Consider the following 72,089-nt stretch of genomic DNA (forward strand, 5'->3'; position numbering starts at 1 on the left):
CTGCGTAGCATCGTCTGGCCGGGCAAGTTCAAGCCGGATCTGCCTCCTCGCTACAACGTCACCCCCGCCCCTGCGGAGTTCTTGCAGCTCTACGAGCTGAGCATCGAGGTGGCCAACGGCGATGAAAAGGTCATGGCGAACTGGTTCCCCATGGCTCTCAAGGACGGCGCCCGCTCGTGGCTCCTTAACCTGCCCGCGGGATCAATCTCCTCCTGGGGTGAGATGCGCGACCGCTTCGTCGCCAACTTCCAGGGCACTCGCGACTGCCCTCTGGCCGCGGGTGACCTGAGCTGCATCAAGCAGCAGCCTCGAGAGACCCTGTAGAAGTACATCCAGCGCTTCAATATCATTCGTCTCAAGATCCCCAAGGTGACGGATGAGGCCATCATCTCCGCGTTTTCTGATGGCGTCCGCGACGTCAAGATGAAGGAGGAGCTCGCCATCCATGAGGAGTTATGCACGGCATTGGAGCTGTTCAACCTAGCGACCAAGTGCGCGAGAGCTGAGGAGGGACGCCTTCCCCTCCTCGAGCTCCCAGCTACCGACCCAGAGGAGAAGAAAGCCAAGGCCAAGGACGTGAAGCGCACGGGAGTGGGCGTGCTCACAGCGGAGCCAGATACGAAGCGCGGCCGGGACCATCCCGAGTCGTCCAAGAGCAGCCGACCATTCTGCGCCTTCCACAACGTACACAGCCGCAACACCAATGACTGTCAAGAGCTCAGGGCCATTCGAGATGGACGCTTCGGTCGACGCCCCGAGCGCAACGACCGGGGCTACGGATGAGGAGGAGGACGAGGCAGAGGACGCTAGGATGACCGCGGCCCCCGCCAGGAGTGGCGCGACCGGCCTCGCGAGGACCGCTGGCAGGACCAGCCTCGTGAGGGCGCCTGGAGGGATTAGCCTCGCGAGGACCGCCCTCAGGGCAACGCTGGTCTTCCTCCGCTGCCGCCACCACCAAGGAGAAACGACGACCACCATCAGGACGAGGGGGCTGGGGGCTTCCAGGAACCGCATGCCATCGCCTGCATCTTGGGCGGAGCTCAGGCCCTAGCGTCTCAACGTATCTTCAAGCAGTTTGCTCGCGAGGTGAACGCGGCTCTTCCCAGGCTGGAGCCAACACGCCCGCTCAGGTGGTCCAAGTATGCCATCACTTTCAGCTCAGCGGACCAGCTCAGGTGTGCCGCGACCGCTGGGGCAATCCCAATGCTCTGCTCGCCTGTCATCAGCAACGTCCAAGTCACCAAGACCCTCATCGATGGCGGTGCGGGGCTTAACGTCATGTCCGTTGATACGTTCGATCGCCTTCAAGTACCCTATGATCAGCTACAACCGACCAAGCCCTTCTCAGGAGTGACCGATGGTTCCACCACCTCGATCGGGCAGGTCCGCCTCCCTGTCACCTTTGGTGGGCGCGACAACTACCACACCGAGCTCATCGACTTCGACGTCGCCCACATTCGTCTGCCATACAACACCATCCTCGGGTACCCAGCATTGGCCAAGTTCATGGTAGTGACCCACCATGGCTACAACGTCCTCAAGATGCCAGGAACCGGTGGTATCATCGCAGTCGCCTGTGAGGAGAAGGATGCGGTGTGCTCCCTTGAGCGCGCCTTCCAGGCCACAGCATTCGAAGACCCCGACAACGAAGGAATCCTGTACCCTCCTGAGGCCATCCCCAAGAAGAAGAAGCAGCTGCTCCGCACAGGGCCTCAGGAGAGAGGCGTCACTAGCAGCACCACCTCAAGACCTGCGCCCTCAGACGGGGCGCCTCCCTCCAGCGCATAGGAAGGCGCGCCCGACGCCCTCCTCGGGCAAGGCTCGGGGGCTCTCTTCTGGAGGACCTTAGGCCTCGCCAACGTCATGAGGGAGGCGCTCGGGCACCATGTGGAGACATGCTTCGCTGCATGCTTCCCCCAAGCGGGCACTAGGCGAGGAGCGCCTGGTGCTCAGGAGTTCATTGCCAAGACCACTCAGGAGCTGCAGTGTGGCACCCTGACTCAAAGAAACCGGAACGCCCCGTATTCCAGCCCATAGATCGAGGAAAAGTCTTCTGGAATACGGCACTGCTTAGCATAGAACAACCCAGCTTTCTATTATTACACGAATATGAATACAAGGTCTACGATATTACAAGGAATAACATCGGCATAGCGACACTACGCCATCCTCAGTTGCTCTATGCAAGCAGCAGAACAACTCGAAGCAGCGGAAAAACTTCTAGCAGTGGAACAGCGACGACGGTGATGAACTCCACTCCGTAGGGACTCTGGCTGGAACGCTTATCCTAGCTCGCACGAACGAAAACAATGACAAGCAAGCAATCAAATTCGGCAGGACCTACAAACTGGCATGACACGCCAGGTCAGTACATTGAATGTACTTGCAAGCTCACAACAACCAGAAGCATTCAAGACATACAACAGCATGATAATTACAGGTTAAACACAGATTAACATTATATTATCCGAACAACATAGCCTGAACAACATGATACAACTAGAACAATATGAGAATGGCATAAACATGATGACACTATGATGCAACATGATGACATTATCATGCACCAACTTACTCTACTCGGGTTATCTCGTAACCATCACATGCAGCACTTACCAACCTCGGACATCACACGATCATCTCAGGATCAAATCAAGCTTGGTATAAACAATACCATAGTAATTATTAAATGACCACAAGGAGCTTGATCTTTACCCACGATTCTCGCACAACATCATGAATATCCAACAACTCGGTATCCTCGATACCACGGTGATCATTCAAAGATCACAAACGGAACCACTCTGGGCTCAACGGGTTACCTCGTAACCAAACGGTGATCATTCACGGATCACATAACCAACTTATCTTATCATCGAACCGGGGTTGTGATTAAGCACATTATTATTATTATTATTATTGACTCACAGTGTGACCGACACGAACTGGGCCCTTATCTGCGGGCGCGGCTATCGATAGATTTAATATACACTCTGCAGAGGTTAGTACACTGTACCCACACCACGGAACCCATGGCCTCGCACTCCCATTCGGGTGGACCAATGGTGTTCCGACAAAACCATCCTACTGCCATGACACCCTCCCGGCCACTCCGACCAACTCCCCTTTGGGCTAAGTCCTGGGTGGCCCCGTGCCTACCAAAGGCACCAACGACCACCGTTGTGGCAAAACATAAATGGTCCCAAACGGGGACAACCCGGGTACAACAACAACAACGGGCACACAAGGCTTATGTCTGCCTACCTGATCAGGGTTGCGTGCGCCCATAACCTTCCCTCGTTGAAGGCACCGGCGAGAGGCATGACAATAGACTCAGTTAGGACCTTCCCATAAAGGCAAGCGTGGTTGCACTGGTCAGCTCGATATGGTGGCACCATGACTCAGCCAACAGTTGTTCAAGTTTGATTTAATCCGGTTAATCTTGAATGCAAATGTGCTGAGCCGTGATGAAATAACATGATGCACTTACGATGCATGAGCATGATATCAACATAAGCATGAGGGTACAATATAACTATCAACCATATCAACAATGAATCATATCCAACTGAGCATGGCATAATGATGAGCATGAATATCACAAGTACAACACTACTCATAGTATAACATAACCATTAACATCAACAATAAATACCATGCGAGAACACATCAATAACATTACCGAGTAAACACTTAACCAACTATCAACAAGGAACAATACATATTAACGGTACTCGGTAACCGACGTCAGTCATGCACCGAAGAACATGACCAACCCAACATGTACTGCTATCAAGCATGACCAATATGAAAGTAATACTAGCAGGTAGCACATGATAACAGAGTGCAAGAAAACATAGCATGACGGTAATCACCGACCCACAAGCATAACAGAAATAACAACAACAGTAGCAAAACAATCATACAGTTATTAAAGATTCAAGTTGAAAACCAATGCTACTGCATGGCTATCATGAAAATGGTGGTTGTGGCTTGCCTGGGGATGAAGAATACTCCGGGAAGAAGTGCGAGAAGCTTGCAGAAAGAATCGCCGGAAAACGTTCTCTCTTGGAGGGGGCTGATTAAGCATAAGGGAAAAATGGTCATTTTCAGAATCTTAACACATGGTGAAAATGATACCAACGGAACGGGCTCGACGAAACAAAGAAGTGGGCTTTGGATTCACCTCAAATGGAGTTGCGAGCAAAAAGTTATAGCCCGACGAAATTCAGGGACCAATCTGTAAAAATAACTCTACAAACAGGCCCTTGAGCTAAAAAACAGAAAGCGCATTTCTCAGGTTACGTCTTCAGAAAGTGAAAACGTATTTTAAGCCGAAGGAGAAACAGAATACGCTTTCTTCAGAGGAAAGCGTATTTCAGAGAATACACCTTTACTAAAAACAATCAGCGGGGCTACCGGGTTAACACGAGAGACTTATAGGTGGGGCCAGCCACTTATCCACGTGGGCAAGGCAGGGTCAACGCCCGTGCGGCCGACCGGTGGGGACGGGGGCGACGCGGGGCCTGCCTGGCCAGCTGGACTGGTCGTCGTCCTCTTCCTCGCTCTCGCCCGCGAGGCAGAGGCAGAGGCGCGACGCCGGCGACTGCCCTGGCCGGCTCCGGCCACCTCCGGCGAGGCCCCGGCTACCAAACTGCGTGGGATGGAGAGGCGCATCCATCCAGGGTCTTCACGCACGCCGGGGAAGACCAGGGTGGTGGCTGCCTCGAGCATGGCGGACGGTGGCATCGGGCGCCGATGGGGACCGCGCCAGAGGCCAACAGAGGAGGATGGAAACGTCGGGGAGGCTTCTAGGGGTGTGGGGAGGCTACAGGTGGTGCTGGAACAGAGGGAGGAGGCGCGGCTCACCGGAATCGAAGCGGACAGAGACGGCGGCCATGGCGGCGATGGTGGACACAGAGAGCTCCTCGAGCTCATTTGAGAGGCTGGGGAGGGGTAGTGGAGCGAGGCAAGGCTGGTGGAGTGCTCGGGAGGGGCTCGAGGCCTTATATAGGCGCGGGGGCGAGGTGGCGAGCCGGTTGCCGCCGCTCAAGCTCGGCCAAAGCTCTGGTGACGCGCAGCGAGCACGGGGTGGCACGGGAAGGCTACGAGGGAGGTGCGGACGAGCTACAGAGGTGCATCGTGACGAGTAGAGCTCGTGAACAAGAGGAGGAAGAAGCCACGGCGCGAACAGAGCCGGTCGGCTACAGCTCGCCCGTGGGCGCGCGGCAAAGAGCGCTGACGGAGGGGCTTACGGAGGGGGAGATGGCTCCAGGAGGACGAAGACGACGCGGTGAAGCTGTTGGACACGCTCACGCGTGCGAAGACGACGAGAGGGGGAGGGGCCCGAGCAAGAAACCATCCTGGACGCGGCCATGGCATGCCAGAGAGGTGGTGACCGCGTGAGCTGGCGAGGAGAAGGTGCCAAAGGTTGGCAAACATTGCCTAGTGGTAAGTTCTTCCAGGGGAGGTTTCAACCGCGGTGGTAGATCGATGAAAACTGCTCTGGTTAAATGGTAAGCAACCTCTGAAGTTTACTACAGTAAACTTGGTCGTGTACTGCTGATCAACAGGGAAGTGATTGGGAGTAATGGAGTTGTCTGCGAGGTTTAGGTTAAGAAGGACTTTCATCCTGGTAACTTTGAGAAGATTTGGACCAAGATTTAATATAGTTGCTTTGCAACTGCCAAATCTGGTCCAGAAATGAGATTTGGATGATGCACTCACATGGTGATGCCACTTGAGCTCAAATTTGGCAAGGCTTAGTGATTTGGTCATACAATGATGCTGTAAAAATTTCATACCAATTGAATTCACCAAAATGGTACTTCCTTCACAGCTATCTTCACTAACCAGAATCTTGGAATAATTTTGGTGAACAAATGACTCAATGAAATGATCCCAAATTGGGTGGAGAGATGTTATATAGGTAGGAGCATGATCTGGTAATTTATCAGGATTTTTTAAGCAATATGAAATGCACTTGCTTCACAACCTGAAAATTTTGCCAGAAGCAAAGATTTGATCATGTGCTCACATAGATGATTGGATGGGGCTGAAATTTGTAGGAGTGAGATAATATGAGCACAAGAAGAGGCATGCAAAATTTCAACTCATTTGGATTCTCCTAGATAGTACTTCCTTCACAGTGGCTTCTGTTTAACAGAAACTTTGAAAAATCACTGAGGAAGATTGGCTAGGCAAATAAAGTTGAATTTTGGCATGTGGCAATTATTTGGACATAAAAGAATGCCCAACAAGTTTGGGAGCAAACAAGATAAGATAAATGACACTTCCTTCACAAAGTACCACTCTGGACAGAAAGGAAGAATAATTATTGGGGAATTATTCTTGGGCTAGGACAAGAAAGTTTGGGCATATTTGAGCAATATATGACCCAAAGAAATTTTGAGAATTTTTTGGATGGACAGAACTATAGGTTGCTTTACAACCTGGGACAGACAGGGCTATTCCCTTAATAGAAAAAGGAATATTCCTGAGAAAAAGAAATTAGGGTTTGGTCAAGCAGTGAAGGCATGATCTTGTCAAGGTTTTGGGAATGATGAGCCACTTGGGAGAGGAGATGAAGATGATTTCCCAGGTGGCAAGGCCACAGAACCACTCCAAAAAGAAAAACAGAGCAAAAACCAATAAATCAAAAAGGAAAAGAATAATTCACGTCGCCCATCACGTCGCCGGTGTACCCCGTGCTCATCCCGCAACGGGGGCTACTCATGCTGGCACGACTCTTGTGCTCGGGTCCGTCCCTGCAACACCGACAAATCTGAGCGGTCGAGCTCTGACTCGCGGCACGCCCCGCGCACGTCACCTCACCAGGCCCTCAGTGCCTTCATCTTCTTGCGGAGCGACCAGCGGCAGACCGGCAATCGTAGTGGCAATCTGTGTCCCTCCTCGTGCTAACCTGCAGGAACCTCCTGAGGACAACAACAGGCGGTACCGCGGGCTCCCTCTCCTCCCATGCAATTCGCTTGCGCGTTAAAAGGGGGGCTCCTGAGCATCGCGACTCAGGAGCTCTTACTGGCTCTCCAGCCCTCATCCCCTGGCCTTGACCACGACATCGCGACCTGGCATACCGGTGGCGGCTGAGCTCGCTCGGGGGCCGGGACCTGAGGACGTAGAGCACATAGAAGAGCATGGAGAAGAGGGGGAGACTCGCACGGGCCCAACCTAGCTACACTACAGCCGTCGACGCACGAGTTTGGTGCGGCACAAGGAACCGACTCGGGACTGCCAAGATAAGTTTTGCGCCCGGATCGATCAAGCACTGCGGCATAGGACTTTCACTTGTTACAACCTTGTTACGACAACGTCACCTCCCTTTCCTACCTCTCGGTGGCTGCTTGCACGCTAAAGGGGACCTCTTGAGCATCGCGCCTATGGAGCTCTTACTGGACCTCGGGCCGCTCACCTCCTTGGCTTGACCACGGCATAGCGACCTGACATACCAGCGATGGCTGTAGCCTGCCTAGGGACCGGGACCTGTCGGCGTAGAGCACCAAGGTGCCGCGGGGTTGGAAAGGGGAGACCGAGCCGAAACAGGACATGCGTTCACAAATTTTCATAATAAGGATAATATCAACAAAAGACATCACAGACCCTTTACACGCCCCCGCGGGGTCCATCTCAATTCCTCGCAGGGAACAAAAGAAAGGGGATCTGGAGCAAGACGAAGGAAGGCAAATACAACCCGCGCCAGTCTTTTGTCAGGCGGGCACTTGCCGAGGCAGCGTGGGGAAGCGGAGACGCCCCCGTCCAATCAATCGCCACGTGTCAAGCGGGGCCGCAGGCTGTTGGGGCCCGCGGTGCTCCGCACTTGCCCTTTGGCTTTGCCTCGAAGCCAAGCCCGAGCGCGCCTTGGGCCCGGGGGCTACTGTCGGCGTCCTGGGAACGGGGGTCCCCAGACTTGCTTCCCTGTGGCCCACGGCGTGGCTCCACCAGTGGCCCCGTACGGCCCATCTTCATCAGCAAACACTCAAGACCCTCGTGAGGGGCCAAGCCTCGCGAGGCGGACGACGCAAGGCCTCCTCGGGGGCGGCCTCATCAGGCTGGCTCGCGAGGGGCGGAGAGATCAAGGCAAGGGGCACCTCGCGAGGTCCCTGTGACGTAAGCCATGACGACCGGGGCCAGGCGGGCGCCAGCGCGCGTAGTGTCCTTGTTTCCTCTTTGGTGCTAAAGAGGCAAGCGTAGGCGAGGAGTCCTGAGGCATCAGGCAAAGGTTTCCATATCAGTGCAACAAGACCAAGACCAGCAGGACGGCAGGACGGAGGTCATCATGGAGCCCAAGACAGCATCATCACCAGAGCCTTTGGCAGGCGAAGACCACCTTTAGTCAAGATAACTTGTACTAGTTGTCTCCCTTCAAACTTGGCCGTTGTGGGATCCCTTCCCGCTCAATATTTGGGAAGAGGACCAAGGCTTCTATAAATAGGACTAGCCACCACCATAGAGAGGGGACAGATCTAGACTGGCTGGAGAGACACCACACCAGCTCACCGAGCATAAGAGAACCTCTCCTTAGGAGGCTGTTCTTCCCTTGTAACTGTTCATCCTCAGCCCAAGAGGCAATCCACCACACCACACTGGAGTAGGGTATTACACCACATCGGTGGCCCGAACCAGTATAAATCTTGTGTCCCTTTGTTCTCCGGGTTCGTCGAACAAGGCCGTGAGATCGTGGAGCGTGTGAGCTAGGGGGAGGAGAGATCTTCGTGCGCACCCCAGTGTTTGAACCTTAAGTGTTTTGCCGGAACATGTGATCCGACATGAAATACTAAAGCTTCTGGAGGCAGGTATAATTTATCGTATTGCTGATAGTAGATGGGTAAGTCCCATTCATTGTGTCCCTAAGAAGGGAGGTATTACTATTGTTCCTAATGATAAGAATGAATTGATCCAACAAAGAATTGTTACAGGTTATAGAATGCTAATTGATTTTCGCAAATTAAAGAAAGCTACTAGGAAAGACCATTACCCTCTACCTTTTATTGATCAAATGCTAGAAAGATTGTCCAAACATACGCATTTTTGCTTTCTAGATGGGTTTTCTGGTTTTTCTCAAACCCCCGTGTCAAAATATGATCAGGAAAAGACCACTTTTATTTGCCCTTTGGGTACCTTTGCTTATAGACGTATGCCTTTTGGTTCATGCAATGCACCTGCTACTTTTCAAAGATGTATGACTGCTATATTCTCTGACTTTTGTGAAAAGATTGTTGAGGTTTTCATGGATGATTTTTCCGTTTACGGGACTTCTTTTGATTGTTTAAGCAATCTTGATCGAGTCTTGCAGAGATGTGAAGAAACTAATCTTGTCTTGAATTGGGAGAAGTGCCACTTTATGGTTAATGAAGGTATTGTCTTGGGGCATAAAATTTTCGAAAGAGGTATTGAAGTTGACAAAGCTAAAGTAGATGCTATTGAAAAGATGTCGTGTCCTAAAGATATCAAAGGTATAAGAAGTTTCCTTGGTCATGCTGGTTTCTGTAGGAGGTTTATTAAAGATTTCTCAAAAAATTCTAGGCCTCTCACTAATCTCTGGCAAAAAGATGTTCCTTTTGTTTTTGATGATGATTGTGTAGAAGCATTTGAAATACTTAGGAAAGCCTTGATTTCTGCTCCTATTGTTCAACCACCTGATTGGAATTTACCCTTTGAAATTATGTGTGATGCTAGTGATTATGCTATTGGTGTTGTTCTAGGATAAAGAGTTGATAAGAAATTGAATGTTATTCACTATGCTAGTATAACTCTAGACAGTGCCCAGAGAAATTATGCTACTACTGAAAAAGAATTTTTAGCAGTTGTTTTTTCTTGTGATAAGTTCAGATCCTATATTGTTGATTCAAAGTAACTATTCACACTGATCATGCTGCTATTAAATATCTTATGGAAAAGAAAGATGCTAAGCCTAGACTTATTAGATGGGTTCTCTTGTTACAAGAATTTGATTTGCATATTATTGATAGAAAGGGAGCTGAGAATCCCGTTGCAGACAACTTGTCTAGGTTAGAAAATGTTCTTGATGACCCACTACCTATTGATGATAGCTTTCTTGATGAGCAATTAGCTGTTGTAAATGCTTTTCATAATACTCCATGGTATGCTAATTATGCTAATTACATTGTTGCTAAATTTATACCACCTAGTTGCACATACCAGCAAAAGAAAAAGTTTTTCTACGATTTGAGACATTAATTTTGGGATGACCCACACCTTTATAAAGAAGGAGTAGATGGTGTTATTAGACGTTGTGTACCTGAGCATGAACAGGAACAGATCCTATGCAAGTGTCACTCCGAGGCTTACGGAGGACACCATGATGGAGATAGAACTGTGGACAAGGTATTGCAATCTGGTTTTTATTGGCCTACTCTCTTCAAGTATGCTCGTAAGTTGGTCTTGTCTTGTGATGAATGCCAGAGAATTGGCAATATTAGTAGACGATAGGAAATGCCTATGAATTACTCACTTGTTATTGAACCATTTGATGTTTGGGGCTTTGATTGTATGGGACCTTTTCCTTCCTCTAATGGGTATACACATATTTTAGTTGCTGTTGATTACGTTACTAAGTGGGTAGAAGCTATTCCAACTAGTAGTGCTGATCATAACACTTCTCTTAAGATGCTTAAAAAAATTATTTTCCCGAGGTTTGGAGTCCCTAGATACTTGATGACTGATGGTGGTTCACATTTTATTCATGGTGCTTTTCGCAAAATGCTTGCTAAGTATGATGTTAACCATAGAATTGCATCTCCTTATCATCCTCAGTCTAGTGGTCAAGTAGAATTGAGCAATAGAGAGATTAAATTGATTTTGCAAAAGACTGCTAATAGATCTAGAAAGAATTGGTCTAAGAAACTTGATGATGCATATGGGCTTATATAACTGCTTATAAAAACCCTATGGGCATGTCTCCATATAAAATGGTTTATGGAAAGGCATGTCACTTACCTCTCGAAGTAGAACATAAAGCTTATTGGGTTATTAAAGAGCTCAACTATGATTTCAAACTTGCCGTTGAGAAGAGATTATTTGACATAAGCTCGCTTGATGAATGGAGAACCCAAGCCTATGAGAATGCCAAGTTGTTTAAAGAAAAAGGTTAAAAGATGGCATGAGAAAATGATACAAAGCTTGAGTTTAATGTAGGTGATCATGTTTTGCTATACAACTCTCGTTTAAGATTTTTTGCAGGGAAGCTTCTCTCTAAATGGGAAGGTCCTTACATTATCGAGGAGGTCTATCATTCCGGTGCCATCAAAATCAACAACGCTGAAGGCACAAATCCGAAGGTGGTAAACGGTCAAACAATAAAACATTATATCTCACGTACTCCCATAAATGTTGAGACAAATATAATTAATACCATAACACCGGAGGAGTACATAAGGGATACCTTCCATAACGGTTCAGACTCTGAAAAGGAATAGGTATGTGGTACGGTAAGCAAACCGACTCCAAAACGTTTCCAATGTCATTTTTTCTCTGTTTTGGAATATTTAAAAAATTAGGAAAAATAAAAGTAGTCCGAAAGATGCACGAGGAGACCACAAGGGTGGAAGGCACGCCCACCTGCCTTGTGGCCACCTCGTGTTTCCTCTGGACTCCGTTTTCTTGCACAATACTTCTTTTGGTTGGTAAAAATTCATTATATAATCTCCCGAAGGTTTTGACCACCGTAACACGACAAAATCCTCTGTTCTTGTTTCGAGCTGTTTTTCTGACAGATCTAGATCACCATGACGTCTCCAAGCGCCCCAAAGGACAAGTTTTTCGAGAAGGTCATCAACCCCTACCTTGCGGAGGTGCTGCAACACCCTCAAACGATTGAGATGCGTGAGGGGGTGCTGCACATACGCAATGTTGAGGGCCGAAGAAGACCGGAAGCGTGGAGACAAGACTCGAAGCCATGGAGCAGCAAGTTTTCAAGTGCCAAGGGATGGTGGAACATCGACTCAACGCCAATCACTTGATGATCGCGGAGTTCACCAACAGTCACAAGCTGGATGCCAAGAACATAGGAGAGGCCATCTTCAAGCTTCATGAGAAAATTGAGCATCTCCAAGCCCAGATCCATGACCTGCAAAACCAAAACTGTGAGTATGAATACAGATTTAAAAGGATGAGTTTGGCTGCAGATTTGAGGATCCCGAGACTCGTTCATCTTTCTATGATGGTGAGCCTATGCCTTGGAAGATGGATGACAACAATATAACCACCACATAAAGCATTCTTTTCATGATCGACATGCATATAAATTTTATTACTCTCCACATAAGCACATTTCTTCTCATGATTAGTAGTGGGAGCAAACTGAACAAAATAACTATCATGTGAGGCATAATCCAATTGAAAATTAAAATCAAGATAACAAGTTTCATGGTTTTCATTATTCTTTATAGCATACATGTCATCATAACAAGTTTCATGGTTATCATTATTCTTTATAGCATACATGTCATCACAATAATTATCATAGATAGCAACTTTGTTCTCATAATCAATTGGAACCTCTTCCAAAATAGTGGATTCATCACTAAATAAAGTCATGACCTCTCCAAATCCACTTTCATAATTATCACAATAAGATTCAACACCCTCCAAAACAGTGGGATCATTACTTCCTAAAGTTGATACTCTTCCAAACCCAATTTCATCAATATAATCATCACAAATAGGAGGCATGCTTTCATCATAATAAATGTTCTCATCAAAACTTGGGGGACTAAAAATATCATATTCATCAAACATAGCATCCCCAAGCTTGTAGCTTTGCATATCATTAGCATCATGGATATTCAAAGAATTCGTAGTAACAACATTGCAATCATGCTCATCATTCAAAAATTTAGTGCCAAACATTTTATAGATTTCTTCTTCTAACACTTGAGCACAATTTTCCTTTCCATCATTTCCACGAAAGACATTAAAAAGATGAAGCATATGAGGCAACCTCAATTCCATTTTTTGTAGTTTTCTTTTACAAACTAAACTAGTGATAAAACAAGAAACTTAAAGATTCAATTGCAAGATCTAAAGATATACCTTCAAGCACTAACCTCCCCGGCAACGGTGCCAGAAAAGAGCTTGATGTCTACTACGCAACCTTCTTCTTGTAGACTCGTATTGGGCCTCCAAGCGAAGAGTTTTGTAGGACAGTAGCAAATTTCCCTCAAGTGGATGACCTAAGGTTTATCAATCCATGGGAGGCGTAGGATGAAGATGGTCTCTCTCAAATAACCCTGCAACCAAATAACGAAGTGTCTCTTGTGTCCCCAACACACCCAATACAATAGTAAATTGTATAGGTGCACTAGTTCGGCAAAGAGATGGTGATACAAGTGTAATATGGATGGTATATATAGATTTTTGTAATCTGAAAATACAAAAACAGCAAGGTAACTAGTAACAAAAGTGAGCAAAATCAGTATTGCAATGCTTAGAAACGGGGCCTAGGGTTCATACTTTCACTAGTGCAAGTTCTCTCAACAATGATAACATAATTAGATCATATGACAATCCCTCAACGTGCGACAAAAGTCACTCCAAAGTTCCTATCACGGAGAACATAAGATGAAATTGCTTGTAGGGTACGAAACCACCTCAAAGTTATTCTTTCCGATCAATCCATTGGGCTATTCCTATAAGTGTCACAAACAGCCCTAGAGTTTGTAGTAAAATAACACCAGATGACACACATCAATCAACCCTAATGTCACCTAGATACTCCAATGTCACCACAAGTATCCGCGGGTCAATTATATGATATGCATCAAACAACTTCAGATTCATAATATTCAATCCAACACAAAGAACCTCAAAGAGTGCTACCAAGATTCCTACCGGAGAAACAAGGACGAAAATGTGCATCAACCCCTATGCATAGATTACCCCAATGTCACATCGGGAATCCGCGAGTTGAGTGCCAAAACATACATCAAGTGAATCAATAGAACACCTCATTGTCACCACGGGTATCCCACGCAAGACATACATCAAGTATTCTCAAATCCATAATAGTATTCAATCCGATAATAGTGAAACCTCAAAGGTAAAACTCAATTCATCACAAGAAGGTAGAGGGGCAGAAACACCATATGATCCAACTATAGTAATGTAACGCCCGGATAATTAAGCTACAGTAATCTTTGCTAATGATGCCATGTCATCGCTTTTACTGTTGCTAGGTCCCACGTTGATTCTAACCGATTCGAAATTCAAGTTTAAAATAAAGTCAAACAATGAAAGTTTTCAAATGTCAAATCTAAAATGTGCAACTGTGGTAAATAATTCATAAGTATTGTTGGTGCAGAAACCAAATTTTTATAAAATGTTTAAGTGCTCAAAATTAATAAAAACAGTAGTAAAACTATTAGTTAAATGCCTTTTCTTATTTTATAAATTAGCAAACTATTTTATTTAGGACTAGAACTTTTTGTGGCAGAGGTATAAATAGTACAATAATTTAGAAACTACTTTTGTATTTTAACTAACTAAAGTATTGTGGGAATTAAATAAACATGTAAAAAGAAAATAAAAGAAAAGAAAACAGAAATAAAACAAAGCCCCCTCCCTTGGGCCACCCGGCCCATCTATCTAGCAGGCCTGCACAGCCCAGCCCAACACCCCCTGTTTTCCCCTTCCTCCCGCTACAGAAGCAGACGGTGCCGTGGCGGCCATCCACGGCGCCATGGCCGCGGTGGCGACCATCGGCGCCCCATCCCGCCTATTTAGCCGACCCCGGCGCCCCCTTCTCCCCCTGGAACCCTAACCCCTATCCCCTCGCGCCGCCTCTCCCTCTGGCCTCTCCCCCCCGTCGCCCGACGCTGTCGTCGCTGTTCTTCTCGCACCGCCACGGCGACCGGCGACCCTGAGCTTCACCAGCGCCTCCACGATCTCCGGCGTTCTCCGCTCCTTCGTCCCCGACCATCAGCAGGAGCTGGGAGGCTCCGCTGAGGGCATTCTGCTCCGCCCACTTCCGCCTCTGTCGCCGACGATCCTCGTCGTCTCCGACAAACCCGATAGCTACTAATCCGTCGAGGGCTTTTCTTGGCCGCTCGGTGAGCTCCTCTCTCCCTCCATTCCTCCTTCCCGCAGCCGCATTCGTCCCTAGCTAGTTCGCCGCCATTGCCGTGCCTCTGCTTCCGCCGGCGTGCTCGTAGCCGTGTCGTTGCTGCCCGTCGAGCTCAGATGAGCTCGGGATCATGCTCAGCACGTCCGTGCGGGCCCGTTGCCCCCTCCCTCGTGCTTTGTCGAGCCCCGTAGCCCCGAACCCGTGCTCCGACCGGATGCGCCTCCGCGTAGCTCGTCGCCGGCGTCGTTCCGGCGACCTTTTGGTCTTTTGCTCGCGCGTGCACGTAGGCCTCGCCCCGCTCTCTGGATTGCCAGATCTCGCGCCGTACCACCGTTGCCATTGCTCGCCCGAAGCACCTCGCTGCCGGCGAGCTCGAAGCACTCGCCCCCGTCCGTTCCAGCCACTCCGGCCACCACCGTTGGACGCGCGGCGCCGAGCCGCGTCGAACGCGCCCAGCCACAACCCCGCAGACCCCCTGTGCGCGAAACCCGCGCCCCTCCCGAGCCGCGCCGCCGCGTTTTTCTCGTTGGAGTCAACTCCGGCGCGTCTCCGGCCGGTGTCCGACGTGGCACCGCATGGCCTCCCCTGTGACGCTGACGTGTGGGCCCATGGGGCCTTGTTGACTATGTTGACCCAGTCAACTCGCTGACTGGGCAGCCCAGAGCCACTGACAGGCAGACCCCATTCCTTTAATCAACGTTTTAATAATTAAAACTTATTTAGTTAAACTAATTAGACACTGACAGGTGGGGCCTACTAGCTAATTAACTTAGTTTAGTTAAATTAACCACTGTTAATTAGTCCAGTCACTGACCAGTGGGACCCACTGGTCAGTTTTGACCTGGTCAGCGTGTCTGTTGACCGCTGACATCATCCCCACGCAATGCTGACGTCATATTTCCTTTTCTGTTAATTCTGTTAATTTAAATAATTTCAGAAAATGTTTAAACCTTTAGAAATTCATAGAAAATAAACCGTAACTCCGATGAAAATGTTTTCTACATGAAAGTTGCTCAGAAAAATCCAACGAATCCGAATATGCGGTCCGTTCATCTGTCACATGCCCCTAGCACGCTGAACATGGAACATTCCCCCCTCCGATCATCTGTTTGATACAGGTCCGGAACCGGGAATACATTCCCGGTTGAATTCCCCCTTCACCTTTATTGTTTAGCCATACGTTAGGTCACACCCGACACAGCATATTGCCATGTTATGCTTTGTGATGCTATTCTTGCTTTATATTTATTGTTTCTTCCCCCTCTTCTCTCCGGTAGACCCCGAGACCGATGCCGCCCCTGTGATCGACTACGTCGAAGACGACCCCTCCTTGCCAGAGCAACCAGGCAAGCCCCCCCTTGATCACCCGATATCGCCTATTCTTCTCTATACTGCTTGCATTAGAGTAGTGTAGCATGTTACTGATTTCGGTTAATCCTATTCTGTTGCATAGCCTGTCATTGTTGCTACAGTTGTTACCCTTACCTGCTATCCTACTTCTTAGTATAGGATGCTAGTGTTCCATCAGTGGCCCTACACTCTTCTCCGTCTGCCATGCTATACTACTGGGCCGTGATCACTTCGGGAGGTGATCACGGGTATATACTATATACTTTATATACATGACACATGTGGTGACTAAAGTCGGGTCGGCTCGTTGAGTACCCGCAAGTGCTTCTGATGAGGGGGCTGAAAGGACAGGTGGCTCCATCCCGGTAGAGGTGGGCCTGGGTTCCTGACGGCCCCCGACTGTTACTTTATGGCGGAGCGACAGGGCAGGTTGAGACCACCTAGGAGAGAGGTGGGCCTGGCCCTGGTCGGTGTTCGCGGATACTTAACACGCTTAACGAGATCTTGGTATTTGATCCGAGTCTGGCCATTTGGTCTATACGCACTAACCAACTACGCGGGAACAGTTATGGGCACTCGACGTCGTGGTACCAGCAGAAGCTCTTCTTGACGTCAGCGACGGAGCGGCGCGCGCCGGATTGGACTGGAACGCCTGCTAGGCTAGGTCTGCTTCTGGCCACGTACGCAACATGCAGGTGTGCAATGGGCGATGGGCCCAGACCCCTGCGTGCATAGGATTTAGACCGGCGTGCTGACCTCTCTGTTGAGCCTAGGTGGGGCTGCGACGTGTTGATCTTCCACGACCGGGCATGACCCAGAAAAGTGTGTCCGGCCAAATGGGATCGAGCGTGTTGGGTTATGTGGTGCACCCCTGCAGGGAAGTTTATCTATTCGAATAGCCGTGTCCCTCGGTAAAAGGACGACCCGGAGTTGTACCTTGACCTTATAACAACTAGAACCGGATACTTAATAAAACACACCCTTCCAAGTGCCAGATACAACCCGGTGATTGCTCTCTAACAGGGCGACGAGGAGGGGATCGCCGGGTAGGATTATGCTATGCGATGCTACTTGGTGAACTTACCATCTACTCTCTTCTACATGCTGCAAGATGGAGGTGGCCAGAAGCGTAGTCTTCGACAGGATTAGCTACCCCCCTCTTATTCTGGCATTCTGCAGTTCAGTCCACCGATATGCCCCTTTACACATATACCCATGCATATGTAGTGTAGCTCCTTGCTTGCGAGTACTTTGGATGAGTACTCACGGTTGCTTTTCTCCCTCTTTTCCCCTTTCTATACCTGGTTGTCGCAACCAGATGCTGGAGTCCAGGAGCTAGAGATCCCGAGGATGATTCTACGTGGAGTTCGGCTTCGAGGAGTAGTTAGGAGGTCCCATGCAGGAGGCCTTGCCTTTTCGATCGTTGCTACTTTTGTGCTAGCCTTCTTAAGGTAGACTTGTTTAACTTATGTCTGTACTCAGATATTGTTGCTTCCGCTGACTCGTCTATCATTGAGCACTTGTATTCGAGCCCTCGAGGCCCCTGGCTTGTATTATGATGCTTGTATGACTTATTTATGTTGTAGAGTTGTGTTGTGATATCTTCCCGTGAGTCCCTGATCTTGATCGTACACATTTGCATGCATGATTAGTGTATGGTCAAATCGGGGGCGTCACAAGTTGGTATCAGAGCCGACTGCCTGTAGGAATCCCCCTTCCACACTCCTTGGCCGAAGTTGAGTCTAGTCAGTGAAAACTGTTTTACTAACATGGCTGTCTGGCTTACGGGCCCACGTCGCCATTGGGTGGTAGTAGGATCTTTTACTCCTCGATCTTTACTCCGGGACCCTGAGCTCTCTTCTATTCGGGTTTAATGAATTTACTAAAATCTAACGTTAGGATCTCGTTACTACTTCCTCCCGGAGGACCCCTCACTCCAGATGATTGCTCCGTGAACCAGAAGAATTTGAAGATACTCTCTGATATTCTCTCGAGACCTTGTGCCTGTCGCTTTTGCAATTCCCTACCGCCGAAACATCCCTATGGATAGATACTTACACATGTCGTTCTTACTTTTATTCCCAGTTGATCTTGTTATTACAAGATGCCCCAAAATTCTCTCTAATGTTCCGAGAATACTTTGTGCCTACTGCCTTGCAGTTCTTGCCACATGAATATCCCTACGGATAATTTCTCGCACTTACCGAGTATCCACTCATCCCCAGTTGATTCATGTATGTCACCAATCTTCGAAATACCATTCGATCTTCCGAAAATCCTCAGGAGCCTTTTGCTCTTGAAATTCTTGCTTACTTGCATTATGATTAATCTTAAGTCTCGTAATCTTATTGTCATCTCTTGTCATTATCATTTTGAGTCCGTTGATTCAATTTGTTGCGAATTCTCGCAATCCTCAATCAGAGCCTAGAATTCATCCTTCCGGCTCAGACGTCATTTGAAACATGAACTGGTTATCGACCAATCAAATTGTCGTCGATTGTACCCCTAAGTCTATTCAACTTATCCATTCTTAATCAGACCATTGGCTTCTGATCCCTTGATTTGGAAATGATAATTCCTTTGCATTTGAGCTTTGAATTACTCAGTTGTTTTTATAGTCCGATGCCCTTTCGTTCCTTCTTCCTCTGGTAGAGTACCGATACTCGCATCAGCTCTTGTAGACCACAAGACCCCTTGTTGGGTTATTATCCGACAGTGTCCTTCATATTCAATAACCTTGTGATCATTTCCATGGATATATAATGCCTTTGGTAATTTGTATCCTCTGCTTGATAACCATACTCTACTTTTGAGCCGGTGATTTTACTCTTGAAGTTTGAGGTATATGTTTCTAAGATGCCCGATGGATTGAACCTATACCTTCCCTAAACACCGTATGAACCCGAAGGTTTTCACAAGCCATACCCTTCTGGTATTTTACCAGATAATTTTCTACCATACAACTTCATTGAATGCGAGAAGTGAATGAAAGGTTATGCATTGGAGAAGTGGGAGTCGACCTTGAACTTTGTGTTCATGCCCATGGACATGATGTAGATCTTATCATTAAAAGCTTCTCTTAAATTAATTAATCCCTTGGTATAAGTTCATCTTATATCTGGGATCTGGCCTTTTGCAATCGTGGTTCCGACCATGTTCTCCTTTAAATACCATTTCTCGTACAAGTTGAGCACTTGTCTTCTACAGAGCAATACCCCAGTCCAACCTCTACTTTGGTTTGTCGTCGAGTATTACCCCCCCTGGTATCTCGAGATTATCACGGAACTGCATAACTTCTTATGAGTTCTTCATCAAGTACTACATTCTCACTGATTATAGTTTTTCACGGGCTTCGAGTTATTAAACACTCAAGGACATCGATAACTGAATCGAGTCCGCGGCGCGATTAAACAACTCTTAGTAATCTTCTTTACTTGCGAGTTTGTACTCGGTCACGTCATTCCTAGCCTGATTGGCTATATCATTATCGTGCTAAATTTTAACTGTGCTACCGGGTCCTTCTTCCCGGAGCACAAATTGCGACGGTGAGCTAATCTTACAATCGATCTTCCTCGTCATATCACTTCTCCTTGAACAGCAAACTTGATTTCGAGTTTGTGTCCTAACCGTGGTTCCAATAACCTTTCGCTTTCATCATTCCTTTGACTTGATGTCATCATCAATTAATTACATCTTCTTGAAAACCTCTCGACAAATTTGTCATGATCATTGTCAACAATTTGACTTCTTCCAAGTTGTGTGTCGAAATTCAGGATGAGAAATACCATCCTTGCCCCTCGATGAATTGTGTTATCATCGACAACATTCTTGCCTCCCCCCAACACAAACTTGTTCATATTTTGTGTTGTATCTTGATTTCCCTGCTATCCAACTTATGTTATGTTCTACTGTGGAATGTTACCATCTTTGATGTCAAGAATGTCGTGAGCATTACTCCACCTCTTAAGAATTCTTGGTACAGTGATACTTCTCACCATCACCATTCTTTCTTGGTCCCCGTGTTGTTTCTAAACGAAATACCGACAAATGGTCTGTGATGTGTAAATTCTAAACTTCTAGCAACCCTATTGCTTTGAAGTTATTGGTCTATAGTTTCATTCTACGTCTATGGCTTAATGAATCATCATTCGAACATTGATCGTGCTACCTAGCCCATATTTCGGGTGCACATTTCAACCAATGTTTAACTGTGTATGTTTTCCTCGAGCATACATCATTAAGTCATTCGATCTAGCTAATGTTATCTCCTTGTTCACATAGTTGTGGACATCCATCTTTTGAAAATCTCAATGAATTGTCGTTGAGTCCAACAGCCACCTCCTTATCCTCTCCTTGATTTAATGATGAACTCTAGTTTCGGAACTCGCTTCCATAGTTCAATTCTTGAGAATCTTACAATGTCATCTCGTCAATTTGCGTTGCACCTTTTCTTCTCAGGCATCCCGTGTCTGAGGTATCTTGACACCAATCAGATCTGAATCTTGGTCAGATATGATGGTAGGATCATATTCCCAAGAGTTATCACATTTTGTCATTATATGGCCCATTAAGGTGATGTCATGCCTAGCACACCTGGCCGGAGGACCTACTATTATAGTTTCCTCTTTAGCAAGGTTAGCTATTCTTCCATGAGGAAATTGTAAGACTTACTCTATAAGTTGTTCTTGATGGATCCTTTGTGTATCCATATCCTGATCTTACCTAATGACCATGTCAATGCTATCTCGAAGCATGTCTGTGGTACTCCGATCTTCAATAAAAACATTTGAAGCACAATGCTAAATTTTCGTTATCAATTATTCAAACACCGTTGTTTGGGTAATGTCATGAACTTCCTCTTCCCTAACCTAAATGGTTCTCTTCTAACCATTGTCCTTGGGAAGGATATACCCCTGAAATATTTGTTTAAACACATTTTCCTTTCCATTGTTTGGCTTAGCCTTTCTTGTGATCTGTATGACCTAAGCAGTAATATTCTCCTGCTATTGTAAACACCTCAGTGTACAATTCTGTCAGAAAGACCCTGTTACTTTTGATTGATGACATTCCGGTAACCACCGATGGACGAGAACTTTGCCTATTGGTCCGCCTCGTTCAACGAGCAGGAAGATGGTTCTCTTCGTCCCTCACCCTTGGTACCGACGTTGTTGCCGACATAACTGACGGGCTATCCACTGACATGTGTTGCCTACATGGTCATACAAGACGTCACCGCCCTTCCTACTTTTAACCCACATGGTGGGCCCATAATCCACAGTTCCACAGGATCGAAACCTGGCTCTCCTTTACACCCTTGTTGCTAAAGTTATTTCTCGCGTTTGGCTTCGTATGTAAATCGCGAGCCAACTTCCTAGTGATCCATTCCGGTATCAGACGCAATACTTATTCTCGTTGCTCTGGACCCCTTTCACACTTTGTTTCAGGCATCGAACGATTGCCTGCCCGCTCGAAACTTCTCATGGTACCTTCTTACTTTGCTCTCGATATATTCTTAAGTTACAATTCGAGAGATACCTATGCTTCTTCCCCTGAGTTAACCGTCTGATGCTCGATCTTGTTAGAATCCGTCCTTATAGAGTTTCCCCTTCTTACCCTTTCGTAAGTACGATGAAGAACCTGAAGAAAGGATGCCTACTTCATCATGATGATCTGAAGCAGAGAAATGAAGACATCAACGTAATCGATCGACGGCTTCGAAAAGAACAACCAAGATCGAGAAGACTCGTTAGAATTTCGTAACCAATTTCTTCCTTTTAACTCTACCTCTTAAATCTCGGGACGAGATTTCTTGTAGTGGAGGAGAATTGTAACGCCCAGATAATTAAGCTACAGTAATCTTTGCTAATGATGCCATGTCATCGCTTTTACTGTTGCTAGGTCCCACGTTGATTCTAACCGATTCGAAATTCAAGTTTAAAATAAAGTCAAACAATAAAAGTTTTCAAATGTCAAATCTAAAATGTGCAACTGTGATAAATAATTCATAAGTATTGTTGGTGCAGAAACCAAATTTTTATAAAATGTTTAAGTGCTCAAAATTAATGAAAACAGTAGCTAAAACAATTAGTTAAATACCTTTTCTTATTTTATAAATTAGCAAACTATTTTATTTAGGACTAGAACTTTTTGTGGCAGAGGTATAAATAGTACAATAATTTAGAAACTACTTTTGTATTTTAACTAACTAAAGTATTGTGGGAATTAAATAAACATGTAAAAAGAAAATAAAAGAAAAGAAAACAGAAATAAAACAAAGCCCCCTCCCTTGGGCCACCCGGCCCATCTATCTAGCAGGCCTGCACAGCCCAGCCCAACACCCCCTGTTTTCCCCTTCCTCCCGCTACAGAAGCAGACGGTGCCGTGGCGGCCATCCACGGCGCCATGGCCGCGGTGGCGACCATCAGCGCCCCATCCCTCCTATTTAGCCCACCCCGGCGCCCCCATCTCCCCCTGGAACCCTAACCCCTATCCCCTCGCGCCCCCTCTCCCTCTGGCCTCTCCCCCCCCCCGTCGCCCGACCCTGTCGTCGCTGTTCTTCTCGCACCGCCACGGCGACCGGCGACCCCGAGCTTCACCAACTCCTCCACGAGCTCCGGCGTTCTCCGCTCCTTCGTCCCCGACCATCAGTAGGAGCTGGGAGGCTCCGCTGAGGGCATTCTGCTCCGCCCCCTTCCGCCTCTGTCGCCGACGATCCTCGTCGTCTCCGACGAACCCGGCAGCTACTAATCCGTCGAGGGCTTTTCTTGGACGCTCGGTGAGCTCCTCTCTCCCTCCATTCCTCCTTCCCGCAGCCGCGTTCGTCCCTAGCTAGTTCGCCGCCGTTGCCGTGCCTCTGCTTCCGCCGGCGTGCTCGTAGCCGTGTCGTTGCTGCCCGTCGATCTCAGATGAGCTCGGGATCGTGCTCAGCACGTCCGTGCGGGCCCGTTGCCCCCTCCCCCACGCTTTGTCGAGCCCCGTAGCGTCGAGCCCGTGCTCCGACCGGATGCACCTCTGCGTAGCTCGTCGCCGGCGTCGTTCCGGCGACCTTTTGGTCTTTTGCTCGCGCCTATCTTGCTCGCGCGTGCATGTAGGCCTCGCCCCGCTCTCTGGATTGCCCGATCTCGCGCCGTACCACCGTTGCCGTTGCTCGCCCGAAGCACCTCGCTGCCGGCGAGCTCGAAGAGCTCGCCCCCGTTCGTTCCAGCCACTCCGGCCACCACTGTTGGACGCGCGGCGCCGAGCCGCGTCGAACGCGCCCAGCCACAACCCCGCAGACCCCCTGTGCGCGAAACCCGCGCCCCTCCCGAGCCGCGCCGCCGCGTTTGGCTCGTCGGAGTCAACTCCGGCGCGTCTCCGGCCGGTGTCCGATGTGGCGCCGCGTGGCCTCCCCTGTGAGGCTGACGTGTGGGCCCATGGGGCCCTGTTGACTATGTTGACCCAGTCAACTCGCTGACTGGGCAGCCCAGAGCCACTGACAGGCAGACCCCATTCCTTTAATCAACATTTTAATAATTAAAACTTATTTAGTTAAACTAATTAGACACTGACAGGTGGGGCCTACTAGCTAATTTACTTAGTTTAGTTAAATTAGACACTGACTTATGTGGTGACTAAAGTCGTGTCGGCTCGTTGAGTACCCGCAAGTGCTTCTGATGAGGGGGCTGAAAGGACAGGTGGCTCCATCCCGGTAGAGGTGGGCCTGGGTTCCTGACGGCCCCCAACTGTTACTTTATGGCGGAGCGACAGGGCAGGTTGAGACCACCTAGGAGAGAGGTGGGCCTGGCCCTGGTCGGCGTTCGCGGATACTTAACATGCTTAACGAGATCTTGGTATTTGATCTGAGTCTGGTCATTTGGTCTGTACGCACTAACCAACTATGCGGGAACAGTTATGGGCACTCGACGTCGTGGTATCAGCCGAAGCTCTTCTTGACGTCAGCGACGGAGCGGCGCGCGCCGGATTGGACTGGAACACCTGCTAGGCTAGGTCTGCTTCTGGCCGCGTACGCAACATGCAGGTGTGCAATGGGCGATGGGCCCAGACCCCTGCGCGCATAGGATTTAGACCGGCGTGCTGACCTCTCTGTTGAGCCTAGGTGGGGCTGCGACGTGTTGATCTTCTGCGGCCGGGCATGACCCAGAAAAGTGTGTCCGGCCAAATGGGATCGAGCGTGTTGGGTTATGTGGTGCACCCCTGCAGGGAAGTTTATCTATTCGAATAGCCGTGTCCCTCGGTAAAAGGACGACCCGAAGTTGTACCTTGACCTTATGAGAACTAGAACTGGATACTTAATAAAACACACCCTTCCAAGTGCCAGATACAACCCGGTGATCACTCTCTAAGAGGGCGACGAGGAGGGGATCGCCGGGTAGGATTATGCTATGCGATGCTACTTGGTGAACTTACCATCTACTCTCTTCTACATGCTGCAAGATGGAGGTGGCCAGAAGCGTAGTCTTCGACAGGATTAGCTATCCCCCTCTTATTCTGGCATTCTGCAGTTCAGTCCACCGATATGCCCCTTTACACATATACCCATGCATATGTAGTGTAGCTCCTTGCTTGCGAGTACTTTGGATGAGTACTCACGGTTGCTTTTCTCCCTCTTTTCCCCTTTCTATACCTGGTTGTCGCAACCAGATGCTGGAGTCCAGGAGCTAGAGATCCCGAGGATGATTCTACGTGGAGTTCGGCTTCGAGGAGTAGTTAGGAGGTCCCAGGCAGGAGGCCTTGCCTTTTCAATCGTTGCTAGTTTTGTGCTAGCCTTCTTAAGGCAGACTTGTTTAACTTATGTCTGTACTCAGATATTGTTGCTTCCGCTAACTCGTCTATGATCGAGCACTTGTATTCGAGCCCTCGAGGCCCCTGGCTTGTATTATGATGCTTGTATGACTTATTTATGTTGTAGAGTTGTGTTGTGGTATCTTCCCGTGAGTCCCTGATCTTGATCATACACATTTGCGTGCATGATTAGTGTACGGTCAAATCAGGGGCGTCACAAGTAATAAAGCTCGCGGTACATCAAGATCGTGCCAAATCAAGAACACAGGAGAGAGAGATCAAACACATAGCTACTGGTACATACCCTCAGCCCCGAAGGTGAACTACTCCCTCCTCGTCATGTTGACCACCGGGATGATGAAGATGGCCACCGATGATGGTTTCCCCCTTCGACAGGGTGCCGGAATGGGCTCCCGATTGGTTTTTCATGGCTATAGAGGCTTGCAGCGGCGGAACTCCCGATCTAGGTTTCTTTCTGGGGGTTTCTAAATTTATAGGAATTTTTGGTGTCGGTTTCACGTCAAGCGGGTCCACGAGTCAACAACAAGACAGGGGGCGCGCCCTAGGGGGGCCCGTGCCCTCCACCCTTGTGGATGACTCGGGACTCTTTTGGCCCAACTCTATTGCTTCGGGGGCTTCTTCCGGTCCATAAAAAATCACCGTAAATTTTCAGCTCGTTTGGACTCCATTTGGTATTCCTTTTTTGTAAAACTGAAAAACAAGGAGAAAACAAAAACTGGCACTAGGCTCTAAGGTAATAGGTTAGTCCCAAAAATAATATAAAATAGCATATAAATGCATATAAGACATCCAAGATGGATAATATAATAGCATGGAACAATCAAAAATTATAGATACGTTGGAGACGTATCAAGCAATCCCAAGCTTAATTCCTGCTCGTCCTCGAGTAGGTAAATGGTAAAAACAGAATTTTTGATGTGGAATGCTACCAAGTGCACAAGTTTGATCAATGATAATTTCAATCACTTTTTGTAGCATCATTATATATCATAGCAGTAGCTCACCTCATAAAACTTCTCATGATCAAGTAACAAGCTATTCACATGTTAAAGCATAGATCATAAACTTTCTTGAAAACTAACAAACTAGGTTCTCAGTCATCAAACAATTGCAATTCATCTTGTTTTCATGAAGGGTCTATGTAAGAGCTTTGATTTAGCAAATCCCACATACTCAACTATCATATAGTCTTCCATGATTGCTTCCACTCAAAGCATATTTTTAGAACAAATAGCATCCATTGAACACAGAGAAAGATAGGGGCTTAATGGTTCGCCTCACAACTTATTTATCATATAGATAATTGTCAACAATAATAATTCATGATCAAATATATTTGAATGGCCATATATGCTTAGATCTTTCCCCATCACATGATGCTTGCCAACTAAAGAGTAGGTTGGAATGAGAAGGAATACTACTAACTCTTGCATAAAAGTAAAATATAGGCCCTTCGCAGAGGGAAGCAGGGATTTGCAGAGGTGACAGAGCTCGAAGCTTTTAAAACAGAGATGGAAATAATTTTGAGAGGTATGCTTTCATTGTCAACATAAAAACCAAGAGTTACCAACATCTACCATACTAGATACATTATAGGCGGTTCCCAAACAGAATGGTGAAGTTTTTACTCCCCCACCACCAACAAGCAAATTCCACGGCTGGTCCGAAACAATGGGTATCGTCCAACTATCGATAATCCTGTGGAGTTTTGTTTAATTATTTGCGATTTCGTTTTTGATCTTTTGATCATAGGACCGGGCATCCCAATTACCAGCCACTCTCTCGTGAATGATAAGTGAATAAACACTCATCGTGAGAATAACCCACCTAGCATGGAAGATACTGACAGCCCCTAGTCGCTACATGAGTGATTCGGGCATACAAAACATATTATTATTTGAAGGTTTAGAGTTTGGCACATGCAAATTTACTTGGAACGGCAGGTAAATACCGCATATAGGTAGATATGGTGGACACTCATGGAAGAAACTTGGTTCAAGGATTTGGGATGCACAAGCAGTATTCCCGCTTAGTACAGAAATTTTGGCTAGCAAAAGATTCTAACTAGCAAGCACCGCATGTTGGAGGATCCATAACAATATAACTTCTATACAAACATACCCAAGCATAACTCATTATGTTGTCTTGCTTGTTCAACTTCAACTAATTTGCTCAAGTTTGAAAATATTTAATGGGGCTCACAATCATAGAAGATGTCCAAGATAGTATATTTATATGTGAAATCTCTCTTCCTTCAATATACTTTCATGAATTGTTCAAGTGACCAATACTATGTTTGCTAACTTACAATAAATTTACCACCTCTACTTCTTATATGTGAAGTCATTACTCCCCATGGGATAAGCATATGAAACATATATAATTTCAGATTTATGGTATTCAATTCATTCAACCATTTACTCATAGGATATAAGTGAAGCACACGAGTAAATGACAAACTACTCCAAAAAGATAAAAGTGAAGATCAATGAGTAGTCAAATAGCTATGTGAGGACTCTCTCTCATTTAAGTATTTCAGATCTTAAGTAGTTTATTCAAACAGCAAGCAAAACCTAATAAAATAAAATGACGCTCCAAGCAAAACACATATCATGTGGTGAATAAAAATATAGCCTCAAGTAAGGTTACCGATGAACGAAGATGGAAGAGGGGATGCCATCCGGGGCATCCCCAAGCTTAGGCTCTTGGTTGTCCTTGAATATTACCTTGGGGTGCCTTGGGCATCCCCAAGCTTATGCTCTTTCCACTCCTTATTCTGTAGTCCATCGAAACTTTACCCAAAACTCACTTCACAACACAAAACTCAATAGAAAATCTTATGAGATCCGTTAGTATAAGAAAGCAATTCACCACTTAGGTACTGTTATGAACTCATTCTAAATTCATATTGGTGTTATATCTACTGTATTTCAACTTATCCATGGTTCATACCCTCCGATACTACTCATAGATTCATCAAAATAAGCAAACAACACAATGAAAACAGAATCTATCAAAAAACAGAATAGTTTGTAGTAATCTGGAAACTTTCCATACCTCTGTAACTCGAAAAATTCTGAAAAATTAGGACAACGTAGAAAATTTGTATATGAATCGTGTGTCAAAAATTCAGATCAAAATCATGTCCTAGTGAATTTTCAAAATTCCTAGACTGGGAGAAAAATTTCTGTTTTTTCACAGAATCAAGTTAACTATCATCCACACTATCCCAAAGCCTTTACTTGGCACTTTATTGAAACAAAAGCTACAAAACATGATTACTAAAGTAGCTTAATCATGTGAACACACAAAAACAGTAGGTAACAGTGTTGGGTTGTCTCCCAACAAGCGCTTTTCTTTAATGCCTTTTTAGCTAGGCATGATGATTTCAACGATGCTCACATGAAAGATAAGAATTGAACCACAAAGAGAGCATCATGAAGCATATGACTAGCACATTTAAGCCTAACACACTTCCTATGCATAGGGATTTTATGATCAAACAATTTATGGGAACAAGAATCAATTAGCATAGGAAGGCAAAACAAGCGTGACTTTAGAACTTTCAACACATAGAGAGGAAACTTGATATTATTGCAATATGTAGAAGCATAAGTTCCTCTCTCATAATAATTTTCAGTAGCATCATGAATGAATTCAACAATATAACCACCACATAAAGCATTCTCATTCTTTTCATGATCTACATGCATAGAAATTTATTACTCTCCACATAAGCAAATTTCTTCTCATGAATAGTAGTGGGAGCGAACTCAACAAAATAACTATCATGTGAGTCATAATCCAATTGAAAATTAAAATCAAGATGACAAGTTTCATGGTTATCATTATTCTTTATAGCATACATGTCATCACAATAATCATCATAGATAGCAACTTTGTTCTCATAATCAATTGGAACCTCTTCCGAAATAGTGGATTCATCACTAAATAAAGTCATGACCTCTACAAATCCACTTTCATAATTATCACAATAAGATTCAACACCCTCCAAAATAGTGGGATCATTACTTCCTAAAGTTGACACTTATAAGATTCTCCTGCCCGCGCACCGTTTTGGGCCTGGCCCAACAACGTGTCGCGCTTATGTGTGGCGCAGGCCCGGGGGCTCCTGTCGCTGTACAAAAGAAGGGGCGCACCTTTGTACCCCTTTACCTGTGCATGGGCAGTCGGAGCCGCGCCCACGGTCGCACCAAGCAGAACAGGGGAGGTGAACCGAGGTAAAACCAAAGCCCAAGACAAACAAAGCGACGCCAAGGCCAGAGACACGAAGAATAGAGGGGCAAAGCAGGTCCCCCCGGCAAGGCCCTTGCCGGGGCGGCCTCGGCGGCCCCAGCAAGAACCTTGCCGGGGCAACTTGTCCAAGCACCAGCGGGACGAGCCACCCTTGACCCCATGGCTTTCGACGTAGTCAACCACGTTAAGGCAAGGGCTCGGGAGGCACCTCCTTGGTGGCATGCAGATCTTTGTCAAGATCATGAACACACAAGATCAGATGAGAACCAGAAGACGGCGACCCTTGGCGGGATTCTAGCCGAGGAGATCCACGAGACCCCCGACAAGCGCCTTGCCGGGGACAATGGCAACGCCACGGCAAGACCCTTGCCGGGCCTCCGGCAAGGCCCTTGCAGAGGGCATCAGGCCACAGCCAGGCTCGCGTCGACCAAGACTCCACCAACCATCCCCAAGCAGCTGCTAGCTCAACCAGCTGGGCACGCACCTGCGTGGCGACGAGCGGCCTCTACGCCAACTCAGCAAGGACCTGCGTGGTGGCATGCAAATCTTCATGAAGGCTCCACCACCGCGCCACCTCAGTTGCCTTCCTGCCTACATGGCGCCACTCGCATCGCTGGCCTGGGCGCGTGTCAAAGCCAAGCGAGGCGGCAACGGACGGGACGGGCTCCGTTCCCGTCCCTGATAAAGCAAGGGGACACCTAAGCGATGCATTAAATGCATCTTGTCCTGTAATACGGGCGATAAGCTCGCAGCACTGTTACCTTTCCACCTCCTGTGTGCCACTGTGGCGACCCCTTTTTCCTATAAAAGGAGGCCTGAGGCGACCAGGAGAAGGATTCGGCTTTTCTGGGCTCGTTACATCTCGTAGCTAGCTCAAGAACACAAGAACACTCAATACATCCACCAAAGCAGGACTAGGGTTTTACGCATCCTCGCGGCCCGAACCTAGGTAAACGAACCGCGTGCTTCCTGTTAAATTTGCTCTTCGCTCAAGCCCGCGCCCCGCCAACCGTAGTAGGGATTCTTGTGATCCCATAGGTGTCGTTTCCCTGACACGCTGGTCCGCAGAAAATACCGGGGCGATGTCGACGCCAACGATGAAAAGCTCACGGTTGCCACCACCAGGATCCATCGCCTCACTTTGGCCGGGCTCACCATCGAGATGATTGGGGCTGACTTCATCCGTCGCCGGATTGCCCCACTACACAACAAGGGGAGGCTGGCCTGGGACTTCAGGAATGCGGCCGACATCATGAGGCTCCGCCCTGGCTTGAAGCACCATTTCACGGTGATGTAGCATGCCCATCTTTGTCAGAGGCTCTCCCAGCTCAAACTGGACGAGGCCAGCGGAGTTGAGAGGACCGGCAAGGCCGAGAGGGCCGGCAAGGCTGTCAAGGCCGGCGGGTCTTTGTTTGGGCTGCCAGCGGGGGTGGTCCCGTTGAGCAACAATTCTCGCCAGACCGACATTATCGCCATGATGCCGGACTTCAACGTGCACGGCCTCGACCCAAGCTGGGCCAAGTCGGAAGCGGAGCGGGTGCAAGAGTTCTTCGACAATCTGTCGGAGAGGTACGTCCGCCACGAGCCACTGCTTATCAACGACACCACCAAGGCCGAGTTGGAGCACATCGCCGCTAGGGCGGCGGAGGCAGCACTTGCCGAGGAGGCCGGCAGCCGTGGCGCTGTGGAAGACGAGGCCGACACAGCCACCGAAGAGAGAGAGTTTGCTGAGTGGATGGGGCCGCCGGGGAAGCCAGTAGTGCTGGCGCCGGGGCTCCCCTTGTTGAAGACGTGGTCGAGGAGTCGACCGAAGAGGAGACCGAGGTGGAAGATTCAACGGCCTCGGGGAGGAAAAGGGTCCTGCATCGGGCCAGCTCCGGCGAACCGGTCCGGCCTGCCAGGACCGCGCAGCGGCAACTGGCCCAGGTGTAGCCTGTGCGCTGGACAAGGGCTGTGGCAGCGAAGGAGGCAGCGGTTGCCGCCTCCTCCTTGTCCAAGCGGCGCAGGACTCCATCCCCTTCCCCTCCTCCTACGGATGCCAGCCTGGAGGCTGATTTCGATCTTGGGTCCTTAAGCCCGAAGAGGAAGAGGAGGCCAGTGGAGGATGAGTAAGCATCTTGCCCTTCATCATTCCTGATCCTTAGCTCATGCCACCTTCCCTAACTTGTTTTCATCTTCACAGGGACATGGAGACGCTGGCCCAGAGGGCGGCGAAGAGGGCCAAGGCCTCGACGGGCCACAAGCCCCCGGCGGGCACTTCGCATACCTTGGTGTTGGTGGAGAGCAGCCCAGACACCAGCCCCCGACGCAGCCCCTGCTTCAGCCCCCAGTGTGAGTTCATACTCACTCCTTCATTGACAAGAATTGGGGCATGAATCCTTGATGCTAACCTTGCCGGGTTTATAGGAGGAGAGCGGCAGCAGGAGGAGCCACTGAGGGACACTCCCAACATGCCGCCCCCATCAACCACGCCGCCCAGAGGGGCGTCCCCGACAAAGGCATCCACTGCCGAGCCCACGCGCATGGAGGAGGAGGAGGCGAGCCTGGGTGCTGGTGGCTCCGTCCCGACAACGAATGTTGGTGGGGAGGGCACCACTTCTTCTTAGCCCGGCACGGGTGAGGGAGTCCTAGATTAGGGGGTCCTCGGACAGCCGGACTATGTACTTTGGCCGGACTATTGGACTATGAAGATACAAGATTGAAGACTTCGTCCCGTGTCCGGATGGGACTCTCCTTTGCGTGGAAGGCAAGCTTGGCAATACGGATATGTAGATCTCCTCCCTTGTAACCGACACTGTGTAACCCTAGCCCCCTACGGTGTCTATATAAACCGGAGGGTTTAGTCCGTAGGACAAGAACAACAATCATAATCATAGGCTAGCTTCTAGGGTTTAGCCTCTACGATCTTGTGGTAGATCAACTCTTGTAATACTCATATCATCAAGATCAATCAAGCAGGAAGTAGTGTATTACCTCCATCGAGAGGGCCCGAACCTGGGTAAACATTGTGTCCCCCGCCTCCTGTTACCATCCGCCTTAGACGCACAGTTCGGGACCCCCTACCCGAGATCCGCCGGTTTTGACACCGACATTGGTGCTTTCATTGAGACTTCCACTGTGCCATCACCATAAGGCTTGATGGCTCCTTCGATCGTCAACAACGATGCGACCCAGGGTGAGGTTTTTCTCCCCGAATAGATCTTCGTATTCGGTGGCTTCGTACTGCGGGGCAACTCGCTTGGCCATCTAGAGCAGATCGAAAGCTACGCCCCTGGCCGTCAGGTCAGGTTTGGAAGCTTAAACTATACTACCGACATCTGCGGAGACTTGATCTTCGACGGATTCGAGCCCATGTCAGGTGTGCCGCACAGTCACGACACTACAAAAAAAAGACACATCCGTGACATTTTGGGCCGAACGATTTTTTTTTCTGTCATACATATGACACTTCTATGACGATAATTGTGACAAAACCTGGTATCATCATAGATGTGGTGGGCTCCTACTTCTATGACAAAAAATCATGACAGAAAATGGGCTTTTCGTCCTGGGCGGGCCGGAGACGCAGCTGCATGACATTCTTTGGGCCGTCCATGACGGAAAAAACCGTGGTAGAAGCGAGGGCGAGGAAAATTTCGGGGAGTTCCCGGTTACGGTGGGAGGTCGGGGGCCGAGCGATGCGCGTTTCTCTCGTACACGTACGCGCGTGTGTGCGAGGCGTTGGCTCTAACTGAACCCGAGCGAGGCGTTGGGCTCTAACTGAACCCGAGTGATTGCACTGCAGGCTACGCGTTACTGAACCCGAGCGATCGATCGATGGCTGTTAACTGAACCCGATCGAGCGATTCCTTCGCTACTGCTGCTAACTGAAGCCGATCGATGCTGCCTCTGGATGAACAGTGAGCGTTGCTGGGGGGGTTTGGATGAACAGTTCCCGGTGGGGGTGGATGAACAGGACCCCGTGGTGTTGCCTCTGGATGAACAGGACCCCGATCGATCGAGCCGGTTGGGGCTGGATGAACAGGACCCCGTGGAGGGCAGGATGAACAGGACCACCCCGTGGAGGGCAGAATGAACAGTAGACGGTGGAGGGCTGGATGAACAGTAGCCCGTGGAGGGGTGGTTGAACAGGAGCCCGTGGAGAGGGCTGGTTGAACAGTAGCCGGTGGAGTAGCGCGTGGTGGAGGCTGGATGAACAGGAGCCCGTGGATGAACAGTCGCAGGTGGAGGCTGGAGGAGGTCGACGGTGGATGAACAGTAGCCCGTGGAGGCTGGAGGGGGTCGACGGTGGAGATGAACAGTGTCCCGTGGAGTCCCGTTTTGCGGTACGCCACACCCCTCCCGATGAACAGGACCCCCGTTTCGACCGTAGCGCTCCAACACAAGTCCGTTTCCTCCGTTTTGCGGTACGCCACACCCCTCCCGATCAACAGGACCCCCGTTTCGACCGTAGGAGGTCCGTTTCCTCCGTTTTGCGGTACGCCAGACCCCTCCCGATGAACAGGATCCCGTTTCAAACGTGGCCGGTCGAACACAAGGCCGTTTCCTCCGTTCTGCGGTACGCCAGGCCTCGTTTCCATCGGCTGTTCCGTCCAAGCCCTCCCGATGAACACGACGACGCATTCCGTTCCGACCCAGCCGGTTGGCTCCCCATGAACACGACGACGACGCTGTTTCTCCGTTCCGACCCAGCCATGTACACGAGCCCTGGCCGTACGTATGCGCGAGTAGGCGTTCGAGACCCTGCCCGTATGTACGTACGTGGCCGTATTTTCTTTCTTGCACACTGGCCGCTGTACGTACGTGTACATGCTACGTGCGCGCCTCTACTACGACACGTGCGCGCCTCTACATCGACCAGTATGTACGTACACGTTCGCGACCAGAATGACAATGCTACGTACGCTTCGACCAGGTGGGTCCCGACTGTCAGGCACTTCCTTGCCTGCGAAGATGTAGCTGGTGGGTCCCAGCAGTCAGGGGGGCGAATCGTTTTTTTTGCCCGGACGCACTTCCTTGCGTGCGAAGATGTAGCTGGTGGGTCCCCGCAGTCAGGGGGAAACGTTTTTTTCGCGAAATACGGTGGCCCGTCCGGTGGGTCCCCGCTGTCAGGTGGAGGAATAATTATTTTCCGCGTAATAAGGAGGCACTTCCTTGCTGCGGCTGTGGACCCAGCTGTCAGCCTCTCCATGTACAGTCCACGTCCGATGGAAGCCGTTCCTTGACCACGTTGACCACGCCGCGCCGAGAGCACCAGGGCGGTGGACGACGGCGAGGCCTAGGAAGGGGATGACGCGGAGCCGGGGAAGACGCGGCAGTGGAAGCCCGCGCGGAGAGGAGTACGAGGGTTCACTGGTTCGGCTGCGGTGTGAGGCTGCCGTCGCCGCAGGGCCTGGCCAGCGGTGGGAATAGTAGGGGGCGGTGAGTTCTCCGCGGCAGCACAGCCGGCCACGGGAGGCAGGAGCATGCGGCACGACCGGCGCTGCTTTGGGCGGCTGGAGCAACAAGACCAGAGGTTGAAGAAGCACTACGGCCGTTGGATGGACATCATACGGTCACTGGAGCTAGAATCGTGCATATTGACTAAGTTGACAAAGCCCTCCGTCCCCGTCAACTTAGTAGGCCCACAAGTCAGCCTGCCACTATACTGGGTCCCAGCTAGCAGGGGGAGTATTCATTTTTTTGTGCGTAATAAGGACGCACTTCCTTGCGTGCGAAGATATAGCTGGTGGGTCCGAGCTGTCAGCGGCGGTAACGTTTTTTTCACGAAATACAGAGGCCCTTTCGGTGGGTCCCAGATGTCAGGTGGAGGAATCATTATTTTGCGCGTAATAAGGAGGCATTTCCTTGCGTGCGGCCGTGGACCCAGCTGTCAGCCTCTCCACGTACAGTCCACTTCAGATGCATGTCGGTCGTTGACCACGTTGACCAGGCCGCGCCGGGAGCACCAGGGCGGTGGACGACGGCGAGGCCTAGGAAGGGAACGACACGGAGGCAGGGAAGACTCGGCAGTTGTTTCCCACGCGGAGGGGAGTACGACTATACGAGGGTTTACTGGTTCGTCTGCCGTCGCCGGAGAATAACAACAGGTGTGGGTGAGTAGAGGGATGGCTAGGCCAGCGATGGGAGTACGGTGGGGCGGTGAAGCCTGCGCGGCAGCACAGCCGGCCGCGGGGAGGAGGGAGCAGGCAGTCCCGCCGGCGCTTGTTTGAGCGGCTGGAGCAGGAAGAGCAGAGATTGAAGAAGCACGACGGCCGTTGGATGGACATCCAACAGTCACTGCTTGTGCGTCAACCTTTTTTTAGGAAAGCCTCAAATCTGTGGAAAACAGCATACAACCCATCTGCCATTATTTCTAATAATTTACAGCCCATTTGCTAATTCTGAAGGTTTTTTTGGAGCCCATATTCTTTTTGTTAGCATTACAGCCCATATTGTGGCCACGGTTAAAAAATTATACGAAATGTTGCATATTTCGGTGCGGTCCGAACTGTTTTTAATCCCGAAATTTCGAGTCACATTCAAACTGATTTTAAAAATAAATGTATATCAATATAAAATCCAACAAATTGTCCACGCATAAAAATTAATGCAATTTAAAATCTTGAAATGAAAAAAAGAAATTTGAAAGTAATTGCCGGTTTGATGTGTTTTAAAAATGTACAGCCCATTTCTCATTACTGATAGGCCATTTTCTCGTCCAGCCGAATGAAGCTCTCCTCGTCTTGAAAGATTTGCAGCCCAATAGGCCTGACAAAGCGACTTACTTGGCAAATCACAAAAAAACTGGGCTAGCCATTTTCAGAAAGAAAAAAAACTACTGGGCTGGTCTGTGGTAAACATAAAAGAGAAGGCTGTCTAGACATGCCAGAGTGCCCCGCACAGCCCAGTTGACACCCTGCTTCCGTCTCAAAAACAAATTAGATAAATGCCACAACAAATATGGCGATTCATAAAAATGCCACTGCAATTTCCAAACTTTGAAAAATGCCACTGCAATTTTTGCAAACTTTGGAAAACGCCACTGCAATTTGCAAACTTTGAAAAACGCCACTCCAGACTTCGAAAAATGCCACTGGGGATGGCATGAAATGGCATTTTTCAAAGTTTGGAAATTGCAATGGCATTTCTTAGAAACACCAGATTTGGAGTGGCATTTATCAAATTAACCCAAAACAAAAATAACTGGGCGAGCTGCTGGGTCCCTGATGTCAGCCGCTCGTTGTGCAACTCTCTCGTTTATTGACTACGTTGACAATGGCATGGGACCCAGATGTCAGAAATCCATTACGAGGAGCCATTTTTTTATTGGATTGAAATAAGGAGGCACTTTGCTTGCGTACTGCCATGACCTTGGCGGGTCCCTGCTGTCATCCTCTCCACGTACAATCATCTCCTGGTTGTGTACGCGTCAACTTGGTAGGCCCACAAGTCAGCCTCTAAACCCGTGGAGGACAAATACAACCCATTTAAAAAAATAACAGCCCATTCCATATGTTCAAACGGAAAGTTCAACATTCAGAGCAAAGTAACAGGTCTGATCCACATATAGAGTACTGAACTTCCACGTTGACAACCATCATAGCCAAGTTAACTATCTACTTCCACTAATACTCTAGTAGCGTACAAGTACTAACTTACTCTTAGCTAACTAGACGATGCCGGCCGCCATCTGCGGTACACGCTAAACGCCGGCACCGGCGTCCTCCGCCTCGCCTCGGACTTGCCAGAGGTGCGATAGGGCGCGTTGCTCGCGCGCGTTGGCCCTTTCCATGCCGGCGTGGTCCACCGAAGCTTCGGCTTCTAAGCGGGAAACCCACTTGACGAGCTGGTAGTAAAAATCGGCGTCGCGAACGCGTGCGTGCCCGACAGCCTCCAGGGCTATTTGCCGGGCGCCGGCCTCCACGTAGTCGGCCCACGTGCGGGCGCTCTGCTCGCGACTCAGAGCGTCGGTGCGCTGCTGCTCCATGTCCCGCTGGCGGCGCAAATCGGCGATACGCTGCTCATCCGCCAAGCGGTCGCGCTCCAACAACTCCTGCTCCTCCGCCAGGCGGTCGCGCTCCAACAAGTCCTCGATCTCCGCATTGCCATCTAAAGACCGATAGAATGCCTCCTCCCTCCGTCTGCCTTCCGGTGAAAAACCGAACACTAGTTCCGGCGGTGACCGCCTCCGGCCACGCCTATCGCGGACGGGCGGGGGCATGGCGGACGTGGCGAGAGCGAGGATAAGTGGCGAGCAACGTCGGGCCGGTGGGGGCTTATGAGGATAGGGCGAGTTGGGTCACGGTGCCACCATAGAAGGCCGAGAAACAGTACTTATAAGCGGAAGGTAGCGCGACGGTCATCGGAATTCAATGCATAATGAAGCAGGCATGGCTTAGCGCGCCAGCTTGCCGTGGAAAACTAGAGAAACTGAAATTCTGACTGTGCCGTCCCGTCCCGTCCGTGCTGGGTCGCACGCCGGCCTTACGGTCAAACGAGTGCACTCGAATCATCTCCCTCCTTGTCAATAATGATTCCACGGATTTAAAAGGCCCGCAACAATTAAAGCGCATCTTTTTTCGCATCAGTTAGCTGCCTTAATTACGGCCGGCTGCATGCGGGCACTCAAAATCGCTCGCAGCCAGTACGCGGAGCAGCATGCAACGAGTCGCAGCCGAGGGCATTAATTGATGAACTTTAGCTGGGAGATAAGGCATTTGCGAACGTTTTTGCTAGCAGTTTCTTCAGATTCGCATGGCATTTTCTTCAGAGCAGCTTGTCAGTTTCTTCAGAGGTAGGCATTTCTATTCAAAAAACTGCCACTTCGGATCTTGCGTCGCAACTAAAACAGCCAGGAGCGCATTAGTAGGCTAGCTAGTGATCGATCGGTAACTTGTAAACACTGAGCGAACAGATATAAGGAACTGTTAATGCATCTCAATGATTCACAGATCATATACAAATATGTAGCTCCAAAAGCAAAGATCAGCCACAACTAAAACCAACTAGTACGATTCCCATACATAAGATCAACATGTTAATGCATCTCAATGATTCACAGATCATATACAAATATGTAGCTCCAAAAGCAAAGATCTAGAAAAAACATATGTTCTTCCTACTAACATGGATGCTTCTCTTGGCCAACATTCAGTACAGACTGAATGACAAATTTGTTTGTGAAGTCTACAATTCCTCTTGCAAACGTAAGTGGTTTCACCAACAGCTGGAACCATGGGAATGAACCACACATGATGGAGGAACATCCACTGCAATATGATTTGGTCTTCTCTTGATCACACGGCGAGACTATTTTCGGAATACAAACTTTAACTTAGGCAAAATGATGCCCATTGTATAATCAGACCAAAGCAATGAAGCACCTAGTGTTGGCCAATAAATAGTACAGTACTACTTTTCTGCAGTCCATGAAGTGACTATCCAATCTTTCTGTGTCTATTTTCAAATGGCACTGCATGCAGTGACTATACTATTCTCTTGTGCAGTTCAACCAAAATTGCGGTCACTTTGTGTGTTTGCTAAATAGCAACGGGCAGACATCTCTGTCTGCACAAATATCAAGCAGCTAGTAAACATATACCCCACCTTGTATTTTCGGTTTAAACATGTCTCTTCCGCTTAGATCTGTCATGTTTTGCACTGGACAATTTGATACAGTCATGTTTTGCCCTGGACAATTTCATACTGAATTGATTTGCTTGTTCAGAGCAGAAATATAGCGCCTATTCTTCATCAGACCAAGGATATCCATGTTCGCAGTGATGGAAGAGGTGAAATCGATACAACCGAAATTGAGCATCCAGTCATTGAATCATGTCCTGCACCTCCAATGTAGGTCCACCCTGCCAATAAATTCACATGCAAACCACTAGTATTACTATCTAATGACAGTACAAAAAGAGTAGCAAGATAGTAGCAAACCATGTACCTTCTTAATGAACAGCTCATAGTGCCACCAATTGGATATAAAGGTTTGGGAGAAAACATGCTCCTAATGTTGAACCAGTTGGACTTTTTGTGCAGTTCCACTAAACTCGAGCATCCCTGTTTGCATAGATATTGAAAGTGTGATTACTATAAAAGTGGCACTAGTTGAAGCATAGACTCACAAATATAAGCATTCCAATTTCTTAATGGGAAAAGGTAGCAAGACTGTTTCTAACCACCTTTTTGAAGGAATAAATAAGGCAACAGAGGCTGATGTCAGAAAGGCATATATAGTTCTTTCTGAAAGAATGATCGATTCCTGACCTTTCCTCTTCTTTTAAGCATATTTTGTGCAGTTCAACTAAAATAAAATGCCATCACCGCCTTGACAATTCAGTGACACTGTACAAAAGGAAATGACTTAACATTACATCATGATGTCAGGTATGTAGTCGACAGGCATTAGAGACAAACTTACAGACCTCCTCCGATAACATAATGAACATTAATTTTAACAAAGGTGTGACTAGCTTTACCGGGATAATTTGAGTGAACTCTACACCCTCTGTTCCTTAATATAAGAGGTTTTTGCGGTTCAGTTTAAAGTACCCAAACGTCTACTAGTATTTAGAAAAACAGGTAGTAGTTTTCTTGAGCACATATCTGGGAAAGCTTGCCACCCTTTATTTATGTCCATACGCTAATGCAACACCATTCGAAATTTCGAATACTACAAATATACACTAATCCAGTGGCTAGTGCAACAGTAGAGTAGTTATTTTATTACAGGGTACAGTACAATGGTTTTACTGAACAGATTTCAATAAACTCTGGCACTGGAAGATTTCTATAAGAATTAACAATACAAAATGTAAAGGTAACACGTTTCAGCATTGGTATACTAGCTGTGCATGAGCATTAAACCAAATACAAAAGTCTGAAGGTAACTAGCATTATTAACTAATGACAGTATAAAAAATTGCAAACCATGTACCTCCAAGGTAAATATCATTTCGAACTCGGGGGGACCTTAAAAATTGCTATCCCAATCTTGATAATCGATCAAACATAAAAACTTGATCGAACGAATCAAGAGAACAGCCGGAGGAGGAGGTGCCCACTCTTAACCTTTCCTCTTGTCTTCATAATTTTTTGTGCAGTTTAACCAAAATAAAATGACATCAGCGCCTTGGCATTTTGGTGACACTGTACAAAAAAATTAACTTATCTCATGAAAGTGAGGTATGTAATCTATAAGCATTAACAGTGCAAAAATCTGAAGGTAGTAACAAGTTTCATCGTTGGTATACTGGCTGTGCAACATCATTAGAATGCCTTAGTTGAAAAATCTTTAATACATCCACAATCAACAGCTAACCCTGAAATAATCCAGTGACATTAAATGGCATTGCTTAAATTTATCGGTGGCATTAGACTGAGTGCGGCATTAGTTAAATGTGGCATCACTTTAGCAGTAGCATTGCTTGACTTGACTGCTGGCGTTATACTAACAGCAAAAAAGTTAGACTAAGAGCATGCGAGGCCCATTCGGACAGTGGGCGCACCAGTACGATGTACCTCCACGGACGCATAGAGTGGTGAGGGAGGTATGGTTGCCCAGAGCAACAAATATCCAGGCAGCATATGTGGATTACGTCCCATTTTTGTTATGTTTAGCCACCTTTTTCCTATGTGAGGACAACAAACCGATCGACCTGGTCATTCTCTATTGCGTTGTCATGCCTTTCTACCCTTCTTCAACCAAGAGACACGAGACTCGTTCCTTAGCTACTGATTTTCCCCTTCTCAACCTAGATGCGGGTTCGATGCCTACTCTCTTGGACAGTACAGTCTCCCTTCCTTTCCTTATTCAACCCAGACATGGATTAGTCTGCATGAAGTAGGGTTTCCTTTAATAGTGCAAATTAAGGTTTTCGTCTGCGTGACCAGCAGAGCAGAGGATAGCAAATTGGGAAGATGGTGGAGTGGAAAAAGATCCACATGCAGCGACATGGCAGATGGGGCAATAGAACAAGGGTATGGTTCGAAAAGAGGTAGCATACCTGAGGGTCGGCGGGAAGTGGCTTCGCTCGTGGTCATCGTCCTCCACACGCACTACGACAGCGAGCTTGGGGACGGAGGCCATCCCGCGCGGGCGCTAGGTCTGAGAGGACGGCCTTGTCGTCAGTGCGTGACCTCGCTCGCCGACGACGAGTGCGTCAACACTGCACGTCCTTTTCTTCCCCGGCGGATCTGTGACCACCGGTGAGGAGGGAGAGAGAGGCCGTCTTTTTTAGATCTGGAGAGAGGGTGATAGTGTGAGAAGCAAGTGGGCAGCCCTTAGCAAGAAAGCTCTGAAGCTCCAGCCTATATATCTTTTTTATACTACTAGTACTAGAGGTGGAGTAGTGGTAGAGTAGTTTATATTTTCTCTGCAAACAGTACCAGTTAGTCGTGCTTCAAAACTGAACGGCACGCCATTAAAAAAATAAAGTCGAGAAATAATGCGGCACCTCGGGCCAACGCGGCCAGATCGCATTTTGCACGAGAAATTACACACGATGTTTCGTTGACATGTGGTCCCGTTCCAACATGTCAGTGAGACGACGGCGAGTCCTTTTGTACAATTTCCGAAAGGACGTGTAGGCCGGGGCGCCTCTTCGTGTACCGTGGCAAACTGGCAACCGTCCACCGACTCTTCGCCTTTCCCTCTCGATTTGGAACTGCTGTCGCACGCTCTTCCTCCCTCCTCCATTTGCCTTCACCCTTCCTTCTGCCATTGTTCGATCGTCTTCTCCATGGAGGGAACAAGCCGGAAACGACCCCGTTATTCTTGCCCCGATCTGAAAGATGACGTGGTGGGGGAACTCATTGATCGGTGCGACGTCATCACCTCGGCTAGCATGGCAGGTTCGTTCAAGCCCATTCTCGACTCAACTAATAACATCATTACAAGGAACCCAAGGGTCCAGGAGCGGTTTGATCTCCCTTATCTTCTTCGCTATAAGCCTGTTCGCATGGGCGCGGACGACGGAGGCCTCGCCTTGTGCAAGTTGATGCCGCTTGATAATGATACGTGTGATGTCAAGATGCCATCGCTTAAGGGTAAGTCCTGGGCTGGCACAAATGGAGATTGGGTTGTTTATATTGGGTACAATTGCGAGTGGGAACTTGTGAATGTGTACACTCGTCAGCGGATTCCACTTCCAAAAATCTCCGAGTGCCCTGAGGTTGAGCACACAGATGATCTACGTACGTTCAAATACGATCATGGTGACTGTCGTCTACTGAAGATAGCAATTTGTCGAGTTCCCAACCGCTCTTGGAATTACAAGAACTATCAAGTTGTTGCTATCTTCGACAAGCTTGTTGCCGTCCTTCGTGGTTCGACTGGATGGATATTGCTCAAAAATCAGTTTCTATACACGGATGTGTACTGTGATGCAATTGAATACGAGGATCTTGTGTTTGCTGCCACCACTCGTGGCACTGTTTTTGCATGGGATCCTCGTAGTTTCGGTACGTTTGTCTTCCACCGTAATTATAATTGTTTCATCCACATGCATGCGGGTTAGCAAGTTTCCCTTTACTAATTAACCTTCTTCTTGTGTTTCCAAGGTCCTGTGAACATTCCACCACCTATACTTGAAAAATTTATAAGCAAGGGGGAGATGACGATGGTGATGATCACGAGCATGAGGAGGAGCAGAACTTATATACTCAGTGGCGCCTGGCAACTAATTCCGATGGATCACCTCTTCTTGTCTGTATACAGTGCACTCAGACTGTTACTACTGAGGAAGCAGGTGTTGTCTCCCATGGTCGCCCTCTCCTGACCTATTCCAACACCCGTTGCATGGTATTCAGGACGGATACTAGTGTGCTAGCGCAAACACCTTCTCCCTGGTTCAGTATTGATAGTCTTGGAACAAACTCGCTCTTCCTTGGACCAAACTATCCAATGATGGTGAAAGGCGATCCAGCTGCTGTTGACACAACGTTACTACCATTTATGAGAAGCAACTGTATCTATACCTCGGACATTTCGGTGGTTCCCTACCCTGGTCCTGATATATGCCGCTTCAGCCTGGATGATCAGTCCTGCGTTGCTCTCGATATTGACAATAGCTGGCCCTTCCCAGAGCACCTATGGTTCAAAGCAAGCGTTTCCAACGCCGAGGATTGGTTGAGTTGAAGTTCATTTCATTGCTTGTTATTTGTTGTGTGATGAAAACTTTAGTATTTGCTAGAATGTTTTGTTGGAAATAATCTATAATCCAACATGTATCCTCGTTGTCGTTGTGTGTTGATGACTTGTTGTATTTAATGAATGGTACATTTCAGTTGCGAATGCATGTCATAGACTCAATTTATGAATGGTTTTCGAGTCACTTCTTGGAGTGTGAGTACCGTAGTAGTATAGCCAGCATCCGGTTAGTATATGAAGTTGCCACATCACATAGAGCCAACCTAATATTGGAGTATGCTAGCCCTCCACCGGCGCGCCGCTTCAAATGGCGGAGGAAGTGAGAGGTCGCGTCACCTTGTGTCCAGATCTGAGATGCCACGTGTACCAGATGAATGACTCCAAGTTCGACCACCGTGATGTTAGGTGCGAGCCCAGGAACACTGTTGGAGAGACCCCCCTCATAATTTTCCTACATTGGTCGTTTGATTCATAGGATAGAATGCTATAGGATTTTTTTCCTATGTAATCATCTTTTAATTGGCAATCTAGCATCCACTCCAACTTTTGTTTCACTTCCTTTGTTCCTACGAAGAGAGTACTTGCTCTAAATGATGTGCCGCTGCAAGAGCCGCCTATATTTATTAACCATGCTCTAAAAAGGTGGACCAGCTTTGGCTATAGTAGTACTGTACTAGGTTAGTAGGTGACCTTGCGCTTGGCTCTTCTCCTCTTCCGGAAGTCGAACAATAATGATGGTACTACAGTAGTACTTCTGGCAATCTGACACCAAATGAACTGCTGCACGTCCACCGCTTGTAAGCAAAAGTTTCTCCTCGTGCTGCGAGCCACCGCGCACGCGTTGGCGAGGGAGAAGGCGTAGTAAGCAAGCTTCTCGTCGTTCTGCGAGTTGACGGGACACATCAAAGTTATTTATTAGTACTCTTGGAGTAAACTCGCTCTTCCTTGGACAAAACTATCCAATGATGGTGAAAGCCGATCCAGCTGCTGTTGACACAACGTTACTACCATTTATGAGAAGCAACTGTATCTATACGTCGGACATTTCGGTGGTTACCTACCCTGGTCGTGATATAGTAGGCCGCTTCAGCCTAGATGATCAGTCCTGCGTTGGCCTCGAGATTTACAATAGCTGGCCCTTCCCAGAGAATCACTTGTGGTTCAAAGCAAGCGTTTCCAACGCCGAGGATTGGTTGAGTTGAAGTTCATTTCATTGCTTGTTATTTGTTGTGTGATGAAAACTTTAGTATTTATAATCTATCCTCGTTGTTGTTGTGGGTTGATGACCTGTTCTATGTAATAAAATGATATGCCTGTGATAAACTTACTAAATTTATGAATGGCTATCGAGTCGCTTCTCTGAGTGGGTGCTGCGACGAGGCAAAAAAATATTTTCCGAATACATAATTGTACGTGCATTGCAACAGGTTATCGGATGAGGCCAATCAACAATAGTACACTATTTGTACTAGCTTCACATGCTGCACTATCTCTACGTCTACGTACGTAATACAACAATTTTTAAACTTGAGACCAGCCACCCATCCTCACAAAGAACACTTTTTAACCTAGCACAGACTCCAGGAAATTTGGCCACAGTGTGAGGTGGGCCATATGTTAATGTGTTCGCTGTACGTAACCAGCACCTCGAATCCTCGATACTACTACTATAAGTAGTACTAGGAGTAGTAGGGTGGCATGGGCCAGAACAAGCATTCACGTCCAGGAGTACGGCACACACCACCAGCACGACTTCCATCTGACACCATATTTCTTGGAGTCCGTGCTACAGCAATCTCTTCAACCTAGTCGTTTCTCTAACTCAGCCATCGCGCGGCGGGCGAGGTGGGGGTTTGCCGATAGTCGGTTTCCTCAACTGCGGTCCCACTTGTAAGGCCAACTCCAACGCACGACCCCAAACGGACCTCTGTTTTGCCCGGATTCTGTCCGTTTGGGTAGGGCAATGGGGTCGTGTCCGGGCCATTTCTCGGATGCGGTGGTCGTGCGCCGAACGCGCGACCGCATCCCGGCCGCGTACATTTTTCTTTGCAAACACATATCTTTTTTTCATCATTGATTTTTTGGTACATGGAAATACATCACCAAAATTTTGACTAGAAAAGCAAGACCAAAGAAAACAAGAACCACAAGAATACATTTTAGAAGATATCCAACTTCCATAACTGCTCCTGTAAGTTGGATTAGTGCCTTCTCGATGCATTCATTGTTGATCTGCGGAGGCTCGATCTTGCGTGCTTCTTTCTTCTTCGAGTGTAAAGAAGTAGACGTGTCTAGCCTCTATTCTATCAACAAGTGCACTAGTCTCATCTCTAGCCTCTATGCTAGCTAAAAGTGCTAGAACATCTACTAAATTGTGCTCTATCAATATATCATTGTACTCTTCTTCCCAATACCAAAACTTGCATCCATTCTACACAATAAAATTTTAAGTTAGCACAACTAGTCTAATCCGAGAGCACAACCGAAGATTTGGTCGAGTTCTTCCTCCTTTTGCCGACACGTGGGACATCCAGCATCCAGGTCGTGTCATGCAAGAAAATAGAGTGGTAGGTGAAGCCACGTGATGTGCATCTTGGGTTAAACTGTAAATAGAATCTTACTACTCTTGAGTAACTCCAAAAGCGGCCACCGAAGATCTTTATTGGATTTGTTTTTCATCACCAGCACGTCGAGGTGAAAGATGTGCAGGTTCAGTGGGTCCTCTTGCGTTTTCACTGACATGTGGGACCGCATATGAGCAAACAGACGATGGGCTCCGCGCGTCTGCTGGCTGGCTGAGAAGAGAGATAGAGGAGGGCCGAGCACGGACTCCAGGAAATTTGTTCTACGTACTCGATATAGTGGAGTAACCAGCACCTCGATATAGTGGGGTGGCATGGGCCATAACTAGCATTCATGTCTAGCAGTACGGCACACGCCACCCACACGAGTCCCATCCGACACCAATTTTCTTGGAGTCCGTGCTAGCTACAGCCATCTCTTCTCCCTCCTGTTTTCTCAGCCATCGCGCGGTGGGCGGATGGGGGTTTGTTGATAGTCGGTTTGCTCAACTGCGGTCCCACTTGTAAGTGAAAATGCAACACAGCACGCATTCCCCCTTGAGCGGCGTGCTGGACAAACCGTGTGGGGGTGCGGCGCGAACACGGCAGGCTTTTCCTTTTGAACTTGTAACTTGTAAATTTTGGTTCTGCTCCATGGGGCGACCGATAGATAGAAATAATGATTTTCCCTAGAGTAATGAGAAGTTTGGTTCTGGCACGGTTCATGCATGGAGTACGTAGGAAAATTATGAAGTTGATGCAAGAGGTAAGATAATTACTAGTAGTACCATATACTACTACATGGATTTGACGGAAAGATAAAGGGGATGTTTGGATTGTGACTATGGTTGCCATATATTGCCACATTATTTTTGCCACACTTGCCACATTTGCCTAACTTGAGTTGCTCAAATTGTTAGCCACACTTTGGCTTGCCTAAGGGAATCTTGCCACACTTTTTGTGTCTATAACATGTGGGGTTCACTTCTCATTAAAAAAAATCTTGCCTTAGGTGTGGCTAGAACCAAACACACACCTAACTTGGTCAAACTTGCCTGAGGTGATGTGTGGCAAAGTGTGGCAAAATGTGGCTAGAAACCAAACAACCCTAAAGATACATACGGATCCATCAACAACATCCTCACGCCCTAGTGCACCGGGTCACCAACCGACGTGTGAGGAGCAGCGGCGTTGGCGGCAAGCTCAACGTGCTTCTAAACAATGCCGTCCAAGGTCGCCCTGCGATCCAAGAAGGCCAGCGCCCTATCATCCTCCTCTTGCATGTAGTAGTCCTTGTGGATGATTTGCGCGTAGACGTGGGTGATTATGTCGATGGTGTCTTGTTGCGCCAGGCGCTGCGCGGCGAGCGCGACCTCGAGGTGGACATTCTCCGGCGCGACGGCGGGCAGTCGCAGGGCCACCAGTGCGTCGAAGAGGTTGTCACCATAGAGGCTATTGAGGGTGGCAGGCATCACAGAGCCTGGGTGCGTGGGCTGGAGGCGTACGTCAAGGTCGTCCGCGAGCTTCTTGACGACGGTGAACTTGTCGAGGAAGCCGACGAGGACCTCGTCGAACAAGGAGACGAAGCTGTCGTCCAAGCGGCCCCTCGCCCTGGCGGCCTCAAGCACTACCTGGAGACATTCCTCGGTGCTAGGATGCAGGCCGGCGTCGTGGACCATCTGGCACAGCCGGCTGATGCTCGCGCTCATCGCCTCCATGGGTCTAGCTTCTAGTCAACTGATCTTGCGATTGGAGTGATCACTCTTGCCCTTAGGTGCGTAGGTGCGTAGGATTTCGTAGATTGGACTGGCGGGAGCCTTTATATGAGAAGTGCAGACTGCGTTGAATTCACGTGCGTGTTGGCCATCTACTCCTCGCCCCTCTACTGCACCTGCCTTTGGCTGTATGACAGGTTGGCCAGCCACCCGTTGGACCCACGTGTCATACACCCAAAGGCAGGTGCAGTAAGTCAATGAAGCTGCGTCCCCCTCCGTGCCCGTGCATGCTTTCAATGACTTGAGACTACCAAACATCACATGCGGTGGTTAGTTCATTGCATGTAATCCTATTAAGTAGCAAAAAGACATTAAGTTACCTCGCCGATAGGAATAAAACAATACACCATGTATTTATTTACAGAGGGAGTATAGCCAGCATCCGGTTAGTATATGAAGTTGCCACATCACATAGAGCCAACCTAATATTGGAGTATGCTAGCCCTCCACCGGCGCGCCGCTTCAAATGGCGGAGGAAGTGAGAGGTCGCGTCACCTTGTGTCCAGATCTGAGATGCCACGTGTACCAGATGAATGACTCCAAGTTCGACCACCGTGATGCTAGGTGCGAGCCAAGGAACACTGTTGGAGAGACCCCCCCTCATAATTTTCCTACATTGTCGACGACGAGGTGCCTATGGTGACTTCGTAAATTTCAAGATGATAGTGCCGTGCGTGTGTGCGTTCATAGGGGTGAGTGTATGCGCGTGTATATGAGCGCTTGCGTCTGTACTGTGTAAAAAAACGTAAATGCGTGTCAAAAAGAGACTAGTCAGTATACTCAATATTGTGCACCTCGGAGAGGAAAACGATAGAACTAGTACGTATTTATTTACGGTGCAGATTCACTCATTTTGCTCCATATGTACTCCGTCTCGTGTAGTCTAGTCACTTGTTGAAATCTCTAGAAGGGCAAATACTCCTTTCTGGTTTACAGGGCTATACTAGCAAGTAGTTGTACGTACTAGTACAATAGTGGGCTCACATAGCAATTTTGTCTCATGCAAGAGCCTGGCTATATGCGTGCTCCAATGTTCGCAACTGCAACGTTCGGTTTGCGCTTGGCTCTTCGCCTCTTCGAGAAGACGAACAATGATGTTACTACTACTGCTTCTACAGTGTCGAATCCACTGCTGCATGTCCGTCCACCGCGAGCGGGACGGATAGCTTGTTGTAGAAGTACTACTAAGCAAAAGCCTGTCCTCGTTTGCGAGCAACCGCGCGCATGGGTGAGGGAGAAGGCGTGTAGTAAAATCAAGCTTCTCCTCGTTGTACGAGTTGACGCGACACATCATAGCACTGGCCCCACATGCTTGCCTCTAAACTTGGCTGAAAGACCCGCAGTGTACAATATATTTGCTGCAACCTCTAACATTTACCCACCACAAATTAAAATATATGTGGCCGTATGCATCGTTCTGATGCAGAGGCCGGGGAGTCCCCCCTTTTAAAAAAACAAATTAAAATATATATTCCTGTCTTGACCAGATGAGCGTGCAAACTCCAGGGTGTCAGGTAGGGCCAGAAGACTATTTTAATTTTTTTAAAAACTTCGAGACGGCCACATAGCATGGAGCCGACCCCAACGATTTTAAGCTTACAGGCACGGTACACGCTATCCTAGACTACTCTACACATGAAACTGCCACACGAGCGTCCGGGCTGCGCTTGGCTCTTCGCCTCTTCGGGAAGTCGAACAATGATGGAGTACTACTGCACTGGAGGAGTACTACAGTACGCTTCTGGCCATCTGACACCGATTGAACTGCTGCATGTCCACCGCGTGCGGGAGGGAGAGCGTGTAGCGAAAGCTTCTCCTAGTCTTGCCAGCCACCACGCTCATGGGCGAGGGAGGGACGCTCCTGCCTTTGCGTGTATGACAGGTGGGCCCGACAGGTGTGTGGCCAACCTGTCATACAGCCAAAGGCAGGTGCAGTTAAGTCCGCGAGGGAAGGGATAATCAAACTTCTCGTTGATGTACGAGTTGACGCGACACATCAAAGCACTGCACTCGATATATTTCAATAATTTGCGTTTACCGATGCATTAATTACAACGCATGCATGCATGCATGCCGTGACTCTCCTTTTGATACTTGCATGTGTTGATTTAATGCACCTTGAAGTAGTATAAAATATGTGACGGTAAAGCTTTGTAATACCCCGGCCCAAGTCGAGAGATGGTTGTGCACGAGGAGGGCGAGATCATGCAGACCGAACAGGACCCGACGATGGAGCTCTCTAAGGTCTCGATGGACCTCACCGTGCTCCACTGCCCCTTGTGCCTCCGCCCCTTGAATTGTGGTTTCTCAACGAGTTGTGCTGAACTTCTTGTGAATTGTGGTGGTTTTCAGTAATGAAAATCGGAAGGGGCAAGCCCTTCTTTGATAAAAAAATTAATCGTCCTTATATATTCATCAGTCTTGCTATAAGTCGCAGTAGATGCTATATAGGTCCGTCGGATCTTACATCAAGATCCGTGCTTTCAGATTTTCTTTTTCTCTCTTAAATCTCAGTCGAGTGAGACATAGCCACGCCATTAAACAGAGGCTCGGGCGCCATTAATGGAGACCTTGGGAGAGAGGTGGACGGCAGATGGAGGTCAAAGGGCTCTCCTCCCGATAAGCACACGCAGGGGTCTGATCGCACGCCTCTCGTACTCAAATAGCTACCCTGCACGGCGCCTCCTAGCTAATAAAAAATGGGGACGCGTGGCGGCACGTAAATGGTACTAGTAAGTAGAACGCCCACGGTTTCAATAATACTTGTGTTTCCGATTGTAACGTGACAGCACTTGTTCCAAAATGACTTTGTTGATTGTTAATGTGTGCGCCTTCGCAAATCGGACTGCAAATTTACCACAACATGTTGGTGCCATGTCATGGCACCAAGCCAAGTTTCATTATTTTCATGCGTGTTTTGGATTTACAGGAATTAAAAAACTAAGTTTCTCAATGTTTCCAACCCAGCCACGACGCCCAGAATTTTGAATTTCATTCCCATTTCTTGCATGGAACCTAGAAATTTACCCGAGGACACACATGTGATTTTTCAACCAACTTTGGTGCACTGGAACATGTGCTTGTATTTCAAATTTGAATTATGCACACAAAGGTGACACGTTCCCTCCCAGAACCACGAGCCTTCTTGAGAGAAGCTCCGATTTGCAAGAAGCTTATACCAAAATTTGTTCCTATTCGGCCAATTTTTTTACCACGGCATGGTACTACCATGACATGACACCATGCCAAGTTTCATGATTTTAAAACCAAGTTTCTCAATGTTCTCGACCGAGCCACGATGCCCAGATGTTTGAATTTTATTCTCATTTTTTGCATGGGACCTACTCCCTCCTTCCATCTATATAGGGCCTAATGTGTTTTTCAAGACAGCCTTTGACTATTGACAAGATTAATAGCACATGAGATGTATACTATGAAAATTATATTATTGGAAGCTCCTTTGACATACAAATTTGAAGGTATGCTTTGTGTAAGTTGCATGTCATATATTATTGCTCTAACGTTTGGTCAAAGTTAGCCTCGAAAAACGCATTAGGACCTATATAGATGGAAGGAGGGAGTAGAAATTCACCCGAGGACACAAATGTGATTTTTCAACCAACTTTGGTGCACGGGAGCATGTGCTTGTAGTTCAAATTTGAATTATGCACATTAAATGACCAAAAACTCAATTAATGTGTAAATAAGGCCAAACGAAGCCGGAATAATTCCAAAATTTAACAGGGCACTCATGTAGTTCTATGTTGCCTTTGTAAATAAACTCAAGGGGGACAACGTATATCGTTTCGCACTCAAAGGTGGCACGTTCCCTCTCAGAACCACGAGCCTTCTTGAGAGAAGCTTCGGTTTGCAAGAAGCTTATACCAAAATCTGTTCCTATTCGGCCAATTTTTTACCACAACATGGTAGTACCATGACATGACATCCATGCCAAGTTTCATGATTTTCAGACGTGTTTTGGATTTACAAGAATTTTAAAACCAAGTTTCTCAATGTTCTCGGCCGAGCCACGATGCCCAGATGTTTTAATTTTATTCTCATTTCTTGCATGGGACCTAGAAATTCACCCGAGGACACAAATGTGAATTTTGAACCAACTTTGGTGCACGAGAGCATGTGCTTGTAGTTCAAATTTGACTTATGCACATTAAATGACCAGAAACTCAATTAATGTATAAAAAACGACAAACGAACCCGGAATAATTCCAAAATTTAACAGGGCACTAATGTAGTTCTATGTTGCCTTTGTTAAGAAACTCAAGGGGGGGCAGCGTATATCGTTTCACACTCAAAGGTGGCACGTTCCCTCTTAGAACCACGAGCTTCCAAATCGGCCCAATTTTTTACCACAACATGTTAGTGCCATGACATGACACCATGCCAAGTTTCATGATTTCCAGGCGAGTTTTGGATTTACATGAATTTAAAATCAAAGTTTCTCGATGTTCTCGGCCGAGTCATGACGCCCAGATGTTTGAATTTCATTCTCATTTCTTCCATGGGACCTAGAAATTCAACCAAGGACACACATGTGATTTTTCAACCCACTTTGGTGCACCGGAGCATGTGCATGCAATTCATATTTAGATTATGCACATTAAAAGTCCAGAAACTCAATTAATGTATAAAAAGGCCAAATGAACCCGAAATAATTCCAAAATTTAACAGGGCACTCATATAGTTCTATGTTGCCTCTGTAAATAAAATCAGGGGGGAGGCAGCGTATATCGTTTCGCACACAAAGGTGACACGTTCCCTCTCGGAACCACGAGGCTTGTTGAGAGAATCTCCGGTTTTGCAAGAGGCTTATACCAAAACTTGTCCCAATTCAGCCAAAAATTATACGTATGAAAACAGGGTTTAGATTATCCCAAACATCTCGCTACCTAGACCAATAATGTACTATGATTTGAATTCAACATAAAATGGATACAAATATTTGAATTGGAGAGCGTATGGTACATGTAGTTCATAGTGAAATATGATTACTGCTATATGTATGTTTTTGTTATCAAGATAATATTTAAATTATTGTATAACTTGACAACAATCGTATTCAAATAAGGAAAATTGATTCAAATTTAGTCCATATGGTAGACGACAATATATATGTTCACATGGTGGAGTAAAATGTTCATATATGATGGAAGATCAAAATGTACGACTACATCAATTATAAACCGCAAGGTCACCTAACGATATATTTGAATTCAACATAACGTGGATTCAAAAATTGAAATTCGAGATCATGGCATCTGTAATCATATAAAAAGGGACATTACTCTTTCTTTGGTGGGAATTGATTTGTTTTTTGTTGTTGTTGAGGGAAGTGCGAATCGATTTGGTACTGTGCAGGGTAATCTTGTTCTCCCGATTTTTTTACATTTTTCTTGTAGTTTTTTCAATGGCATCTATAGCAATATAGTAAAAGGGGACATGACTCTCTTGTGTCTTGTATGAATTGTTTTTTTACACGTTAAGTTTGTTCTGCCGAACAAGGAATCCGCACCTTGTTATCCCGAAATTTTCAAGCTCGAGTATCTTTTGTCTCACCTGCTTTGAAACTCCCGCTTCTTCAACCCGCGCCGCGCCTTGTTATCCCGAAATTTGGACGCGCGCGAGAACTCCCTCCTCATCCGAAATCGCTCCCGCAGCCCAGACACGCGAAATCCCCCTTCTACCCCTCAGCCGGAAATGAAGCTCCACGTCGCGGTGTCAAAACCGGTGGGGGTGCGCTGGTAACTTACCCTACATTTCGAACAAGCGCGTCCCTAAGCTTGGCTCCCCCTCCCCCTTCGCCCCCCATTCGTACACCGAGGCCGCCAAAACCCGCGAAACCCCACGCTCCTCCGTCGGCCTCCCGACCGCCGCCCAGCCGGAGACTCTTCCCCGACTACGTCGTCCACCGCAACAGCTCGCCGTCCCTCATCCACCGCACCGGATGAGGATCCGTTGTCGATCTCGTCGTCCCGCCGGATCAGCCGCCCCGTCCTCCACCTCCAAGGAGCTGCCCCGACGTTCGTCTCGTCTATTGCGCCACCTCAATCCCCACAGCGCCGTCTTGACCTGCCCCACTGGAACCACATCACCCTCACCAATTCCTCTGATGAAGCTGAGGCCAACTCGGCGCCACCAAGGAGGTTCTGCACTCACCGCTGGATTTTATCTTTTATTCGATCTCACGGGGCTACCGGTGCTCGATACCAAGCAGACATGGCGTGTCTCCATCGACGGCGCCGTTGCCGGCCACATCATCCACGGCGTCTCTCCCCCATGTCGTTGCTTCCTCGGCGGCGACTTCCACAACGGCACTAGCTGCAGCTGCTCCGGCTCTCGCTCGCGCTACAACTTTGTTCTTGCTGTCGGTCGCGCTGCTGCACCGCTCCTGCTTTCGTTCGTGCTGCTGCTCTGCTCTTGCTCTCGCTTGCGCTGCTGCTGCTGCACGACCTCCGGCAGCTACAGGAGTTGCTGCTTTAGCACTCGCTCGCGGTGCTACTGCACGACTTGCTCTCTGCTAGTGGATTCCCTGCTCGAGCGTCTGCTGATTTAGATCACTGCTTCTCTGCTACTAGTGCTCGAATGCCCTAAACATCTATTGCAATGCTCTGTTACTAGTTCAATCAGTTTCGACAGTAAAATTCAGTTTCGACTGTGAAGTTCATTTTCTTCAGTTAAGTTCAGAGTGAACAGTACTTACAGCATCTGTCGGAGCGGCCGTGGCGCGGCTGATGCATTTTACATCTAGCACTTTTTGGTGATGTATTTTACATCATCTATTGCAGATGATATTAGGGTCCCACTTCAAATTAACGTTGTCTGTCTTGTCATGCTTCAGCCTCGTCGCCGTACACCTTAACGGAGCTGCTCCAACAACGGAACCGTCCATCACAACGGAGCAGTACCCTCGGCGCCGTTTCGAGCGGCCTCAGATCTTCTTCCCCGCCTCCGACAGTCACACCAGCATCATCACCATCCTCCACGTTCAACCCAATGATGCTGAGGTCCACAAGCTTATGCCAAAGAGGTTGTACACTCGTCGCATCACTTTGTTTCTCCATTCCTCTGTTCTTCCAATTCATGTGAGCCAAACACCCAGGTTGACTGAAATCCTATGTTTCCAAATTCTCTGTTTTGCACGTGCATTCCTATCCTATTCCTGTGTTTTTCTTGTTCCTGCGTTTATAGAATCCTCCAATTCTAAGGAGCCCTTACATATTTACTTCATTTTTAGATAGGCGTCAAAGAAAACTCTATGTGTTATGTCCTGCTCCTGCTGTGCTGTCATCCACCCCACCTGAGGTGCACCATCGACAGAAGCGTTCACTGCAGCAGAGATCCCCCCTACAGACTTCCTTTCGCCGCCTTAGATCATCTTCCCCGTTGCTGGCAGCCACACCAACTGCATTACCATCATCGACTTAGCAGATGAACCTGAGGACTACACAGTTCCGGAAGAGAGGTCGCAGTCTTTCGTGTTTGCTTACGTTATACATCGGTTATTATTACCTGCTACTTTATCGTTCAATCTTGAGTTTTGAATTGCCCATGGGTCTCATATCGAGCCAGCAACGAATAGTATCTGTCTACTATCTGGTTCATCTGGGGTCGTGGTTCATGTTGGGTGGGCAACAAACAATAGATGATCCATTGTCTATCTTTTTAAACTGAAGCTATAATCTACCTGCTATCATTAATTTTGGATCCATCCACTCGTTTGCTACCATCAGTCTTGATTTTTGCATGCACCCCTTAGGCCTTACAAAATCTAACTATTTTTTTATTATGCATGTCAGATATTGTACACAATCGTACTGAACATGTATAGAAAAAGAGAAGACCGTTGCGTGCGAATATAATGTCATGCAGACGCCGCTCCATGGTGGGCGAAGTGCCCCCCCTCCTGCATTTCCAGATTGTATTCCAGAGGAAGATAACTGCTCAGATGGAGATTCAGAAGGAACCGACCACGCCTGTTTACCACCTGAGGTGTTTGCGCTAACCTGGCATGCTGATGTTGGTCATATCATGCATATGGCGCCTTGCATTGCTTACATTATACATCTTATATGTCATCAGCTTAGTTTAGATTTGCTTTGTGTGAATGCCACCTGTTTGGTTTCTATATCATACTCCCACCATTCCTAAATATTTGTCTTTTTAGAGATTTCAACTAGTGACTACATACGGAACAAAATGAGTGAATCTACACTCTAAAATATGTCTATATACATCCGTATGTGGTAGTCCACTTGAAATCTCTAAAAAAGAGAAATATTTAGGAACGGAGGGAGTATATGGGAATTATGCAATGACATCTTCTTTAGCCAGGCATCATATACGTGAATCATGCAATGCCCTCCTGTTTAGCCAGTCATCGTATATGTGAATTGTATTGTGCCATATTTTTTTCCATAATGTATTCCATTTGTCAACAATGTTTATACATTCATCTACTCTTCCTGTGCATCAACCATTTGAGTCGGTCATGGGAAAATCTGGAGTGAAAACAAGGTCTTCTGAGCAGTCAGTGCTACCTGTCGATGCAGATTTGCTGGTTACAGATAGCTCCTCAGAGGAGGATTCAAAGAGAGATGACCAGTCGTATCCCCCCCCCCGAGGTGCATGCTCTAACTTGGCTGGGTTATATTGCTCATATCATGCATATGGTGTCTTGCATTGCCATGCCATCTGCTTAGATTAGACATGCTTTGTGTGAATGCCTCCTGTTTGCTTTCTATATCAGATATGTGAATTATGCAATGCCATGTTTTTCAGCCAGTTATCATATATGTGAATTATGCACCGCCATGGAGCCAGGCATCATATGTGTGAATTATCTCATGCCATCTTTTTTTCATTACGTATTCCATTTGTCGACAATCTGTGTATATTGAACTACTCTTCATGTATATCAGTCATTTGCGCCAGTTATGGAAAAATCTGGAGTGAAAACAAGGTCTTTAGAGCAGGCAATGGTACCTGTTGAAGCATATATCTCGATGGTTACAGGGAGCTCCTCAGAGAAGGATTCAGAGACAGATGACCAGTCCTATATCCCACCTGAGGTGTATGCTCTAAGTTGCAATGTTTATATTTCTCATATGATGCATATGGTGTGTCTTGCATTGCTTAGTTTAGACATCATATGCACAATATTGAATTCTATCTGCTTAGTTTAGAGATCATACATGCGAGTGCCAGCTGCTTAGTATATGAATCAATTATGTCAATTATATCATGCCATCCTGTATACTTAGACAACATGTATGTGAATTATTTCATCCCAACCTATTTTAGAAAGACATCATATAGTTTTGTCATGTCATCCTGTTTAGGTACTCATCATATGTTGAATTATGCCATTATATCCTGTTAAGTTATCCATCATATATCTGAAACTGTGTCATGCTATCCTGTTTAGTTAGGCATCATATATGTGAAATTGTGTCATGCTGTCATGTTTGGTTAGACAAAATATATGTGAATTGCGACATATGTCTATCATACAATGTCTGTACGTTCAATTTCTTTTCTTGTTTATCAGCCATTTGAATTGGAGGGGATGATGGCAGTATCTAAGGGAGCAAAAACCCGTTCTTCACAAAAGACAGTGCTACCCGTCGATGCAGATAGAACCATGGTTTTACTGGCCCACAAACTAGCCCCACCACACATAATCGAGACTCTTCCAGATTGCACACTTACACCGTTGGGCAGAGAACCAACTACAACCCATCTAACCGCAACCCCAGCGTATAGTAACCCACTTATAGTTGACAAAGCACCATGTCCACCACAGAGTACCCCCACACGAGCAATCTGTAAAGCTACTGCAGTGCCCAAAGCACGAAGACCACCACAGCTAACCCAAACTCCACGTTTAAAGCAGAAGAGCAACTGTTCTCAGGCCAGATTCCGTAGCTATGGTCCATACTCCTTTGCTGTTGCATCACTGTATTTACTCAACCAACTACTTTCGAATTTGAAGGATCCAATTGAAACTCCAATGGCGCAACAGGTATGTTTTAAACCTATTTCTTTAACTAGATTGTTGTTCTAACTTGTTGCTCTATGTTGATTTCTGTTTAAGTTGTATAAATAGTTATGTTCTCATGTGATGCTCATTACAAGTGCTGCCAATGCTGTGTAGTTTCTCACACTTATATTCTGTCTATGCTGCTGTGTCTTAAAAATATATGAGTTGAACTGTGTCTCTATCTTGATTAGGGAACGATATGGACAATACAGTGACCATAGTACATAGATATATGTTTGTTTCATGCTGTTATCCTGTCCACCTTACTACTGAACCGGTTTACCAAAATGAGTTTCGTATACTACAAGCTAAACCTGTGATGTGTCTGCTTGGTTCTCTTGTAGTATGCAAACAGAATATTGGAGAAGAGCACCCCACTATGCAATGGTAGAGAAAGTAATGCAGATAAGGTTCAAGATAGTGAGACAACCCTGTTGGTCTCCAAGAAAGGTGATAAAAACGATCTTGTAGACAGTGAGAAAACCCCATTGTCCTGCGTTGATGTAGTGTTTGAGTTACTGGCCAGTACCGCTGGCACAAGCTCTTCGAACTCGCTACCTGAATCACTTCGGCTTCTTCAGTCTCAGCTACAAGCTAAAAGGCATCAGTCAGCTGTGCTGTGGCAAGAAGCCGAAGGACTGAGGAAGTCCCTGCAGAATTCAGATGCGTACTTTCTTGTGCAACAGCAAGCGCTGGAGGATTTAAGCGCCAAACAAGGGTGCAGGGCACTGGTTGGTTTGAGCTAAACTCAAGCCGCCCGAAAGGGCATGCCTGAAGAAAGTTAATAAGCTTGCTAAGCATCTTGCCAGCATTATGGGTACCCAGGATATTGTTTCTTGAACTCTTCTGTAGTGGTTTCAGTTCTGGACTTGTTTTGCTGCAGCGTTTATATGCTGCTTTGTTCCCTATATTTGCACTGGTGGCGAACTTTGATGCCCAGTGGATGTAATATGTGTAATAGCCGTGATAGCCTAGCATAAGTTGCTTGCTTATTTATTTCCTTGTTGTCTTGTTTATTTGTTTGCTTGTAGTCAGTGCAATTCTTTTTCCACGGTTTGCTAGTGGCTGCAATAACCTATTTTTTAAAACTAGGCCACAATAACAATGGGCTAATATTTACTGTAGTGACACTGGGCCTCCTACGGGCCGTAGAAACAGTGGGCATTCTACGGGCCATAGAAACAGTAGGCCTTCTACGGGCCGTAGAAACAATGGGCCTTCTACGGGCCGTAGAAACAATGGGCCTTCTACGGGCCGTATCATCAATGGGCCTTATACGGGCCGTCTGATCGATTGGCCAAACATGGGCCAATAACAAGCCGCATTATGGCCGTAAACGGGCTAGAGTTGGAATCGTTCGTTCATGGGCCGACCATAACGGGCCATCGTTAATATGCCGTATTTGATGACGCTATGAAAACGGCCCAACGTATTAACGGACCACAAACGGGCCGACTGTAACCACGAGCTGAATTTGGCCCACAAGCAGAAAATGATAGTAACGGGTGTAAGTAAACGAATGCTGGAAATGAGCCCAAGAATAAATGGGCTCTGAGAAGGCCGAAAGATAACATGGGCTGGAAACGGCCCAACGGAATAACGGGCCGTTAATGGGTATAAAGTGATACACTGTTCATTACGGGCCAGTTTCACCACGGGTCGTTAATGGGTGTAAAGTGATACACTGTTCATTACGGGCCAGTTTCACCACGGGCCGTTAATAGGCCAAGAGTTACATAGGGCCTCATATGGGCCGAAAGACGTCATGGGCCAGAAGTGAAAACGGGATGGAATCATATTGGATGGCCCAGATGACGCTACTGGGCCTAATTCGGATAGGGCGTAACGAGCCTTGGGTTAGCGGGCTGTAAATGGGCTATATGCGAACAGGCCGTTAACAGGCTTTCCATGGGCCGACCCGCCACCTTTTGACCAAGTCAAACGGGCCGACCTTTTCACAGGAATGGGCCTCTGTTGAGCCGTGCCACGTGTCGACGTATCATAGGCGCCTTCTGTCCAATGAGTGGATGACATCTGTCCCAACGATGAGCCGACACGTGTTTCCTCCAGCCAATGATGATTTTACACGTGGAAAATCCCCATTGGTCAGGGCTATTAACGGGTTATCGGATCGAAAACCCGACCCGATAGCTTAACGGCGTTCCGTTATGGTGGATGCCACGTGTCGGTCACCCTTGACGAAAGCAGTTCTGTGACGCGCGATTTATCGTCATGGAAGTGGACACTTCTGTGATGATAATTTTGGTAATGTCATGGAACACTTCTACGACAGCACAGGTATGATTATCTTGATTCTGTCATAAATTTGTCATGGATGTACATGCATGACAAAAAACGCGACCTACTGTGACAAACACGAACCATCACAGAAGTGTATTTTTTTGTAGTGCGACGAGCACGACTTAGCTCTGCCGTCGGACGGGGTTCGGGAGATCACACCTGTGGCTACTCCGGCCCTAGATCCGGAGCCGATTGCGCCGTCCGAGGATGGGTGGATGGACCCTGCCTCGGAGGCCGCACACTCAGTGGTGATAGAGCCGAATACTGACTTCACCTCCTATAAGACCTGTGTCGCCGGATCCTTGGATTCGTCCCCGGCCACAGGCTCCGAACCGCCTGCGTCTAGGCCTATCAAATCTGATTGGGCACCGACCATGGAGTTTACCTCCGCGGATATCTTTCAGCACTCGCCCTTTGGCGATGTGCTAAATTCACTAAGGTCTCTCTCCTTGTCAGGAGGCCCTTGGCCGAACTATGTCCGGCTCGAGCGGGAAGCGGACGACGAAGAAATTCGTTCCCCACCCACCACCCACTTAATAGCCACTGTCGACGATTTAACCTACATGCTCGATTTCGGCTCCGAAGACATCGACGGTATGGACGACAATGCAGGAGACGAATAGGAACCACCGCCCACAGGGCGCTGGACTGCCACCTCATCATATGATATATACATGGTGGACACCCCCAAAGAAGGCGATGGCGATAAGGCAACGGAGGATAATCCCTTCAAGAAGCAATCCAAGCACCGGCGTCAGCGGCGCCGCTCTAAGTCCCGCCATAGCAAAAGCAGCGATACCAGCACAAGAGACAATAACGCTCTGGATAGTGCCGAAGACGAAGACAATCCCCTCCAGCCAGGCCTCGAGCTGGAGGATGAACAAGCTAGCCCTCAGGAACAGGCAGCAGACGGAGAATCAGAGGATGAGAATTACATGCCTCTCTCCGAAGACGAGGTGAGCCTCGGCGATGAAGAATTTATCGTGCCTGAGGATCCCGTCGAGCAAGAGCGCTTCAAGCGCCGGCTTATAGCCACAGCAAATAGCCTGAAGAAAAAGCAACAACAGCTTCGGGCAGATCAAGATCTCCTAGCGGATAGATGGACTGAGGTCCTGGCGGGCGAGGAAGACGAACTCGAACGCCCAACCAAGAGTTACCCAAAGCGTAGGTTGCTACCCCAACTCGAGGAGGAAGCATTAAAACCTACATTACCAGTGTACGATGCGGCTGATCGGCCATCTCGTGGCCGAGACAGAGTGGCACATCAGCCTGAAGTCCAACCCGCACCCCGCCGCCATTCAAACAAAAATACCAAGGCCCGGGGCAACACACAGGACCTGCGAGACGTATTGAAAAACAAAGCAGGACATACAAGATCGATCTACGGATCACGGGGGCGCGCCCCAACGCGTGACGACGATCGTCACGCCGGATACACTAAAAGCAAATCTGGCCTGGCCGAATACAGCAGACAAGACTCGTATGAATTACGTCGTGACATAGCCAGACACAGAGGCGCCGCACACCCCCTATGCTTCACTGACGAAGTAATGGATCACGAATTCCTAGAAGGGTTTAAACTCGTAAACATTGAATCATATGATGGCACGACAGACCCCGCGGTATGGATCGAGGATTTCCTCCTCCACATCCACATGGCCCGCGGTGACGATCTACATGCCATCAAGTACCTCCCACTAAAACTCAAAGGACCAGCTCGGCATTGGCTGAATAGCTTGCCAGCAAACTCCATGGGCAGTTGGGAGGATTTGGAAGATGCATTCCTTGACACCTTCTAGGGCACTTATGTGCGACCACCGGACGCTGATGACTTGAGCCATATAACTCAGCAGCCAGGGGAATCGACCAGGAAATTCTGGACCCGGTTCCTAACTAAAAAGAACCAAAATGTCGACTGTCCGGATGCAGAGGCCTTAGCGGCATTTAAGCATAATGTCCGTGATGAGTGGCTCGCCCGGCACCTCGGCCAAGAGAAGCCGAAGTCTATGGCAGCCCTCACGACACTCATGACCCGCTTTTGCGTGGGCGAGGACAGCTGGCTGGCTCGCAGCAACAACACATCAAGAAATCCTGGCAATTCAGATGCCAAAGATAGCAACGGCAGACCACGTTGCAACAAACACAAGCGCCACAACAATGGCGACAACGCCGAAGACATGGCAGTCAATGCCGAATTCAGTGGCTCTAAATCCGGTCAGCGGGAAAAGCCGTTCAAAAGAAGCAATCCGGGCCCGTCCAGTTTGGACCGCATACTCGATCGCTCGTGTCAAATTCACGGCACCCTCGATAAGCCAGCCAACCACACCAACAGAGAATGCTGGGTGTTCAAACAGGCCAGCAAGTTGAATGCCGAAAACAAGGAAAAGGGGCTGCATAGCGACGACGAGGAGGAGCCCCGGCCGCCGAACGCAGGAGGACAGAAGAAATTTCCTCCCCAAGTGAAAACGGTGAACATGATATACGCAACCCATATTCCCAAGAGGGAACGGAAGCGTGCACTAAGGGACGTCTATGCGATGGAGCCAGTCGGCCCAAAGTTCAACCCATGGTCTTCTTGTCCGATCACTTTCGATCGAAGGGACCACCCCACTAGTATCCGTCATGGCGGTTCTGCCGCATTGGTCCTTGATCCCATCATTGACGGATTTCACCTCACTCGAGTCCTTATGGACGGTGGCAGCAGCCTGAACCTGCTCTATCAGGATACAGTGCGCAAAATGGGTATAGACCCCTCGAGGATCAAACCCACAAAAACCACCTTCAAAGGTGTCATACCAGGTGTAGAGGCCTGTTGCACGGGCTCGATCACACTGGAAGTGGTCTTCGGATCTCCGGACAACTTCCGAAGTGAGGAGTTAATCTTTGATATCGTCCCCTTCCGTAGTGGCTATCACGCACTACTCGGACGAACCGCATTTGCTAGATTCAATGCGGTACCGCACTATGCATACCTCAAGCTCAAAATGCCAGGACCGCGCGGGGTTATAACAGTTAATGGAAACACATAATGCTCGCTCCGCACAGAGGAGCACACTGCGGCCCTCGCAGCGGAAGTACAAAGCAGCCTTCTGAGGCCAACCGCCAATTCGGCGAAGAAGCCACCGGACACCTTCAAGCGAGTCCGGAGTAACCTGCAACAGAATCGCCAGGCACGTTCAGAGCTCGCCTAGCAATCGGCCTCCGTCCTAGCCCCAGTCAAGCAGCGAAATTTGCGCCGCACGTACATAATTACGCACTCAAGATACCATGGGCATAGGCGGAGGCACGACTATGGCACGGTCCACAATGCGGCTCAACCGCCTCAGGACCCGAACATTTTTACCATTTTCTTCCTTTCAGGACCATATTCTCTGGAAGCCCTTTCCGATGGACTGACTATCGGACCCATCACAGGAAGGGAACACCAAGGAAGCAAGGAACTTCGACGTACAAGGGAATCTCCAGGTGGTCTTTGATAACGATCGCTATACCTGTTTTACATACCCACACGCAGTTCGCCCTTGGATAGGACATGTCAAATAGTCCTATTTTTGCTTATTGCATTACTTGTATACATATGCTTTGACGTATCATTTAAATAACAACGTACAGCGTTAGTTTACTATTGCATTTCTTCATCTTTCTTTTTTCCTTGTCTGCTTATTTTACGACAAATTGCATCCGTACATTCTGGTACGACCAGTGCGCCAGGGGCTTCAATACACCCCATAACACGGCGTGAAAAGTCCGAACACTTTCGACAGTGCGGCACCCCGAACTTATAGCATTATATGCATCAGCTCCGAATCATTTCTTGGGTCAATAGTTGGGTTTGCCCGGCTCCCATGTTTTGGTACCTTACGTTCCGCTATATCGGCTAAGGTAGCACTGGGAGAACTACTGCGATTGTGTCCCGGTTCTTCCAGACGAGCACCTCAGTAGAGAAAGCCGAAAACTGACTGTCATGATGAGGCGAGAGCTAGTCGCTGTTCGAGAGGTCTCAAGTCCTTAAAGACTTTTTCCGCTTCGGGCGAGGAGTCGGCCTTGCCCGACTTAGGCGTATATAGTGCCCCAAATTCAGCCTTCCGAATACTAGGGGCTTCGCCGAAATTAAAATTGTAGACTTCTATGGCTAAGTGAGAGTGATAAAGCTTTATAGTCTGATTGCTTGGTTCGTTGTGCTGAACACCTCCTTCGAAGGACCCAAAATTGGGATAAAGAGTGCTCAGGTTTATCCTGAACACCTCAGTACTAGTTACATGGGGGCAGAAGCCGACGACTGGCCAATTCTCAGATTTTATAAACGGCCGCACAAAAGGTAATATTTTGAATTAACAAGCGTTGCATAGCGCAGATGAACTCGTTTCATATTACAGGATCACATGAGTACATTCATTCAAATATTACATCCTTAGCACATTCCTCCGCCACAAGGCGAGCACCCTTTAGGACACTGTCATAATACTTTTCGGGGTGGCGATGCTCCTTGCCCTCCGGCGGCCCCTCCTTCACCAGCTTTTTGGCGTCCAGCTTTGCCCAGTGCACCTTCGCTCGGGCAAAAGCCCTGCGCGCACCCTCGATGCAGACGGACCGCTTTATGACTTCAAACCGTGGACAGGCATTCACAAGCTGCCTCACCAGACCGAAGTAGCTACCAGGCAGGGGCTCGCCAGGCCACATCCGGACTACAAGACCCTTCATGGCCTATTCGGTCGCCTTGTGAAGCTCGACCAGTTGCTTCAACTGGTCGCTCAAGGGCATTGGGTGTTCGGTCCCAGTATACTGAGACCAGAACAACTTCTCCGTCGAGCTCCCCTCCTCGGCCCGGTAGAACTCCGCGGCATCCGACACACTGCGGGGTAGATCTGCGAACGCTCCTGGAGAGCTCCGAACTCGGGTAAGTAAAAAGAAAGTTTCCTTCACATGCTTGCTTTGCATAATGAATGCTTTACCCGCCGCTCTCTTCTTAACCGCCTCAATTTCCTGGAGGGCCTTTTGGGCTTCGGCCTTGGCATGTTGTGCGTTTTCGAGGGCCTTCGCAAGCTCGGACCCTTGCGTCTTAGAGTCAAGCTCCAAGGACTCGTGTTTCTTGACGAGAGCCTGGAGCTCTTGCTGCACATCGCCTATTCGGGCCTCTTGCTTCTCTCGCTCGATGCGCTCCTTGGCCGCTTTGTCTTCGGCCTCGGATAGCGCCTTCTACAGGGCCGCCACTTCGGTCGTGGCCCCTAGCAAAATTCATGACAATCCTATTATTCCAAAGCCAATTTTTTTCTTTATCAATATTCAGACGGGGTGTCACTTACCTTTTTTCTCTTCGAGCTGTCTCTTGGTAAGGCCGAGCTCTTCCTTGGACCGCTCAAGGTCCCGCTTCAGTACGGAGACCTCCGCAGTACGTGCGGCAGCGGCCAGCAGTGAAGCCTGCGTATGCATATAGACATATTCTGATTAGACTCCTGCGATTATATTATTTGATCCTCCATTCGACCTTTCTTCGCGAACGCCAAACAGAGCATCAGGGGCTACTGTCTATGCTATAACATTTTCTTATAATTTGATTACTTACCTCAAAGCCTGTTAGGAGGCTGGCACAGGCTTCAGTCAGTCCGCTCTTGGCGGACTGAACCTTCTTGACCACCACACTCATAATAGTGTGGTGCTCTTCATCAATGGAAGCGTCGCGAAGCGCTTCCAACAAGTTGTCCGATGCCTCTGGATGGACAGAGGCCATCGGCACAGACGGCTTGCCCCCCTCAGCGAGGGGTTGCCTGACAGAATCCGGAACCACTGGAGGTTCCAGCGCCGTATTCGGCTTGGGGATAGACTTGCTGCCCCCGGCGTTAGGGCCCAGGGGAGTCTTGCCCCTCATACGCCCAACGCCTGGAATGTCGCCTTGGGGCGCCTCCGGAACTGTCTCCCCATGGTTCAGTCCCCTTTCAGACAACACCTCGGCTTCGTCCGTAGGGCGGGTGGAGGAGGCGCTCGGGAGTGAATCGCTGTTCATATCCGACGGGCCCAAAGAATCATCCGACGAAGATATGTCGATATGGGCTCGGGATGGACTGCATAATCATGTTCGGCGTGATAAGAAGCAGTAAAATAAAACGTACCAAGAAATATTATGGTATCCGGATACTTACGACTTCGCCAGGGGCTTATCCCTAGGCAGCCACTCGTCGTCGCTGTAGGCGGCGGTTGTGGAGTTGTTCGGAAGGAGGGTCCTTCCCTTCTTGGACCCTTCAGCCTCCCCAGATGGGGCAGCCTTCCTTTTCTTGTCTCCCCCGGCTGGAGGGGGAGAACTTTCCTCTTCCCTCCTCGTTTTCGTGGGAGGAGTGCACCTCGGTGTTTTCGGACGATGAGTCCGATATAACCTTGCGCCAGAGACCCTTCCTGGTCCCCATGGCCTTCTTCTCTGGCACCTCATAAGGCGCCGGAACCAGCATCTCCGTTAGGAGAGCATCTGCTAGATCTTCGGGCAGGGGGGCTGGACAATCGATCTACTTCGCTGTCGCTACCCAGTCCTGTTAAATGGCGTGGAGGCTTAGATCCCGCGCATGGTTATACTAGGGAAAAGAACATCTTATGAGATATAGAAGACTTATCGGATTGGCAGGGCGCTTTGCGCTGAGTCCGCGGTCCTCGGTAAGAGGAGGAGGTACCTCGGCGCCCTTGAATAGCACCTTCCAGACGTCCTTGTGCGTCGTGTCGAAGAGCTCTGGCAGCGTCTGGTGCTCAGCCGGGTCGAACTCCCACAAATTGAATGCTCGTCTTTGACACGGGAGGATCCGGCGGAAGAGCATGACTTGGACCACGTTGACAAGCTTGATTTTCTTGCTTATCATGTTTTTGACGCAGGTATGGAGTCCGGTCAGCTCCACCGATGAACCCCAGGATAGGCCCTTCTCTTTCCAGGAGGTGAGCCGCATGGGGATTCCGGATCGAAATTCGGGGGCCGCCACCCAGTTGGTGTCGCGCGGCTCAGTGATGTAGAACCACCCCGATTGCCACCCCTTTACGGTCTCCACATAGGAGCCTTCGAGCCAAGTGACGTTGGGCATTTTAACCACCATGGCGCCTCCGCACTCCGCTTGCTGGCCCACCACCACCTTCGGTTTAACGTTGAAGGTCTTCAGCCACAGGCTGAAGTGGGGCTTGAAGCGGAGGAAGGCCTCGCACACGACGATAAACGCCGAGATGTTGAGGATGAAATTGGGGGCCAGATCATGAAAATCCAGCCCATAGTAAAACATGAGCCCGCGGACAAACGGGTGGAGGGGAAATCCCAGTCCGTGGAAGAAGTAAGGAATACAACCCTCTCATGGGGTTCTGGAGTAGGGATGATCTGCCCCGCGTCGGGGAGCCGATGCGCAATGTCTGCGGCTAGGTATCCGGCTTCCCGGAGCTTCGCGATGTCCTCCTCCGTGACGGAGGAAGCCATCCACTTGCCTCCCGCTCCGGACATGTTTGGAATGGTTTCGCGAAGAAAATGCGAACTTGGGCGCTGGAGCTCGAGTGCGCGAGAATGGATAGGCAGGGAAGAAGAGGGCGTGGGTAAAAAAGAGAGGAGTCCTTGTCCCTTTATAAGGGCGGTACAAACTATGCGCCTCCCCACTTGCCAGGTAAAATAGCTTATTTCCCAAGCGTCATGATTGATGGCACGGTTGGGTTACCCACACCCGTATTGATGAGAATCCCGTGATAAGGGGACACGATCTCTGCTTCGACAAGACATGCCAAGGAAACTGCCTCGCAATATGTGCAGCAGCTGGTTGAGAAAAGCGGTTCGAATAATGACTGGGCCGTGGCGTGATGTCATGCCCTGAAACTTGTCAGCAGATTAGATTTGTGGAATATTATACTCTCTACGGTGGTATGTGGAATTTATTTTGCAGAGTCGGACACTATCCTTGTGTTGAAAATCTTCTATGGAGTATTCGGAGGAGGAACCCGCCTTGCAATGCCGAAGACAATCTGCGCGCCGGACTCATCGTCATTGAAGCCTGGTTCAGGGGCTACTGAGGGAGTCCTGGATTAGGGGGTCCTCGGATAGCCGGACTATGTACTTTGGCCGGACTGTTGGACTATGAAGATACAAGATTGAAGACTTCGTCCCGTGTCCGGATGGGACTCTCCTTTGCGTGGAAGGCAAGCTTGGCAATACGGATATGTAGATATCCTCCCTTGTAACCGACTCTGTGTAACCCTAGCCCCCTCCGGTGTCTATATAAACCGGAGGGTTTAGTCCGTAGGACAAGAACAACAATCATAATCATAGGCTAGGTTCTAGGGTTTAGCCTCTACGATCTCGTGGTAGATCAACTCTTGTAATACTCATATGATCAAGATCAATCAAGCAGGAAGTAGGGTATTACCTCCATCGAGACGGCCCGAACCTGGGTAAACATTGTGTCCCCCGCCTCCTGTTACCATCCGCCTTAGATGCACAGTTCGGGACCCCCTACCCGAGATCCGCCGGTTTTGACACCGACAACGGGTAAGTTGCTTGCTTCCCGTCCCTGTTCTTTCTTTTGCTCTGAGTTTTGATCTTGGCCTCGTTCCATCCCTTCTTTCTGGTTTCCAGACCCTCCCTCGATGGACCAAGAAGATATCGACACCGTCATCGAGGAGGTCGCCAAGGACGCCAAAGCTGAGGCCGCCAAGATCGCGGCTGGGGAAGCCACCAAATCTACCGCCGAGGAGGCCGCCAAGGGGCCTACCGGGGAGACCGGCGAGACCGCTACCGGGGAAGCCGGCAAGGGGCCTACAGGGGAGCCCGGCAAGGCTGCCACCGAGGAGGCCGCCAAGGAGCCCGTCGAGGAGGAGGCGGCCAACGACCAACCTTCCTCCCCTGCAGCCCCTGTCTCGGACAAGTATCTGAAGGTGGGTGACAACTTGTTCGTCCGCCTCCCAGGGACGACGGGAAACAGAGCGCCAGCCGAAGGGGAGGTGTTTGACGACGAGACGCTCACCACCGCCAGGCTCCAGGTTGTCGACGAACCGAGTGTCGGCGGCGATGGTTCTCAGGAGGAGCAGCTCCTTCGGGCCATGAGCGCCAACTTCCAGAAGCTCCAAGCGCTCCACCGTGCCTGCCTCGACAAGGTGAAATCAAGGCTGGCGGCAGCGGACAAGGCGGAGGCGGATCTTGAGGAGCGCGTCGCTCAGACGCAGGTCTGGTTCCACGAGGCCCAGGAAGAACTGAAGGATACTCAGGGCGAGCTGGCTGAGCGCAAGAGGGAGCTCATCCTGAAGTAGGCTGATATCAAGAAGGCTCAGGAGGTGGTGAAGAACCAGGCCGCCGCGGACGAAGCTGCCCGGCAACAGCAGAAGGCTCTGCTGGACTCCCAGGAGGAGGACCTGGCCGCTCATGAGGAGGCGCTCGCCGCCATGCTCCACAGCAAGGACGAGGAGGTCGAGAAGCTCGTCGTGCAGCGGACCCAAGAGCTGGAGCACAGGCACAAGGACACACTCGATGCTCTGGCTCGGGTTCACGCCCGCGAAGTGGGGAAGCTGGAGCTGGAGCGGGATGGGCTGAAGAAGGAGGCCTTGGGGCTGACGGAGGAGAGGGACATGGCCAACCGCGCCTTGGCGGATGCGCAGGCCGCAGTCTCTGACAAGGCCAAGCTGCTTTCCGAGGCCAACGGCTCCATCGACGATCTGAAGCAAAAGTTGGAGGGACTGGAGGGGAAGCTTTCGGAGGCCAGGGCCCGTGAGGGGACCCTGAACAAGGCCCTGGAGGACGAGAAGCAGCTGCGGAGCAATGACGCCGTCAACCACGAGGATTACGTGAAGAGCGTAAACCTCTGGATCAGCCGCCTCATCAACGTTGCGGAGAGGCTCACCATGCAGCTGGCCGCCATGGGCATGCTGACCTTTAGGTATTCCCCAGAGGCGAACGTGAGTCCCAATGCCAGGCTGGCCCTGTTCTTTGAGGGTGTCCTTGAAGCTCTGGAACAGCTCCGTTCCAACCAAGCGACCCATCTGGCCAATGAGGCCCGAAAGCTCTACCGGGGCGCCCTGACCAAGGTTCTCACCAAGGTGGCGTTCTGGAACCCCATCGTCGACTTCACCAACGCGCTGGAGAGCTTGCCGGAGGGCGTGGACCTCGCGGCGCTCGAGGAGCGTATCGAGCCCATCATCAGCCACGTCGACGGAGTCATGAGAGTGGAGGGCCAGCGCCGGGACTAGGCACCCCGTTTCTCATCGCCGCTGCGAGTTCATGACCAAGACGATTTTATCTTAAGTTAGAACCGCAGCAACAATTGATGTAACATAACTCCGCAGTACTTTGAAATGATGCACGCTATCTTCCTGTTCGATCTCTCTTTGTATGTACACCCTACGCTTAGTTGGATAGGTTTGCCGGCACGTAAACCCATGCTATGGCGCTTTGAGGACAGATCCTTAGCAGCCTGCGGGGTGCGTTTGCCGCCAGGCAAACCACCTTGCCGCTCTCAGCGCGGTCGCTTGAACTGTTGAGCGGACTCGAAACAGAACAAGGGCGTTGCCAATAGCGGGCAGGCCACCCTGCCGTTCTCAGCGCGGCCGCTCGAACTGTTGAGCGGACTCGAAACAGAACAAGGGTGTTGCCAAAAGTGGAAGGGTCCCATCGCGTGCAAGTTATCCATACAAAGAGCGAGATCTTTCAAAGAAAATAATCTTATATGAAAAAGGAATTGCTCAAAGTTTTGTGTGACTTAGCTTTTCTGTCGCCGCGCGAGCGGTTGCTGCGCCTTCAGACGATGCCGCTCGCTCGGGCCGCCTTCCTCTTTGGAGTCATGGCGATGAAGGAACTGCCATCCTAACTGCTAGACCAGATTTTCACAGCTGCGTCCCGTACATGGCGTGCCAAATATGTCGGGGAAAACGACACCTATGGGACCACGAGGATCCCTTCTATGGTTGGTGGGCGCGGGGCTGTGGAAAGAGCGGGTCTGGTGAGTTAGTACGAGGAGATTTTACCTAGGTTCGGGCTGCAAACGATGCGTAATACCCTAGTCCTGCTGTCGGTGTCAAAACCGGCGGATCTCGGGTACGGGGTCCCGAACTGTGCGTCTAAGGGTGATGGTAACATGAGACGGGGGACACAATGTTTACCCAGGTTCGGGCCCTCTCTATGGAGGTAATACCCTACTTCCTTCTTGATTGATCTTGATGAATATGAGTGTTACAAGAGTTGATCTACCACGAGATCGTAATGGCTAAACCCTAGAAGTCTAGCTTGTATGATTATGATTGTCCGTCTACGGACCTAGCCCTCTGGTTTATATAGACACCGGAGGGATCTAGGGTTACATAAGGTCGGTTACAGAGAAATAATTCTACATATTTGATCGCCAAGCTTGCCTTCCACGCCAAGGAGAGTCCCATCCGGACACGGGTAGAGTCTTCAGTCTTCGTATCTTCACAGCCCATCAGTCCGGCCCATGGCTAACAGGCCGGACGCCCGAGGACCCCTTAGTCCAGGACTCCCTCAGTAGCCCCCGAACCAGACTTCAATGACGAGGTGTCCGGCGCGGAGATTGTCTTCGGCATTGCAAGGCGGGTTCCTCCTCCCATGACTTCAAAGTGGTGTATTCGGCCTTGCATTTAAGGTCGTACCCCTCGGCTTCTGTGTATCAACAACTTCAGCTTCCACGTGTCAAGCGAATGCGAGAGGTCAGGGTATTTTTGCATATAACACCCCGGCCACGCGAGAGAAAGTGTCTATTTAAAGAGATTGGATCTCAGATCCATTTGGCACCTCGCGGAAAAATCC

This window comes from Triticum aestivum, chromosome 4D (assembly GCF_018294505.1).
Source record: "Triticum aestivum cultivar Chinese Spring chromosome 4D, IWGSC CS RefSeq v2.1, whole genome shotgun sequence".
Lineage (NCBI taxonomy): Eukaryota > Viridiplantae > Streptophyta > Magnoliopsida > Poales > Poaceae > Triticum > Triticum aestivum.